The sequence below is a fragment of the Folsomia candida genome, unplaced genomic scaffold, assembly GCF_002217175.1.
Source record: "Folsomia candida strain VU population unplaced genomic scaffold, ASM221717v1 Fcan01_Sc026, whole genome shotgun sequence".
In the NCBI taxonomy this organism is placed as follows: Eukaryota; Metazoa; Arthropoda; class Collembola; order Entomobryomorpha; family Isotomidae; genus Folsomia; species Folsomia candida.
The window spans coordinates 835,883-907,971 of NW_019091218.1; the positions used below are offsets into that span (position 1 = coordinate 835,883).

The following is a 72,089-nucleotide window of genomic DNA, read 5'->3' on the forward strand; positions in this document are numbered from 1 at the left end:
GACCAACGCATATCTCGCATCGCTACTTGGCAAATTCAGTGGTGCTACAAGGCACCCTATATCTTTAAGAGGATCCACGATGATCTAGTTTCCACAAAATCTAATCCTTTTGATCGCACTAAAACCTATACAATTCAAAACTTGGCTCTAATCTCGTTGTTAAAAGCAAACATGACTATTGCACCGGAAAATATGTGTTCAGTTTCTTCTTTACCCGAATTCCAAATTAATTATGAATTCGAGAACACAATTCTTGGCGAGAATTTAGGTCTTGCGACACATATCCCCATAATAACACGAACTCCTGGCTTACAGTGCTTCACATGCTACAGAGAAGAGTATCAACCTTACGAAATATATGCTGCTCCCTTTCAACACGAGTTGTGGTTCGCCCTGCTCGTCACGCTTGCGCTTACTGTGGTTCTAGCCGCGGTTTACAAGCATTACTCAGCACACGGCAGTATATCCTTCTCGGCTTGGCTTTTCATTCTGGCGACAATGTTCGAGGAAACGGGCCATGTTCCCAGCAGGATTGAGAGAAATACCCAGTTCCGCTTAGCTATTGGCGTATGGTGCCTAATGTCTGTGATCCTTACTAATTGTTATAACGGATTAATGATTTCTGAACTGAACGCACCCTTTCCTGCTTTCCAACCCGGCGAGTTCAGTGACCTCCTTTGCAGAAAATTATCTCAAAACACAACAGATTATTTTCTGAGCCTCACTGACCCAAAATATTTGGATACTGAGGATAAAATTGTATGGGATCAACTTAACGGGTACATACATAGCATCGCATCCTTAAACTTCAGCTACAAAAATAATCCGTACGAAGACCAGAATTGTTTCAAACTTTTGTCCGTGTTGCAATCGTCCGAAGGTAATATTTACAGGATGCCCGAATTCGTTAGCTTTCTTTTCAGAGTACTTCATATCGATGATTTCCTAATGGTACGGTATGGTTGGCCGAGAAAACATAAGTGGGATACGAATTTTTCCCTTAGTAAGCAAATTAACCTCTTTATCAGCTTATCACTGGCGATTTATTCCCATCGAGCCGTCTGTGGCAGGAACTAAATAGTCGCTCCAATTTTGGCAGAACACCCGCTAGTCCTGAAATTGCGCTAAGCTTCAAAAAACTTACCGATAGTGCAGTAGGATTGGGGGGAGCCATTCAAACATTTTTCATAATTTGGGCAACCGCGGTAACTCTGACTTTGCCAATGTTTGGATTTGAAGTACGACACCGTATTTACCAAAAGTTTTGTTCCGTAACTTACTCCGTATATGTTGTGGGTTTTAACATTTTTAAGAGGAAAGGTTTACGAAAAAGATAAAAAGTGTATTCAAGCTGGGTGGCAAACTTATTCAAAAATAAAGCGCACATGTTATTAAGCTTGTTCAATATTTATTCAAGTGACACAAGTATTTACATAATAATAATTGATTTATTGCATTATAGCCAACAGCCTTTGCACATTATAAATGGTTACATAATATCGATAATCGTAAATTTGTAAAAATTAATAAAATTAATTATTAGTCGGAACATAGGTCAAAATCTTTGGTGACCACAAGTATTTACATAAGATTTGACAATATATACACATTGTATATCAAATGTCGCCTGTGCTAAGGAAAATACGGTAACAAATAGTAAGTTTATGAAGTTGTGCATTTAAAAATCTACACAGTAATAAATATGGATCTTTAATTAATACAATTTTATCAGTATGTTCCGTCATCCCTTCCATACTAAATTTAGCATTACATTATAGTGTTAAAATAGGTTATAGCGACGTAAAAGGAATCTGGAAATTCAAGACATCTGGGTTTCCTGTGGAAAAGCGTTCCAATATTTTGTCACTATAATAAAAATGATTTCTGGTCTAAAACTGAAGCAAAAACTGAATGTTTGCTCTCTTTGAAGAATAAAATTGAGTGAAGTGTGAGAAATATTATTCTCACTAGTGGGATACATAAATATTTGCTACTACGACCTCCAAATTTCAAAAAATGGAGACAAATGCATTACTACAAGAATAGTAAAAAGTGTCAAGGGGTAAATGTATTTCGTCGATATTTCTGCGTTGCGTAATTTATGAACGGCCACTGGAATAAACAATAAATTTTTAAAACTTAATAACGGAATAAAATTACCACATTGAGGTTTTACTACACAGTTTCAATTATCGATTCCATCCTGGCATTGTCTTGACACTCGGTGGATTTCCAACGGTACAGAAGAACGCATACATACATATGTTCATTAAAAAGTAGACTATGGAAATGTATACCCTGGGTTCGCTCAATAAAAGTTGCATAACACAATCATGTACGTATTGAATTTATCTACTTATTGATTTGGGTCACAATCCAAGTGTGTTTGTTACCACGACATTACCCAGTTTTAAAATTCTTCTCAAAAATTCGTAATCCCCGTGCAAACTTTTCCTTATTTTTTTTCACTACCAATTGGTAGAGAAAAATGTTACCCTCGTTCGTTCCCATATTAGTCTGCATGTTAATTATGCAGGCCATTCATCCTCTGGATGCCGGACAAGCTAAAGGTGGTAACAATGGGGGTCAAGGTAGGAATCTATTTATTACGTGTTTCTCAGAATTTCGTGATTTGCATCTTTTCAAAATTTCTTGCCCTATACTGCAAAAAAACAGGTTGGAAGAAGTGTACATAATTATGAATATATGCCATCTAGCTGTTCACCTTTTGTGCACATTTAATAATGAAGATTTAGAAAAGATGGGGCTCATCTGTTGCATTTATTGTACTCATGCAAGTAGTTGTTAAGTAGCTTCAGCTACTTTATAAGAAGACTTTGTCCGTCTGTCTATCCGTCTTTCGGTCTGTCCGTCTGTCCGTTGAATAAATTGAATCTCTAGATGAAATACAGTGAAATTGATTGTTTCCGAGATGTCGATGAAGTGGTTAGGGTGAAGTAGTCTGAAGCTACTTCATTATGTGCGTTTACGAACGGTTTATTTGTATCTTCAAAACAAACATTTTTTGTACGTTAAAAAACATTTTTCGTAATGGTTTTCGCAGAGGAACATAGACTGGCAGTACGTGCTCTAGGACGCATTGCCAAAATCTGCAAATGAACTATTTTAAATAATTTATCAGTTCTGGGGGTTTGTTTAAAAATTCTGAACAAGCATTTCCAGAAGGTCGCTGCGAAATTTTCAAAATATTTACTCCAGATTTCGAAGGATTAGTTTACTCACTAGTTTAAGAAAGCTTCAGAAAGTTGGAAATCATTGAAACCGGCGTAAAAACTTTACAAATCAATGTCCTGGCGACAAATTTGTAGTCTAAAATTTAATAAAACCCCAAAGTCAACAAATATGTAAATGCGATGATTTTAACGATCTCACGCATACTGAACTCTTACATATTTTCTTGATTTTCAGGAGGCTATCTTTTCGACAGACGATCTATCGGTTCGGCACGTGCGACTCTACGGAGAAAAAGGTTAATGAAGATTGCGCGAAACAAGCCGGGGCGAAAGACACGATTTATTTGGAATACGGGTATTACAGCAACTACTCCAGCCCGACATGCCGGTACTGGTTCGATGGATGGTATTGCAACTTTCAGGACGCCAAGATCGAGCAAAAATTTGCAGAATGCTGCGATAAAAATGCGTGGGGCCTTTCATGGATTAAGAGAGATGAAAAAGAGACATGCAGTTCGATTAAATGTTAAAAAACACATTCAATTATTACGAAATTAATTTACATAATTTTGTGAAATAAATCTGGCATTACGAATAACTTGTAATTTTCAAAGAAATTCCGCCTTCTTGATTTATTTCGAACCGATGATAGCTTTTCGGTATCGAACCACATTTACGCACAACCCTCCAAGAAGATAATTGAAAGTAATTAACAGTTTTTCAACTTTCAAAGATTTTGTTACAAACGAAATGTCAACTAGACCATAGAAAATGCAGAATATTCAACATTTCATAATTAACATTTTAGTTTATATTTTGAACCAATCAGTCAAAGCGGAGTACATACATATATAGGGATTTTGTAATTATCCGAAAAACTATTCCGTATTTGGTACGAGCTAGAGCAGTGAAGTTTCAAGCTTAAACTTACCTAGATCAATTAGTTGACCTTTAATTATTCTGCCCATATCAAATGTTTATAACTCAAATTGATTCAGTCAATCATTTTCCAGGTAAGCACAGATTAACAACAATTTTAAACTTTATTCGGCATAATATATTTATCATGTAACCCGCCTGGTAAGCCATAAGCTGAACTTGCATCCTCGTAATCAGAAAAATACCCGATAATTTTTTGACAACATTTCTCTGAGTTTTACTATTTTATGAATTTTGTCATCAGGTTTGATACATTTTAGAGTTGCATAATCAAGAAAACTCTGAATTCCCCTATGAAACTAACTGCAGCGTATTTTTGAACTATTCCCTTTGCAAAATTTTCCATTGTAGCGTGGCATTTTAATCACCCTGTATATTTTTTATTCATCACGAGGTATGTAATGTCGTCACACTGTGTGAAGAACAATAATAAAACCACATGGAAAAATACATACACGTGCTTAAATGACTAATGACACACTAACGACAAATACGAGGAAAGTGCTATCAATTAGTGGCTCTCGTTAATGCACCCCAAATCGAGGCATAATAATTGTGATTGGTCAACGGTCCTATAAAACCATTCACTCCACTGCATCTAGTATTCATGTGCACGTGCAAATTCACTTCATCTCCATATATTCAAACTTGAAACAGTTTGGAAATATATACGTAGGTGTTTTATTATTGATTTTCAGAAGGTATGTTCCGCATTGTTTCTGGCCAGAATTTTGATGAAATAACAAACTTCGGATACATTTAGGATCCTGTGATTTTTTTCAGATCTTTAGGTTAACATTAACACTAGCAATCAATCATCAAACTTTACCTCGACGGAAAAAATGTCAGATTTGCAAATTAAATATCGTAGTGTAATTTAATTTTTAAGGCTGGAGGGGTAATCGGTGTCGCAGATTTATGATCGTATGCTTAAAATTTACAATGAAAACTGCTAAACACAAAACACAAATTCAATTGGGTCAATAATTTCAAATGATGGCGAAAAGAGGTCTCGGACAAAAAGCCGCTAGGACGCCCAAAATCTGTTTCTCCCACAGAAAGGCTCCGGAAACTAGAGGAACCAATAATGAGAGATCCGCGATTGAAACTGTCCTATTTAGCAGATGAGATGGGTGTTCCAAAACTAACAATTTGTTCCATGTTAACTGAAGACTTCGGTATGAAAATGGCTTCCTCCCGTTGTGTACTAAAATTGCTTTCGGCATCTCAAAAACAGGATCGAATCGACTTTTGGAATGAAAGTTTTGCCCTTTCAAATGAAACCTGGAACCTGATTCATATTTTAATAGTTGGATATGATACTTGGGTTTACTATTATGACCCGGAGACCAAATAATAATTCATACAATGGAAGCACGGGGGGTCGCCCCAGCCCATGAAAGCAAAAGTGCAAAAACCTGCCAAAAAATTGATGATTCCCATTTTCAAGGATACCAAAGGTCCCCTCCTTATTACATTTATTGGTAAAAATACTATGATAAATGGGGCAGTCTATGCAGGAATTTCGAAGGAGCTGTGAGCTCTGGTTGAAGAAAAACGTGGGGTCAAAAAAAAGAGTTGGTGCATTTTTAGCACGCCAAAGCCCCACCGCATACCTGGCATTTTGCGAGGGCTGCTGCAGACGGAAATCGCTTCACCTAGATAAACCACCTCCTGTACAGTCCAGACATGACCCCTGGTGATTATTATTCGTTTCGAAACTTAAGGAAAGACATCAGGGGGAAACGGTTTTCTGATGATAATAAAATCAAGTCGTAAATTTTGGCATATTTTCGAGGTAAATTTTGATGAGCTATTGCTAGTGATAATGTTAACCTATAGAACTGAAAAAAATCACAGCATCCTACATGTATTTGAAGTTTGTTATTTCATCAAAAGTTTGGTCAGAAACAGTGCGGAACATACCTTTTGAAAATCAATAATAAAACACCCACGTATTTTGTGAAAAAACGAGATATTTCAATCCCTTAAAATGAAGGTTCTCATTGTTATCGCAATTTGTGTAAGTCCAAAATATATATTTTATTATTCTAACAATTTGAACTAAGTAAAGTAGTTATTTTTTTCTGATTGTACCGTACATATTATCTAATTTTAAATTGGCCACGCATAGAAACGAGCGGACCTAAATTTTTGAGTTTTCTTGATTGCACTTGTTTTCGACGGTCGTGAAAGTATTCAAAATTACGATTTTTTAGAGTGCTAGAATTTTTTTGAAACGCTGGACCTAAAAATTAAAGTATGTATTTGGCTGCTGAAAATTATTTCCTTGAGAATATACACGTATATACCTATTTAAACTTTTAAAATATGAAATCTTAATCTACATAATTTTTAAATTTATATTTTTCAAATTTTTTAAAACTAAAAATGTTTCAAAGTTAGATTTTTTATGAATTATGTATCCAATGCTGTTCTGTTGAAATATGTTTTCTATGAATCTTAAAATTCGCAAAGTTTGCAGCGTTTTGATGAAGGTTTTAGCTGAAAATGTACTTAAAAATTCCGACACAGGCGAGGACATGCGCATTCTAAAGAACGCAATAATACGGGTTAGCCCTGCCCTCTAATAATGTAAACTTAGGCTGTCAAAATCAGAGAAAACCAGTTCATGCCTACTAATTTCAGGTACAGCCTACTACTCAGGACGAATTTTTGCGGGAATAATTTTCGAAAAAGCGACAATCTGAAATTTCAGTAACATTTTGTGTACTAAACTATTTGAAGAAACACTCACATTTAATACACATTTTAGTAATATTTAAGATTCAAATAATTCCAGGGAAGGAAGGAGTAGATAATTGAACTACCTGTCGTTTTTCGCTAAAAATTCGCCTTGAGTATTAGGCTTAACCGGGAAAAAATGCCAGGTCTTAAAACTCATTTAATTGCTTTCCTTTTCTAAGATAACATTGCTGCATTGTTTCGCTCCTTCTTCGGCGGAAGAAGTTTCTCGTCAGGAGAGGCGGGTCAAACCGAACCCGCCTGGGTTTCCGAGCGGGAATCCCCCACGTCAAGCAACGACAGCGGGCCCGAGTCGTTCCAGACTTCCGCCGCAACCCGGTCCTCCCCCAAACCGCCCACTTCCTCCGCGTCCAAGGGGGAATCGCCAACTTTAATTTAGTTCATTTCAACATTACTAAACAATCGATACAATTGAAATTATAAAACGTTCCAAAAACTTTGTAACCGAAGGGTAAAAAAATTATTAAAAGTATTCATTAAAATTATTCAAAATTTTTGGTTAGTGTGACTTCCTGCACAAAGAAGATTTATTAACTCCAACATAGCCCAATGGAATAAAATTGGCTTACTTACATCATATGTAAGTACAATTAAAGGGTTTTGATTTAATTCGTCCCGATTTCATCCAAATCGTTTGAAAACTTACAAATCAAAACCCCCCTTTAACACTTAATATATGTCTGCATAATAGAAATGGAGCCTTATAAATATATTGCGTTACGTAATTTATGAACGGCCCCTGACTTCTTAACTATTTCGATTGCAGAACACATCATATCCATAATATTACGACGCTCACTATTATAAATACATAAAGATATGTAAAAAAAATATGTATATTAATTTTATATTAGATCGTAATAAATTAATCCTCGACATATTTTCTGTTAAGTTTTATATATTTTATTTGTTTTATAAATAAGTAGATTCATAAACTAAATTACAAGAATTAATAAACTCCGTTCGAAAAATATGATCCTTAAATTTACCTAAATTAAACCACGACATTGTAAATAAATGTTTTATAATCATTCTTTAATCTCACCCTCACCAGTCTCACATCCCCCCGCATTATCATCTTTCCCTAAAAATCCCATCCTTCTCCCAACCTGAATCCACTTCTCTCTCGCATCCTTTCGCACCTTGACCCTTCTCTCGTCCAAAATGTGGTATCTCACATTCGGAAAAGTTGCGGCCACCTGGTCCAAAAATTTTGTCGAATCCTCCCACCCCCAACAGTTACAAATCGCGTTCCGACAAACAATCCCGCCAACCTCGACCCGTTTATACTTGAACTTCTCCCCAGGTGGAAATTGAATATCCAATTCTCTTAAGGTGTCACAAACTGCCGTCATACCTGTTCAAAAATACGATTTTCGCATTCAAAATTCATTCAACTAAAAAATACTAAACAATATTTGTTGATGTACAACTATAACAAAGAAGTAAATATTAATGTAGGTATTCATTATTAATTTTTTGTTCATTTCATTCCGAAGTCGTCTTATTTCACAATACGCCTCATGCATAAAGAATATCATGGAAAACGAGTAATGAATTAAATTGTTCATTCTTTCTTGATCACGAGATATTTGTATTTAAATATTTATCTAATAAGTATTAATCAGTTCAAAAATATTCATTCATCCTTCTTGAATTAATTGAACAAAAAATGAATACTTTCCTCATTCTCCTTCGAATAAATGAATGTGAACAGGGAAAAACAACACATACTAACCTCTCGGGATGAAGGACCCATACAAAAACTGGGCCGTAGACGCAAAAGACTTTTCTCTTTCTTCATCCGTCTTCGCTTCTTCTTTAAAGCCCACCCTGATTTTCTCCAACACTGGGAATTGTCTATCATACTCGATTTTCACCCCATGCACGACATGCGCCGTTTCATAGTGCAACTGTGCCATGCACGAGCACCTCCCCCACTGCGGGTAGTCTATCACCGGAATGTAGAGATCATTGATGTGCACGTGGGTCAAAGTGGGGGCCAGGATACGGAGAAAGTTGGGCCCGAAAGACGTGTTCGGATCGATATAGAGGTTGAACTCAAATTTAGTAATGAATAACCAAGCCGGCGGTAGAATTACGGCGGGGTCAGAAATATGCACATAATTCCAATCATTCACGGAAAACGAGACCAATTTCGGGAATTGGGGTGGGTTCGATTACTATTGGAAATGATAGAGCAACTATCTGGGATAATAAAAATTTAAATAAGCCAAATCTGGCCAAAACTCGATCTTGGGTGATGATGTTAGTGGGACAACTCTGGGGATTTTGGCGTCCTTGGGGGGTGTGGCAGGCGTAAATGGGATCATGGAGTTTAACCCTCCTAGCTTGTAAAGCATGGGGTCAATATGACTTGGGTCAACATGGTGTTGGGTCAATATGACTTGGGTCAACATGGTGTTGGGTCAATCTGTCCCTGGGTCAATATGAGCGGGTCAATTTGTCGTGGGTCAATGTGACTGGGTCAATTTGACATGCAATCAGTAGAAAGTAGCATTGGCCGCGAAAAGAGTCGGGATATCAGGCCACATGCACACTCTTAAAAATTCGTTCTTGTTATGCTATGAATTCAACTTGATAAAGAGGAAAGTTTACTCTGGATGTAGTTTAGTGCACTTAATATTGAATTTAACCAAAATTTAAATTTAATTTAATTTAATTATTGTAATAATTTAATAATTATTTATTTTAGATTTAAATTAAATCAGCGCCCATCAGATGATGGGTCGCTTGCAGAACTGTGGGGACATTTTAGTCTCCACGCTTCCGCCGCCAATGGCAAGAATATTTTGGATGAGTGAAATTAGAATTGGGCTTACATGTGTATATATATGTAGGCATAAACTTGTGCGGAGATGTGCGGAGATATTTAATACCTTTCGCTAATTAAAAATTCCCAGCAGTCAAAATCCTCTTAGAAAACATATTCACAACTTAAAAGAGTTCTTCTGCAAACAAAATTGGAATTTAATTTTTAAAACGGTACAGTTTGATATTGTAAAAACGGGAATTGACGCGAATTGACTATTGCAAATAGAATTTCCAATATATTTCCAACATAATTTATAATATCATCATTTGACAATAATTATCGTGGTTACAGCTGTCTGAGAAATCAGACTTTCAGATAAGCAAATCTGACGCAAACCGGTCGTCTCAAGACGATTCGTAAAATGTACCAAAAATTAATATTTTGCACCATTTTCGCATTATCATCCTTCGCAGCGGCGACAAACTTGGCATTACTTGCACCATTTCAGATCCAACGGCTTCTTGAAAATATTACTCATTGCGACGTTCAAATTCTGCATGACGGAATCGACATTGGCAGTTTTGACAATCCGGTCAAAGTTATCTACATCCACAAATACCTAAATCGTTGCTCGAACATATTCGAATATTGCCCTTCTGCTATTAACGCAATATCATCCCGCAGTCCCGAGTGCAAATTAAGTTTCCTCCTTTCGAATATATACGTTCGAGCATTCTTCAACATCCGTCCAGCGTCACCACCCCTATTCATCTTGATGTCACTTTCATCCCACTACCATGTCTATTATATGGATTATGGAAAAGACGAACGTTTTTATTACCTCGAAAATAAAATGTTTTTTGTAATTCTAACGCGAAAACCTGGTAAATTGAATCACTTTGAGTCGCTTGTTCTTCCACTCCGAAAACAGACATTTGTAGTCATTCTTTCATACATTACGGAAAATCTTATCCACAAAGTGTGCGGAATTCCATACTCCGTAGACGACGTAGTTCGTAGATTCGAGGATTGCGAGGAAATTATTGACTGGCACCAACGCACGTCTTACGTCACTTCTTGGAAAAGCGAGTGGCACTATAAATTACCCTATCTCTTCGAGAGGAGCAGCACTGACCTAATATCCCCAAACTCCAATCCTTTCGATCATACTAAAGACTATACGATTCAACACTTTGCTGAGATCTCCTTCTCAAAAGCCAACATGACTGTCACACAGAGCGTGCACGGTCAAGATTCGGGACCCCTACTCCAATTTAATTACGACTTCAGCCCTACCGTTCTTAACGGGAACATGGAGATCATGACATATACCCTCATAACAACAAGCAGTCCTGGATTGCAGTTCCTTTCATGCTACAGGGAACGGTATCAGCCCTACCAAATTTATATCTCCCCATTTCAACGCGATTTATGGCTCGCATTGTTCGTCACGTTGACCCTAAATGTGGTTCTTGCTTCGATTTACAAACATTTCTCAGTATATACAAATATATCTTTCTCCACTTGGCTTTTCATATTAGCGACAATGTTTGAAGAAGCAGGTCATGTTCCAAGCAAAATTGAGAGGAACACTCACTTCCGTCTAACCCTCGGTATATGGTGCCTAATGTCGGTGATCCTTACTAACTGTTACAACGGATTAATGATTTCTGAACTTAACGCACCCCTCCCTGCTTTCGAACCCGGCACGTTCAGAGATCTGCTGTGCAGGAAGTTATCTCGAATCATAGATTATTCGATCGTGAATGACATAAAATATTTGGATGCCGAGGGTAAGTTTATTCACGAGCTGACTGGCTTGTACTTCTCTAGCATCATGAAAGGAAACTTCACTACAAAAAATAATCGTTACGTTGGGCACAACTGTTTCAAACTTTTGTCGATGCCCATCTCAGCGTCAGAAATGGGTGTTCCTCGGTTGCCAGAATTCGTTAATTTTCTAATTAATTCGAATCCTTTAGCACAAAACAACAGGGTTGAGAATTCGTACCTTATAGAACAAGCTAAGCTCTTTACCAGCCTATTGCTACCAATTCATTCTCATCACCCAAACAATTTTACGTACTCAGCCGATCCCAAGAACTTCACAGAGTTCAAAAAGGATATAGAGCGAGATCTTGTTCCGTGTGGGAAGACGGTTTTCATAGCTTACCCAGACGTTTTAGAAGGGGAGTATGCCTTCCTGTCGAAGCACTATCCTTGGCATAAATTCTATAAGGGGAAACAAATCTTACCAAGCAATTGGTATGCAACAGTATTTCGACACGTGGGAATCTCTAAAATTCCCATTTACAATAAATATCTCGTTGAAAGTGGAGTTTTCGGCCGTTTGTGGTATGAAATGTACATTCGTTTGGATTTTGGACGAAAGCCAGCGACCGACGAAAGTGCTAGACGCTTCAAACAACCTAAAGAATCTGTAAATTCGCTAGGATTGGGAGGAGCCATTCAAACATTTTTCATTGTTTGGGCCACTACAGTAGTTTTAACTTTGCCAGCGTTTGGATTTGAAGTACGACACCGAATTGTTCAATGGCTTTGGGTTATGGCTTTATCGATATATATAACAACCTTGAAGATTTGGAGGAGTAAATGCTTTCAAAAGATAAAGAGTATACCTAGGCTGGGTAGCCAAATTGGAACGAAGTAGGGTGCAATTGTAATTAACCAAATTATTTATTTAATTTAGACACAATAGCGTAAGCCTTCACATGACTCGAAAATAAGTAAAAAGTTAAGGTTAAATATTCAAAACGATAAATAAATTGGGTTAAGAATATAGTAACAAGTTATGTTGAGTGAATTCTTTATTGCCCCGCATGCCGCGAACATTCAAAGAAGTGGTAAATTATTTACTGCTTGTAAAGAATTATCCCTCCGCAATGTTTTTCTATTAATTCATCATGCTCGGATTTTTAACGATTTTCCAGTTATTCACATCCTGGGTTAATTTGAGATTCATCAATGCAAAATAGGTTGGAAAGCAATTCCTAGCACTGTAAAACACTCACATTTTCAAAGACGTCCCGCAAATAAAACCGCGGGTCCAGGAGCAGTAATAATTAATCATCAATATGTTTAATACTTAAGGCGAATATACCTGTGTATTTATATATATGCATTTATCTACCGATATCTGTACTCATAACGTAAAATCTGTATTACCAGTTCGAAATATTTGTCTGCGATGGAAGTGAAAGTAATTTCGCGTGACGGAAGTGAAAGTGGTGAAAGTTGAGGGGTTTCAGTTTTACTTCCTTGCCAACAGACAATTCCAGCTAATTATATATGTAAATGCATGAAAAAAATAATCCGGTAAAATTATAAACAATCCTACATAATTTTCATGAGAATCATAGAAGCCCTCGTCCGGATGGAGACGGGCTTATACGCTAGTAACACGTGAAATAAAAATTATTAGGTCGAACCCGATAATGACGCACTGTTCTTATCAGCCGCAGCCTCCACGTTCCCAGAAATTTCACCACCACCCATCTCATATGTCCCCCTAGTACATATCATCTTTATCCAAAAATCCCAAACTCACCCCCGTTCCAATCCACTACTCCCTCGCATCCCGTCTCACCTGGTCCCTCTCTCCTCCAAAACTCGGTGCTTCACATTAGGAAAAGTTGCGGTAGGGGTCTGAGAGTTGCGTTACAGGATGTGCCGAGGGGTGGTTAGAGTCTTGCGTTACGTCACGCAAACTAAAATTGGCTAAAATCAGTAATTGGGTAAAAAATAAACACTGCGGTTTGAAATTTTAAGAAAATTAGAGGCTCTAATTTAGAGCCCTCTGTGTTGTCGAAGTATTCAAGTTGTATGTGTCTTAAACGTTCCATTGCATGTGTGTTTTGAAGTTGAATTCCTGTGTCTCAAGTTTCCTTCTTCCATGTACTCGAATTTCGATTTTAAAACTTGTTCATCTACGTGGGTTTTTTTAAGTGAAGATTTCATTGCATGTAAAAGTCGGTAATTTTTAGATTTGCAAGGTACGAGGTTACAATGTTGACATTTTCTTCCAAGAAAAAACAGAAATAAAGTAAATACAAATTAAGAAGCAACAGTTAAATATTTTCTCATGGAAGGAAAAATCTAAATTCTAACCTCCTATTTTGAAAACCTAAAAATTATCGAATTTTAGGTACAATTAAATCTGCATTTAACAAAACCCATCGTGATCAACATGTTTCAAAATCGCCATTTGAATACCTGGAAGACGGGCAACTTCAGACAAAAGAATTGTAATTTCAAAACCCGCATACAATGTCACCTTAAGATGAGGCTTCATGTTCCCTTGAGGAGAACTTAAAATTAGTTCACCACCGTTCGTATTTATCTTCACTGAAGATTTTTCAGTGAAATTTACATGAGCATTACTTTAAAAAATTATATATTTTTAACTTAAAAAAGTTATGAAATCAAATTTTAGATCACAATTTCTCCCTAAAAATGAAGCAAATTTTTGAATTAAATTTTTAATTAAAACAGAACATAAAGTAAAGCAAAACCTCAAACAAATCCTAACCAACAAAGAAATCGGGGTAATACGTAACATCTACTTTTTGCACGTTCCTTTTGGGTCTTTCATTTTTCTGAGAAAAATGAGATTTTCGTTACGTTACACAGGGGGAGGGGGGGTATGGTCTTGCGTTACGCTAGTGTGACAGAGGGGGGGGAGGGGTCTGAAAAAAGTCGATTTTTGCGTTACATAATTTATGAACGGCCCCTGTGCTAACAACTTATTAAGGGGTGAAAGCCCTTTATAAGATCGTTATGTCCGTCTGTCTGTCTGTCTGTCCGTAGCTCCGATAACTTTTGAACGGAAAGACATAGAGACTTGAAATTTTGAACGTAAACACTTAACGTCAATGGACAGGACGAGTTCGAAGATGGACACTGTGACGATGACGTCGTCACAGTGACGAAAAGTGACGAAAAAGTGTCACCTGTCAGTTTTGACATGTGACACATCATTTTTAACTATTTTTCAATGAGGAATTCGAAAATTCATGTCATTTTGCGGTTGGACGTCACCTGTGACGATGACGTCGTCACGGTGACGAAAAGTGACGAAAAAGTGTCACTTGTCAGTTTTGACATGTGACACATCATTTTTAACTATTTTTCAATGAGGAATTCGAAAATTCATGTCATTTTGCGGTTGGACGTCACCTGTGACGATGACGTCGTCACGGTGACGAAAAGTGACGAAAAAGTGTCACTTGTCAGTTTTGGCATGTGACACATCATTTTTAACTATTTTTCAATGAGGAATTCGAAAATTCATGTCATTTTGCGGTTGGACGTCACCTGTGACGATGACGTCGTCACAGTGACGAAAAGTGACGAAAAAGTGTCACTTGTCAGTTTTGGCATGTGACACATCATTTTTAACTATTTTTCAATGTCAAATTCAATGGTGACCTCTATTTTGACCTCAGAGGTCATGTAAAGGTCATAGGACATATCTATTTCACTTTCAACTGAAATTTAACCCCGAATTCAATGGTGACCTCCATTTTGACCTCAGAGGTCATGTAAAGGTCATAGGACATATCTATTTCAATTTCAACTGAAATTTAACCCCGAATTCAATGGTGACCTCCATTTTGACCTCAGAGGTCATATAAAGGTCACATAAGGGTTATCAACTGTTAAATTTGAGACAAATAAGACACAAAAGTCGAAAACACGTCAGAGGTGTCAATCTTAACAAATTTTCGAACAATTTGATATTCACATTGACGTATGACACTCCTTTCACCCCTTGGTTACATGCGTTGTAACGGTTTATTATTAACAAGCCTAATGAAGTAATAAGAGGTTTGTATAATGAAGCGTAATGAAGTTAAATGAAGCCTGGTAAAGCGAAGTGAAATGAAGGCGACTTAAAACCTTCGGAAAATCAGAAATAATACCCTTTTTAGTTAAAAACCGTGTTTAGCAAGTCTCCAGTCTAAGCTGTTTGGTCTAAAAAAATTTATTATCAAAATACTCCTTAGTGCATACATACATTTTCGAAATTTTGCCATGTATACTGTATAGATTTTCCTTTTAACAGTCAGAACTTCCTCCAGTTTCAGGAAGTTAAACCGATTTTCCTGAGGTTAACCACTGTATTTACAAATCTCATTTATTTTTTATCCTTTTTATCCTTCCGTAAAAGACAGGACACACACAGGTCTCTGACCGGTCAGTTTTGCCTACTTATTTCGTTACGACTATTCTGCTACATATATGCTCCCCCCCAAATGAGATACTATCCTCGGCCTTAGTTTCTAAAAATTTGGAAACTTAAAGATACAAGTTTACCTCGGTTTTCACCGATAGATATTCCTCTTTTGCCCACACAATAAATACTTATTCATAATTTGTGTTCCCCAATAAGGAAACAATCTCGAGGTGCAGGGGATACTACACAGCAGGGCAGGGAACTTTGATCATCGGAATTTTGAATATCGTAATCAAAAAGGAAGTTTTACATATTATATACGTTTAACCCTTTAACGTGTATGATGAACAACAAGAAAATGCATTAAATCTGGGACGCTATAAGTATGCTGTGGTCATGGCGCGGGAGGAGAAATTCAGGAGTTTTAACAAAACTCGAAAAAACTGAAAAATCAAAAATTTAACATTGCGTTGTATAGGGAAATATCCAAATTTTCGGGAAGAAAATCTTCAAATTTAGCATTGTGTTGGTGTAGGAGAAATCCCTCCAAATTGCAACAAATTTTACTTCGCGGTGAGAAAATGGTGAAAATCAATGATCTCCTAGAAACGACAATTGTCTTCCTTCCGCGCCATGACCACGATTTTTTAGGACGGCTTTTGTCATACTCCGGAATTGAATCATTTCTTATAAAACGACAATTGTCTTACGAATTAAAGGGTTAATACATAGGATTAGGAACAGTGTAAATAGTACAGACGTTCCATTAAATCCTAAATAAATCCCCTTCATAATTTCAGATTGGTGCCATCCTGCCCATTCTTCAAAACTGGAACAGATTGAATGTCATGCTTACTTATCCTCAACAAACTATTGAACTCAACAATTGTAAACATTTCTATATCATAGAATACATTATATAATTTGAATTCTTTTTTTATAAAATCGTCACATCTGTATTTAGGGTATCTGCACATTGCGTTGGCTTCCTTCCAAATTTACGTGGCGATCATGCACCTGATTTTGGCCTCTTATCGCAAGTGTGTCTGTTTGTACACGGTTAAAAATTATGCTACACTTTTGAAACGTATTTACATAAATGCATTCAATTCAGAAAATTGTATAAAATCCGGATTCAACTTTACTCTTCATCAAGTTTTTTAACATTGTCTCAGGATTTTTTTCAGTCTACTCAACATAAAATTCAGAGCTCATTCGTTTACGTCAAATTATTATTAAGTGTGTACCAGAGGTCGGCGCCGATGGTACCATCGGCGGCGGCGGCTTGAATTTTACTCTAGGTCGGCGGCGGCGGCGCGCCGATGTTTCTCCGGCGGCGGCGCCAAATTTTAAATAGTTTTTAAGAGCCTATAAATTTCAAATTGTGTACTTTTTCGCTCGTAAAAACAACGCTGTCCGGTAGAAAAATTATGTACACAATTAAATTATTTATGTGTTTCTGCATACATATCATAGTTTTAAACCCCTAAACAGAAAAGCGTTGTCTGCCGGTCCGTCTCTCTGCCTGTGGGTACATGTAGGGTCACAGTGACCAGTGATTATGTCAAAGGCTAAAAATGGAAATCACTATTTGAGTTAAAGTCCTCACATCTCCGATTTTGCCAAACGCATTTCATTGCTTATTGTTTTCTTGAATACATCAGTAAGGAAACGTATAATCAAATTTCACCTATTTTTATAGCGCTGCTAGTTTTTATTTATCATGGCATTGGCATTACTTCAAAACATTGCTCAGGATCATTATTCTGAGATTTTAAAAACGCTTAGGTATTTTTCAATTTGACATTTTGAAGATTAAGATTTTTGAAAATTTTGGAAATTTAGATATTACCATAGTAAAATTTGTAAATGTTAGGAAAGTTCTGGGACAATATCCCGTTTTCGTTATAAGATAAATGTTTAATCGCTTCAAAAGAAGACTCGAAATTAAAGTGAGGCCACAATACATATTACAAATTTGTTTTATCAAATTTAATTATTTTGTCAAATTTAAATATTATTTAAATTTGACTTTTGAAATCATAATTAGACCAAAGTCTAAGTATTCAGGCAAAATAAAAATCTGCGTCGCCGGCGGCGCGCCGAGAATTTTTGCCGGCGGCGGCGGCGCGCAAAATAGTACCGGCGTCGGCGGCGTCGGCGGCGTATGGCCGGCGGCGTCCACCTCTGACATACATAATCTTACCTAAAATATTTTTCGCAATAATTAAATTTTTCACAATAAAACTACCGCTGAAACTACCGCTTCACCATGCCCTGCTTGATGTGGAGCTATGTCACCCTTGCGCTCTGGTTCCATATTTTGTGTTCTTCTTGATCATCGCAAGTTCTAACCAAGGTTCCTTTGACTCCTTTGTCATACCCATCAGTGCCATAGCCATAGGGATTCAGGTATATTTTGTCGTCGTGGTGACACACTTCGTGCAGGCATTGATGCGTGGAAATAGTAGAGAAATGGTGGTGGAGAATTGAGGAATGCGAGTAATCAACTGTTACGTATGTACCCTTGACATCTTAAAATTCTTAAAATCTTTGTTATCATTATTAAAAGTTATGTATAAGTGGTCATCAATTTCTAACCAGTTTTTCTCGGTAATTAAATAAAGTATTTATGAAAAATTAATTTCTGGGCTCAATTGCTAAAAATTAACATGGCAAAGAAATTCTGGCTGTGGGAACGTTTTTTGCAGGGAGGGGAACTTTATCATTGGGCGGTTGAGACCACTGAAATTTGTCGGTGGCACCATAGCTAATCAGGTTTATCGTATTAAAAAAAAGTCATCTGCGGGTGGCCGCTACAAAAGTAGGCTTTGAGCGCTGATTTACGTTCAAATATCACAAACAGACAAATATGGGGATCCCTGATGCGCTGGGTGGCACAATGATGTCCAACATACAAGGGCCCTTTGAAAACCAAAGTGCACAAATATCGACCAAATTGTCACTTAAGGTAGGAGGGGTCGACGCACCGTTACTTAAACTAAAGGAGGTCACAAAATATTTATTTACCGTAGCTGGACTTCAATATGTATGTAACGTCCAATTCGTAGTTCTTGGACGTTCAAATATTTTATTTCTATTATTTCAAAAAATTTGCCTCAATATACATATATTGTCCGATATATTATTCGCACATTGTATATAAATCATTTTAAAATATCCATCCATTCTTGAGAAATTGAATTTGAAATTTTAAAAAAAGTCGTAGCTAGGGTTATGTTACATACTGTATTAGAAATTTTTATTTGTTAGAAATTAATACGTGGGAAAGTCTGCACTTAAAAAGTAATATCTAAATAATATGATTGCACCATTGCATGATTGCACAATTTCTGCATCACTGTCGTATGTTTTAGAAATGAACGGACTCCATGTTTTGAATAAATTCTTGATCAATCGACTTTGAAGATGGGTTGCATTTTATCCAAAATTTCAGCCACCTGAGTTACATATTTGCAAAATTGTCAATACGTAAAAATGATTTATTTAATGCTTGACAGACCGAAAAATTAATGGGGATACCACTGTCGGGTGGCGCCAGTTCCACAATTTGCGATACCTAAATTACAAATCGAAATTTAAAAGGATATACATATTTATTTAAATATAACTAAATATCAAACAAGTTGTATTCCTCACGTCGGTAACCACAGAAAATGCCAGGCTTTTAAATGCTGCATGGTACAAAATAAGATCTTGAATGTAGGGTTGAAAGTTGTTTTGTGTGACCCTGATGTGGTGAAAGTGGAGACGCTTAATCCCTAAAAATTAATTGCAATGTAAGTATTTAATACGTTTCAATATTTTTTCTAAGTAGTAATATTTCAGGTCGGACATCCAAAATCGGAAAATTAAGCATCGAATGAATAAAAATAAAAAATAAAAAAATAACTTAAATAAAAAAAGGTATTGGGTTTTGGCAAACCCGGATTTGAACCTGTTTAAACCCGATTTGCATGCACTGAATTTGAAAAATATAAATGCCGGTACAATCTACAATATACAAAATATCGTCCTACTAATTCTAAAAGCAGCTAAGTACAGTCAATGCTTAATTTTAAAAATAGCTAACTGCACAATAAAAACTCGTAAAAAGAGCTAGCTGCAATTCTAAGATTATAGCTTTGTATAATTCTAAAATTGCAGGTAGCTATTTTTACGAGTCTTTATTGTATTTAAAATTAAACATTGACTGCACTTAGGATTAGAGGCTTTTAGAATTAGTACGACAAATATATGTATTATTGTTTTAAAGATTAACTCTTGTTGCCATGTGAAATAGCAAACCTGTCTATAAATGATGTTATTAAAATCCAATTTGTATAAATTTTGGAAAACCCAATTTTGAATGCTCTAATTTCTAGACTCACCATTCCACAGCGACATATTTTTCAGGACGGCAACTATCAACGACGAGTCATCCACCATTCCTACGTCTACGTTTACCTCGTCCAGTTTCCACGTTTGGAACGGTGTCATCATCTGATTTATCTCATGGATTGGGCTGTCACGAGTGACATGCATTTCTAGCTCAAATTTCTTAACGGCAGGAAATAATTGGGCAATACTTTCTGCAAACTCGTCCTGACTCCAAGCCCAACAAAGTTCCAGAGCGAGAGACTTTACTCCTCTGTGTCGCTGCCACGCCTCTAAATGGGCTGAAAAACTCGATGAATACATGAAGTTTTCGAACGACAAATTTGTCAGTGCTGGAAGGTGCTCCTCGTTAAAAAGTTGAGGCATCAGGTACGCATGGAATGAGTGGATTGTGAGCGTGGTAAGTTTCGACATCACAGGAACGTCAATACTACGAATCTGGGATAAATAATAAATGCTTATTAACCGGGTATTAAGTGTTGACAAACTCACAAAAGAGCACCAAAAATTTCACACATCGTGGTCATTTTTATCATTTCTATTCACACTTTATACCCATTATTTAACTCCGTCAGAGATTTTTAAAAAACATTGCTCGACAAGATCGCAAAATATCATTCTATTGCAAGGGGAGGTTCTAGACGGATAAAGTATACAAAAGTATTGTCCTCTCGAAGCCCAAAATAGAATTTAACCGCTCCGTGATTTCGACTTAAGTTATAATTTAACTATTGTTCCACGACTTTAATATATAAATATTTCGCTACCTCCTTTATATCGCAACCATTTGGGATATTTTATAACCTCAAACAAGTGGCTGGATAAATTTGTCGATACCCCATGGTTTTTATGCAATTCTATAGCTCAGCGATTGGCACGAGTTCATAGGTTGCTTTACTCGTATTGCAATTTTTTCGTGAGTACCCCTTTAAGAAAAACTCGGATAAATATGTGTACATAATTTTTACCTGCCGCCTAACAAACGAATAACTGTTGTATCTTAATTCCACTTCTGTCAAGGAATCCTTAACTTGTCCCAACATCCTTATCACCTTGGCAACACTGAAGTCACGATAAGTTGTATCATGACACCTTATGAAACAAAATTTAAGCCTTTCGAGATGTCTGCACCCGCTCAAGTTGGGGAAGCGGGACCCCGAGACGTCCAACACGGACAAATTTGGTGCCGCGTTAATCGTAATTTGCATAACTAGTGGAAATGCGTAGCGTTGGTAAATCTTGTCCAGCCTGTCGTTAGAAGGTCCATACTTGATCGAGGTCAAATTAGGGAGGAGTGGTAGTTTTTGAAAAGCTACATTTTCATTATGACCAGCATATTTCCCAATAACGGTGGTGAGATTTTGAATATTTTGGAATTTTAGCATCCTTATCCCATTCTTGATGATGTCGATCGTCTTATATCTCGATGCAATTTGGTCAAACTCCTCGTGGATAGTGATACTGCGGAAAAGTTGATCATTAACGGGGGTCGCCTGGAACAAATGTGGCCCGTCGTAGCGGAAAAGCGCGTTGACATTTAGAATTGTCTTCTTTCCTAGTAAACTGGCTCCAGCATTTGCCCAATCGAGACACACGAGGCGACACGCCTTCAGGTTAGGCAGGTTTAGACAGCGAAAGACTAAGGTCAGAACCTGATATAAATAAAAATTGTAACAAATTAGACTTTGCTAGTTAGGTAGGAATTTATTTATTCAGATTATTTAAGTATTTAATCGTTACTGAATTGTTCTCATTGCAATTATTTAACTAAAAATTTTGAGTGGATGAAATGATTTCATGTATTTCACTACCCCGTTAAAGTAAACTAAAAGTTATTATATTATCTGGATAATACATATAATATCTTTAGTATTTTACAAAAGATTATCGTTTAAATTTTCGAACAACAGAAAAACACTAATTCTGAAGCGCAAACTACAATAAAGAAATTAAATTGTAAATTAACGTAATGAAAATGACTGACTGACCAGCGGATTCATCAAGGCTTTCGACATAGAGCTGTTTCGGTCCATTGTTGAGTCGAGTATTATACACCCTATAATTAATTAGATAAAATCATTACCGGGGAACAAAATTAAAATAATTTAGTATTTAAAATTTAAAGATCTAGATACTCCGTTTTGGTGAGGGACACGACGTCAGGTCCATATTTCCTTAACTAATTCCAGTAGTTCTGAAATATATATAAAGTTCTCGTAGTAATCCCTCAAACATTGACAATTGACAACCTTATGTAAAACACAACGATCTAGGTAAGTTAGTTGAACTTATATGCAAACTCGTCACAATATGTAGGAAGTATTTAAATTAAATAAGTTACATACTTAAATTCAATTTAGCTCACCATTGACGTCTGCTAAATAAAAACGCAATCTGTAGTGTTGTGTTTATCGGTTGCAAAGTTTTATTTTTTAGCCTAACTTGCAACTACATATGTAATATCACATACTATGGTTTCTAATCGTTCAAGTAATAACTAAGAATCTGATCTGTATTGTCTGCTTCATTCTCGTGTTCGATCAGAGTAATCCCTAACGTTTGAAATTTAAACGTTGAAGTTACGTAGAAATAACAAAGCAAAATGTATTTAGCAATTGATTACGTGCACAATAATATGAAACACCTGATGACGATTTTTCCGGTATTGAGTGCATGTATCCTCCTCGCGCGATCCTCACACATCCACCACCACCACCATCATCACTCTTTGTTGAAAGCGTCATGATTTGTATATGAAAACTAACGTTGCTTTGATACGAAAATGTTATACCAGCCGCAATTTTGAACAAATTGTATATATTTTTAGTCACATGTACATATGTGCATACATGTATGTATATAATTATTTACATATGTACCTCTCTCATACATAAGAGACGTACATATGAATGTAAGAGATACACTGTTAGAAATCCGGTATAGTCACGCAGGTATTGATTTCTCGGTATTAAAGTTGCTACCGCTTGGTATTAAAATTATACCGGTGAGTAAAAATTTGATACCGATATTGTAAAACTTTAATACCGGGTTATTACCACACGGTATTATTTATCAATACCACGTTGGTAGAGTCATATATGAATACCACCTGGTATTATTTTAATACTGGATTTCTAAGAGTGTACATAATTTGAAAATTCATAATATCGTAGAAACCTTGGATACTAATTATATTTAGCTTCATTTTTCATACCAATTTATAAACACGGAGAAATCATTTATTACACATAAAAGAAATGAATTGTTTCCATAGGGGTCAATCACCGAACTGTTCAATGTGTAAGTACATACTTTGCTGTTTGTAACAATATTCACGGTGAAATATACATATGAGTTATTTATATGAAATGTATAACCCATAAATGCATGTATATGTTTGTACACGAATGAGCATACATACGTATTGTTAAGTACATATGTACACAGCCCCGAAAACCCATTATTTGCACTAAATATCCAGACACGTATAATGTTTTGTGTTTTGTTTTGTCTGGTTTCACCAAAATTCTTTTTTAGTTTAGGAACTAATATTTTTCGCATCAACTGATAAATAAATAACACATAAGTAACATTGATAATTTCATTGGATTTTTTGTTTTCCTTAATAAAGAATTACTTTATACATAAATCCACTTAAACCCATAATAGGCGAAAGTACTGCATAAAATTCATGCAAAAAAATCCTCCAACATCATTCGATCTGACGCACTTATCTCTACATAGTCTCAACTTAAAAAGTGATAGTAGAGTAGACGACCATATTAGGTTAGTTTTAAGGAATTTCAAAATTATTTTTATTCCATTGAAAAGCCAGTTAAATTTCATGTAGAAAACATGTATTAAACTTGAAAATATATTCCTCCTGTGACCATGAAGAATTGGTCACAAAAGAGAAAGGTCCATCAAAAATACGCACGGAATTAATGGACAAAGTGTATCATTCCCAGGTCAGAAATTTTTTTGTGACCTTGACGCATATATGGGGCTCAGAACAGACCTTCTCCTCAATTTTAATCAATATTTGGTGGTAAAGTTGTCTGCGGTTCGAAAATGCCAGGGTCAAACCTAAAGTGCAAATGAAATCAGAAATATGGATTTTAATCCAGTTTTTCAACGAATTTCGATGTAAATGTTACTGTGGACCCCTTAACAAAGGTCGGTGGCTTTTCACCCAATATAGACTAGTTGAGGGGGTGTTCCATCTTCACCAGGACGTTTATCAAATATTTTTTTAAACTATCTCCTCTCCTTAATCAAGGAAATTGGGCTGTTTTTGCTCAATTCCGCCGATTAAATTGACACGGTTCATTTTTTTGAAAACTATACTACAGATATTTGTACGTCATGATTTACACGGGTCATTGTATATATTTACATACGTACAGCTCATGGATGGTCTAAATGCATGTACAGTACTATGTTAATATATGTAAATATATGTGTAAATATATGTAAATATTCATGATGCCCGTTTGTGGTTAATCCGCTCAATAAAACCCAGCGATTCGTATCTTTGTCCCACAAAATGAGCTTCGAAGTCAAATGTAGTACATAGTTTTATACATTTTATTTTTATACAATTTTCAAACAAAACTTGTAGCAAATCTTACATCAAATAGATATACATAATTAAGCTAAAAATTCATTTGGCTGCGGAAAAATTGAATAACAGCGAATTAAAGTTTAAACATGAAATCAACAAAATAATTTACCAAAGTGAGTATGCAGACATAAATATGTACGATCTGCCTTCCGCCATTTTAAATTAAAATTATTCATCAAGCTTGTGAAAACATAATTCGAAATAGCATTTTTGCGAATATTATTTTTCCCAAAAAATTAAACCAAAATTTTCGAGGCAACAAAAATCATCCCCATAATTCCCAGCAACCGCCCGACCGACACCTTATTATTCTCGTTGGCATGGTTACACTTATTCGTGAAGCAGTAATTCCCCGTAATTGCGGATCCGTTCACAAATTTGGCCTCCTTCGCTTTCAAGTGTTTGCTGTCCACCTCATGCATCAAGGCACACCCCCGGCGCGTCGTGTTCGTCTGGGAAGAGTAAAATTTGGCACATTCCGCCGTGTATTTTTCGCTTCGTTGGAAATTGATGTAATTGATGCGATCGTCCCCTCCCACGGTGTCGTACGGGGTGACGACGTTACCCTCGGGGATGTAGGGATCGCAGTGGACCAGCAGGACGGAGGGGAGTGGTCCACCAGAGGCACAGTTTTCATGGAACGGCAGCACGGGAACGTGACCGGACAGCGGGTCGAGGTCGGAAGAACACTGGTAACACATGATGGCAGAATGTGACGGGGTATCATCGGGCTCACCGAAGTGCACCCCTGTCAAAAAATAAGAAGGAAAAAAAATTATTCACAAATAAAATTAGCAAGTTGTACATATTTCAAGTAACTAAATGAAACCCGAGTAAAAATTTGAACGGATTTCCTCTAGAAAATTGACCCATTCTTTTGCAGAAATTTGGTTCAATTTTCTCCAAGAAAACTTTACGCAGAGCAATTTATTATGCAGAAATTTGAAAACTAATCATGCAGAATTATACACACAAGTTCTGCAGAATTACATAAGTCGGTGGAAAATTTCTGCAGAATTAGGTATGCAAGAATATTTGTAATTTGCGTCAAGCTTTTATCTATTACTGCACAGTTCGACACAGTAATTTCTACTCGGGAATTATGTTACAGGCTCCCATTTGATGTAAGAGCTACATAAATATGTTACATACAAAATTATAAATTAAAAAAAAATATTTCCGAGGAAAATTAGAATTTATATATGTACTCACTAATCGTAACAGCTGCATTCACAGAGTCGAACAGCGTGGATATCAGAACCGCTCCAAAGACATACTCGAAACCCTTCATTTTGAACGTATATTTTTCCAATAATTTACTCTTTAAAATTTCAATTCACTTGGTCTGACTGGGTATCGACACATGTACATAAACAGAAAGCTCCAAGAGTCTCGACTAGTGAGGATAATAAGGATTATTTTATTTATTTAATTCTCAGCATTTAAGAATTATTTAAGGCTCCGAGCTAAGAAAGAACAAGTCTGCTTTACGCCTGGAGAACGAATGACATTCTTAGCAAAGTAGTTTTACTACATACGAAATTTGAGACTGCGGAGGAGCCCTACATAGAAAGCTGTTCAATCACACGAACAATGCGATGGTGTGAAGTGTAACCCTTCTATTGTGATGTATGTAATGCATGATGCATAATTTTAGAATTAAGTTATCCAAGTAACAGAGGTGGAGAAAATACTTTTTCAAAATACAGTATTTTGAGCTCCGTTCTTCCCTTGCATTTTATTTCCGGGGCTGTTACACCCACAAAAGGGCGAAAATCTATTTGGGAGAGACAAATATGAGTCGAAAATATAGGTTTTTTGAGAAACTAACTTTTTACCGCAGACAAAATATGATTTCATGATTTTGTAAAAAATAAAATATTTTGAACACCATATAAAGTTCATTGATTTTTAAGTTATTTGCTGACTTGGCAAACCAACACAGCCAACGCTTCTCTAGGCAGTTTGTTCGATCATTGGAATTTGACTAAATATTTTAAGTCAAAGTTCAAAAATGGGCGATTCTTACAAAGTGGATAAAGCAAACCTCACTTCTATTCGACCAGAAACATTTCTAAACCATGGAATTGGACCTCAAACTTTTTGACTAATTCTAACCACCGCACAAAGTCTCTGCCTCAAGAAAAGTTGGTTGGATTGACTTGCATAATATATATAGGTTATTCGAAAAATTTCATTATGTACAATGTGAGGGTTACACTTCACACCATCGCATTGTAAGAAATCCAGTATTAAAATAATACCAACGGATATTCAGTTATGAGTCATAACTTATAACTCTATTTACAAACTTCTCTGCATCTGGTCTATTGTTTCAAATCCGTCTAAGAGCGACCTTTGAGCCTGGAGTGATAACTTAATGGGTCGCCTTCTCCTCAAAATCCATGACTCATCAAGTTGATAACTACTCTGGGGCCGTACATCAAGGATATGATCTAGTTTTCGAGAATTATGAACCCAACCCCACGGTGTGACTCGTATGCCCCAACTCATAATTCATATGGGAACGATATCATTCCATTACCCGATCAAATTGATCACACACTATTTGCATACTCCATCAGTAAATGTATGAGCCTGCCACAAACTTTCCTATCTGAATCTCAAAAATATTTACATAATAAACATCTCGGTTTGACAGCGTTTCCTCGATGTCTTATTAAGTACTTATTTATTCAATGCATTTGTACAAAGAGTAGCACACATTAAATAATAGATACATACATGCAGCAGCCATATTCATATTGGAGGTGTGCATCGATTTTTTGGGAATTCTTACGCCACCCCTTACGTTATAATTAACATGGGAATGATAGGATGCCTTGACCCCTACCCCCCTCAAATAATCGATCGCCTACTTTTTGCACAGTCCTTTACTTATAAGTTGAAATGATAAATTTTTTAGAGTTGATTGGTCAAAGAAACGCCATATGTCGATGTGTGCTTATCATTATTTAGATACATAGAGCAGGCGTGGAAATATACGTTATAACTAAAAATTATGACGCAATTGATGCTAATTAAAATGTACCAGCTCCATTTTTTAATAAATTAAGAACACCATTGGTATCTAACAATCGGAAACATAAAATGATGCGAAACAATCGGTGGAACTCATACAAAACGCACCAACAGTGCAGAATATCCGGGAGAAATAATCATACAATTTTGACACAAAGTTTTCAAAGTTATAAATGCCATTTGGTCGCTAGTGCTCCACACGTGGTGCAAACTAATTCGGCGCGTGTACAAATTTTTCCGTTTAAATTGCATCATTGGTGCAAGAATACCTACATACAAATTATGATCTCTTTTGTCGGCTTATACAGCACCTTCGGTGCAAAGTTATATCTAAATACTTATGACAGGGTGAGCTATTTCTAACGTTACTACGGTTTATTCATGAGTCATAAATTTGCAATATTTCTGGCGTCTAGTATGCAGCAGAACTATGTACACTGATATTTTTGGGTCAACAAAACATGCAATTATCAACAATATGATAGGAAATAAATGACTGAGTATGTAGAAGTTCAATTAATACAACAACTATAAATCAAATATTATTAAGTATTAAAAATCACAGGTTTATTTAACTAACTACATAAATATATCAAATATTTGCACAACCAATGATTTTAATAATTTTCACAATTCCTACTGTTGATTGTTCAATGCTTTGAAAACGGATGAATATTTAAGACACAATCGATATGAATAGTTTAAACAAACCATAAAATATGTACTGTCAACACTAAATACATAAGTATGCAAATATATAAGAGATTCCTAGAATTAATTGTCGAGTGAAATAAGCCTCACGTAATAATCAACCAAATAAATGTGATAAATTAACTTTTGATGGTTTATACTCATGCGGATATATGTATGTTTATGCATGCATTCGTCAACTTATTAGTGATAGTGAGCGTGCATTTTTATACATTTTTGATATTACATAAATACATATTACATACAGGAATACCCGAAGGTTTTAAATGCGCCAAGATTAACAAGGTCCAAGAAGTAGCTTCCATATTTTACATATGTATGTGTGCATCCAACGAAAATATGAAATGTATTTATAATAAAATACCATTCATCACACTCCTATGGTTATGAAACCCGACTGGATAGTTTTAGTATAAATAAACCGTTGTAACGGCAGAAGTAGCTCGCCCTTTAATACTCAATGGGACATAAGTTTGACATAATCTTCAGTCAAACATAGTGTAATTTAAGCATAACCATATTTAATTTGGATGCATAAGAAAATTTGAAGGATATAATGAATGAATGGATGAAAATAATAATAATAAGAAATAAATAAAATGAAATAAAATGAATATAAATTTCATCATTTCATTATAAGTTTTGTAACTATGCTAACGTATGCTAGACCAGACAAACAGAAACAGGAGAAAAACAAATCTTGGATTTCAATATTTATTCTGCGTCTGAATTTTCTAATTCTGAATAATCGAAACGTCTCGCTCTATATTACGCAAATTCCAAATCGGAGAAGTAACTATCAAGACGGGGTCGTTAGAGGGGGAGTGACTTATCAAGAGGAGGAGAAATTTATCTGGAGGAGAAGGGGTGGAGCGACTTATCTGGAGGAGGAGAAATTTGTCAAGAAGTGGAGCGAAAGGTGAAGTAGCTTATCGAGTAGAGCATTGCAAATCGCTAAGTGGCTTATCGACAGGTACGTAACCTACGTTTATTGAGTTGGTGTTGCCCTTAGTTAGCGGGTAAATCATGCCTCGAAAACTAAGTATGAAAGAAAGGATGCGGAGAAAAAGGAAACACGAAGAGTTCCGTCGTTCTGAAGCAGAAAAAAACTCTATCTCGAAGAAATTACACAGGATGGATGCAGATATGCGACAACAAGAGCAAGAAAGGGACGCCGCAGCTCACGCTGAACTTAGGAAGATTGACATCTACCGAGAAGAAGAAAAAGAGCGGGACAGGATAAGCCATACTTCCCGCCGAGAAAATGAGACTTATCGCGAAGTGGAAAAAGAGCGGAATCGGGTGGAACATGTTTCCCGCCGAGAAAATGAGTCTTACCGCGAAGTGGAAAAAGAGCGGGATCGGGTGGAACATGCTTCCCGCCGAGAAAATGAGACTTACCGCGAAGTGGAAAAAGAGCGGGATCGGGTGGAACATGCTTCCCGCCGAGAAAATGAGTCTTATCGCGAAGTGGAAAAAGAGCGGAATCGGGTGGAACATGTTTCCCGCCGAGAAAATGAGTCTTACCGCGAAGTGGAAAAAGCCCGTAATCGAGTGGAGCATGCTTCCCGCCGAGAAGAAGATACTTACAGGAAGACGGAACAACAGCGGAATACAATCAGAAAAGCGTTTCTCGTCAAAATGCCAAAAATGATTATGATATTTTGTTCAACTCATTTCAAATTGAAATAGCTGATCAACCTAAATGGATATGCAGTTCATGCGGCGGACTTTGGTATAAAACTTCTGTGCACCCAACGACAACAGAAACCGTGCGCAAACTTCATCCCAAGAAACCGTTCGCCCACATGAAAGTAGATGGGAAGTATTTCCTATGTGGCACATGTCACGACTCACTGAAGAATGGTGACGTGCCAAGATTATGTATGTCAAACGGACTGTATTTCCCCCCAATCCCACATCAACTACAGAACATGACGACTTTGGAGGAACGCCTGGTTGCATTAAGATTACCGTTCGCGCAGATACGATCTTTAGGGAGTGACCGTCAGTACGGGATCCGAGGTGGAGTGGTCAATGTTCCCAATGACATGGATATTGTTGCTAAAGTGATACCCCGCCGATTCGATGAGACAAGTACCGTTCAAGTTCAATTAAAGCGCCGAATGTCTTATAAACATCCTTTCATGTTTCAAACTATACGGCCACATAAACTTTTTCATGCCGCCAATTACCTATTGCGTACCGAGTTGTATAGAAAGGAAAACGTATTTCTTTCATCAGACTGGGCAAACTGTTCTTCAACCGACACTGTACAATATATAGTAAACCCTAACGATGCTACCGAGAGCAATACAGACATTGAGAGCATTGAAGAAATATCTATCAGTGACAAACCCCAAACTGAAGATAACGATGCACCTTTAACGGAAACTCTAATGCAAGAAGATCAACTGATTATGGCAGTAGCACCTGGAGAAGGAACGCGCCCGCTCTCATTGCTTATGGATTTGGACGCTGAGGAGCTATCCTTCCCTTCTATTTATTGCGGAATCAAAAGAAAATTTAATCCAGATGCTAACTTGTCCTATGCTGATATTGCAAAGTCGGAACCTCGAAGATTTGACCCACGTTGCAGAAGAGCAGACAAAATATTATACAGCTACCGTCTAGTTCAAACTCACAGGATTGCTAGCAACATAAACATATGTTTACGAAAAAAGAAAAGGCGCGGTATTATAACTGCTGGGAACATGCTTAACAACGAATGTGTTCAAAACTTAGTTCAACACGATGACGGGTATCGCCTTTTGTCCAATATTGTCAACTCGCCGTCCTATTTGGAAGAAAAGAAAAAGGACGTGATGGCTATGATTCGGCAGCTGGGCCTGCCCACATTCTTCATTACAACATCTGCCGCAGAGACGAAATGGCCAGAGTTGATTTCGATGCTTCACAATAGGAAATATGGAACTGAGAATGCGTTAACCGACGAAGAAGTTTCCAATCTCAAATTCGATGCTAAAGCAGATCTCATAAGAAATGACCCCATAGGATGTGTAATGGCTTACGACAGGCGAGAGAAGGCAATGGACAAATTTCTGATCAAGCCAATTGGTGGAATATTTTACCCTTACTCGCACAAGGACTTCTTTAAGAGGAAGGAAGTGCAACAACGCGGGTCGATCCACACTCACAGAATGGACTGGTTTGAGGATGCTCCGAAATTTGACAAAGAGAATTTTTTAACACATCAAGCTTGCTGTGAATTTATTGACGAATTTATAACCTGCCGGAAAGACGAATTTGACGATATGAAAGAAGTCATGGCATACCAAATCCATAATCACTCACATACTTGTGAAGACAAGAGGCGAGGTTGTAGGTTCGGTTATCCCATTCCCCCTATGAGGAAGACAAGAATACTACTTCCATTACCTGCCTATCAAGTAAAGTTACATAAAAAAGAGTTTGCCAACATTAAAGAAAAGCTTTCCACATATGGACGACATGCAGAGGAAATTGACTTTGATACCTTTCTTCAAGAGTTGGGTTTGAATGAAGAAAATTACATACTCTCGATCCGTTCCAATCTCAGGATTCCTAAAGTGTTCCTTCGGCGTGGAACCCATGAAATCTATATAAATGCATACAATAGGAAGCTTCTCTTATGCTGGCGAGCAAATATTGACATTCAATTTGTTTTGGATCCCTATGCATGTGCTACATACATTGTAAATTACATAAGCAAGGCAGATCGAGGGGTGTCGAAACTTTTACGACAAGTAAGTAAAGAAATTCGAGAGAGGAATTATGGTTTGAAAGAACGACTAAGTTCGTTTGCCAACGCCTTTGCAAAGTATCTGCTCAGGAAGCCGCCTGTTGTTTGCTCAAAATTCCTATGACACAAAGTTCGCGTGATGTAACATTTATAAATACAAACCGGCCCGACGACCGGGTAATTTTCGTGAAACCTGCCGAAGAACTTGAGAAAATGGATGCCGATTCATCTGATATAGCACTCAAAGGTATTTTGGAACGTTATGTCGTGCGACCAAGTACACTAGATGATCTTTGCTTAGCTGATTATGTCTCAAATTACAACTTTACAAAACTATCATGTTCTCGCCGGAAATCAGATAATCCGCCGGCAGCCGTCTTAACCTTGAGCGACAATAGTGGATACATAACTAAAAGAGCGACTCCTCGAATTATTCGATATCGAAGATTCGGCCTTTATCAAGATCCGGAAAATTTTTACAGGGAACAAATTATGTTGTATGTACCTTGGCGGGATGAAAACAAAGATGTTCTTGATATTGACCATTTTTGTGTGTATCAAGACCGCTTCGATGTAATTTCACAAAAGCGAAAGGTGTACGATCCAAGTTTTCTAGAAGATGAACTGGAGGTAGGACTCACTATGGCAGAGGGAGACGAACAGACGTTTGACAATGATTTGCTTGACCACACTCCAATAGATTTCGTTGCAGAAGATCAAGATTTTGGTATAGAGTTAGGCGATTCTAATACTTCGAAATTTATGTCTATTCGTCCTCCAAAGTTGATATCAACAAACTATTATCGCAAATTACTGATAACTTTGAACGAAGGTCAGAGGAAATATCTATTGAATCTTCTACATAGCTTGAAGGGAAAGCTCGGGCAAAACTTTCACGTAATTCATGGCCAGGCTGGTGTAGGAAAGAGTAGACTAATTCATGCACTTGTTCAATGTATATTACGGATGTTTGACAAGGAACCTGGATTAAGTGGTGAAGCTATTCCCGTGCTAGTTGCAGCAGCAACGGGCAAAGCTGCATTTAATGTTTCTGGCATGACCTTGCACTCTGCTTTTAGACTCCCACCAAATCAATACGCAGGAAAAATGTCTCCACTTGATCATGGAACATGCAATACATTGAGGTGTAAGTTTGCCGCTTTGAAGGTTCTGATCATTGACGAGATTTCCTTAGTTAGCCTTAAAAACGCTCAAATTGATCAAAGGCTTAGGCAAATTTTAGGCATAGACGAACTGTTCGGAGGGGTTAGTGTGTTGGTCGTTGGCGATTTCTACCAGCTTAGTCCAGTTTTTGGGCAATTTGTTTTCGAGGATTCGAAGGAAATCTTAGGATCAATCATTGGGAATCCACTCTGGGATATATTTCGGTTATTTGAGCTCAACGAGATCATGAGACAAAAAGATGACGCTAAATTTGCAACTGCATTAAACAGACTGTCCATAGGGATGCTTGAGGAAGAAGACATTAAGATGTTCAAAAGCAGAGAAATCGGAAAAAACTTAGTCGTTCCAGGCGATGCGACATGGTTATTTTATAGCAACGCTGATTGTGATAAATTCAATCGTGAAGCAATAAGTAGAGCAGTGGGCCCACTTTACAATTCATTTGCCATAGATAGAGTTCAGGGTGGAAACATACTAAAGTCTCAACAAGCAATGTTAGAGTCAGCCGAACATTTAACTCTGTAACAAACCGGGGGTATGCCATATCATGTTGCTTTAAGAGTCGGCCTTCGTTATATGATTACAACAAACATCGACGTAAGTGATGGGTTGTTTAATGGTGCTACAGGTAAACTAAGGGGGGTAGTGGAAAAGCCATTAACAAATGGGGGGAAAGCTGTTAAACTTGTATTTATGGAATTCTCGGAGGAATTGGTAGGACAACTTGCAAGGTCGAACAATCTAGCATTGCTAAAAAAATTAGGAATTCCGTTGCATTGGACCCCAATCTTCTCAGAAACCAAACCCTTGAATAGTTTTGGGCATTATCAAGGAATGCAAATTGTTCGACGTCAAATTCCGTTGGTGGCTGCTAATGCCATTTCTATTCATAAATCGCAAAGCCTGTCAATTCCGAATACCGTTGCTAATATTCCATCCCGAGGACTAAGACGGGATGCAATGTACGTAGCCATGAGTCGTGCACCTACTTTGTCAGGACTATATATTGGCGGGACTTTTAATGCACCACGTCCAATCGACCCTTTAAGACATCTTGTGCCTTTAGACCTCTCCAGATTGCGTAAATTACCATTCCCATATTCATTGAGATATTTACCGGACCAAGACGAGCCCAATAGAATTGTATTCCACAATATTCAATCTTTCCGAGCACACTACGAAGACATTCTTGCTGACAGAAACTACACGGTATCCGATGTGCTCTGTTTTTGTGAAACCCGGACTTTGATTTCAGATGTAGTTGAGCTTCCTGGATTTTCGGTTTTTCATCGAATTGACTCGCCAACTATCCAGTCATCTATTGGAACACTGGTGTTTAAAAGTAACTCACACTGTTCAAGCATATCAGATTGTAAATTCTCACAAATAAATTTGAGTTTTAGTAAACATTTACAACTAGTTCAATGGGCACAGAAAAATGTTAGGATTTGTATGTTATACCGTAGTCCCCAGTATAGTGCGACAGCTTTTTTAAAGGACGTCTCAGATCTTTTGAGTGGCAAAAAAGGCACCCCGATGATCGTCTTTGGTGACTTTAATCTAAATTTCATGACCAAAGATGGATTCCAAATGAGGCAAATTTTCACCAAAATGGGCTTCAGATTAATAACTCCCTCCGAAAATAGTACCGACGGAAATACATGTATCGATGCATGTTTTTCAAATGTATTTGGTGTGTCCGCTTTTTTCTATGAAAGTTATTTCAGCTACCATAAGCCAATTTGTGTGACATGGCCAGATGACATACATATATTGCCATCACATGTGGAATCAGAAAGTTGTCCACAAGAAGCAGAACCAATGGAAGTAAGTTTGAGCGAAAGTGGTATAGGGCACAATACTGAACAGTCGGAAATGGACGTACAAATAGATAACGAAGATTTATCTGCAGACAATGTACTTTGCGAGCAATCACTTTCAATTCATCTCGGTATTCCAAATTTAGGAAACACGTGCTATATTAACGCAATTCTTCACTTAATATATGAGTCTGTATCCATCCAAGACTTCCTGAAAGTTAGTCGAGACCGTCTATCTCTTTGTCTAAGAGGTTTCTTTCACGCGTTACTCACCCCAGTTCCACTTTGTCAACTAAGAACTACTAGGCAAGAGTTAGTTGCATGCATGCCTTCATATCCAATTGGAATGCAGGATGACCCTCATCTATTTCTTCTTGACCTACTACAGAACTTAAGCAACTCAGGGATGTCTCTGGAAGAATATGTTGCGACGCTAGTAACCGAAGTTACGTGTTCTTGTGGGATTAAAAGCACGAGAAACGAATCATGTACTTCTCTGTCGATCGGAAGGACAGCAACGAATTTACAGGATTGCATCATAAATCATTTCATCGGGGAACAAGAATATCTCTGTGAGACATGCAAATCGGCAGGATTAGCAAATTTCAATTCCAAATTAGTATTGGCACCACGGGCTTTGTTCGTTAATCTAAAAATTTTCACAAATCGAGGCACAAAAATTCTAGAAAAGTCATTTGCATCGGATATTCTTATGTTGCCCGGCTCAGATAATGCTTACGCCTTGACGCTTATAGTTAGTCATTTGGGGGATTCCTTAAATTCAGGCCATTATGTTGTGAATTTTAGGCGTGGGAATGATTGGATAATCTATGATGATGACGAAGTCTACATTTCTAAGCACTGCGTTGGCGATGGATACATTTTCCTATACAAATCGATATAATTCCACCTCCAAAACTAACTATCTGCTAGCACTGAAACACGCTGTTCATATGCATGTTTATCATAATCATTGAAAATTGTTCTGGTAATGTTGAAACACACATTACCAGAACTAGCTCATAAAATAATACAAATTCATATGTATCTTTATCATAATCATTGCAAATTGTTCTGGTAATGTTGAAACACACATTACCAGAACTAGCTCATAAAACAGTACAAATTCATATGCATCTTTATCATAATCGTTGAAAATTGTTCTGGTAATTAAAAATGACAATAAAATTATTTGCATCACCTCATCATCCCCTCAATAATTTTAACGTATTATCGTACTGCGGCCATAGTATGCCACTACCAGCCCTTATTTAATTTTAGTGTCATATATGTATTTAATCTAAGTTTATTCAATTTTCAGATCTTCATCTTTCTTTCATTGGTTCAATCGGAATATCCAAGTTATTTGATTGGTTCACTAATTGATTTTTTCAGATTCAAACGATACGTCAAGGTTCAAAGTTACCCAAGTTCGTCTAAAAAAGGTAGGTGTATTTTATTGCATTTTTGCAATGAAGTCATCGAGATTAGGGTGTCCCAAGTCATTAATAGTGTCTCATTTGAGTGCACTCCTGGTCGGAGTTAAGTACAAGGAAATTATTTCCCAAATGAGATACTGACTGGGACAGGTAGTGGCATCTAATGGCGGCTGGCTCATATGCATCCCTATCATACCCTTGGTTCCTATGCCCTATCATACCTCTGGTTCATATGCATCTCCATCATACCCTGGGTTCATCAAATTGCTCTGGTAATGTTGAAGTATACATTACCAGGGCCCAGATGCGATGTAAGATGTCATGGGTTCATAAATAGAAATCGCACTGGGTCGTAACCTGCTGGTTACCTGATGAACGGGAGTAGCGACCTGTCTTGGGCTTAAAGAGAGCCGAAACCCAGTTGGTGTTGTGTATAGCTTTGCAATGATTTGAAAATAAATGCATGTTTTTGATATAATTTTGCATCAATAGTGAAAAATAAGCGGGGAATATAGATCCATAAAATTGACATAATTTCGACTTTTTCTTGGTAAAAAAGGGAGACAAATTGTATCCAGATACTCTGCACTTTTGGTGAGTAACATAAAAACATAAAAAAACTTGACGTCAAAAGTCATAGGTGTTTCTTTCGGTTCTTCTGCACTTTTTGTGCGTTTTTCACCTATTCCATCAATTGTTTGGCACCATTTTGAGTCGCCGCTTGTAACCGTTGTAACGGTGGAAGTAGCTCACCCTGTGAGAATTATTTTGACATAATTGTCCACCAATGGTGCAGAATAGACGAATAAAATTGATATGCAATTTTGGTATAAGTTTGCATTAATGGTGCAGAACAAGCGGAAAAAATATATACATAATTGTGACATAATTTTGCGCCGATGGTGGAAAATAAATGAAGGAAAACAAACAGTAATTTTGACATGAAATATTGGCAAATTCATAGTAAAAATTATAGTCATTTCTTTCGGTTCTTCTGCACTTTTTGTGCGTTTTTCACCTATTCCATCAATTGTTTGGCACCATTTTGAGTCGCCGCTTGTTCGATACCAGTGGTGCTATTAAGTCTGTCACGAACGTGAATAAGTCGCAGTAATTAGCATCAATTGATGCAAAAGAGTCGTTAACAGACAGACAGACGGACAGACAGACAGACAGACGGACGGACAAGAGGAATTCAATAGCTCCTCTGCTACGCAGGGCGAGCTGATAATGTATGAAGAACTAATTATTCTCGCATGTTCATGAGTATGTATCTACTCAATCCATACTTTTTGACCATATGAGTACGTAGCTTGATTAAAAATTCGATTAGATTACTTTTAATCAAATGTTTAATCTTGTATTCCAAATATATATCGTTGTCGTAGCCACCTCGAAGTCATCGTTGTATGCAGATTGTATGTGTGAACTACATTGTATGTAGGTTACAAATGGCTAAATCGATATGAAAAGAAATGGACGAAAGTGAACTGGAATAGAGTTATTATAATCTGTTACATACAAACGTTTATTATGGACATACTTACATATGTACATATATAATTTCTCGTGACGCAATCAAATGTACTCTTACAACCTACATACTATATAAAAATTTACCTGAATATGTAACCTGAATTTTGCTAATTCTGCATTAGTAACAATGCTGAAAGTATTATTAAATTGTAATGTAACAATATTATTTTACGATAATATTACCTATTTGTAAATACATAAATTCAAAGTTGATGGATGTACTTTTCTACATTCAAAGCTTACTGCGGGCAGTACTCTACTTTTAAAAATCTCACCATAATCACTTAATCGGCTAAATAATCTAATTAAGTAACATTAATTGAAATTTAATCCCACTAAATTAATTGACAAATAAGACCTAGCAAATATGTCTCCGCTTATTTTAATCCATATCAAAATTTAATTAGTCCTGGTAAATATTACAGAATACGTATTTCAAATATGTTTAAATTAGTTAATTGTACTGCATATGTTTACGTATTAAAATATAAACTCAATATTGCAAAATGTCCAGGCATGAAGTCAATACAAGACCCAGGAATAAAAGCATATTTGAAAAATAGGTAACCCCTCCGCTACAGATGTCTAGGAATTTATGTTTGCTAATTGTGCATTGACATGTGCTCGTTTTTACGTCACAATGCGATAACCCCTCGATGGAAAGTTGGCACTGTATATCAGCAAGACACCTTCCCCCAATAAATATCTTTTCGTGACAACTTTGTTCGAATTGAAAAGCCGCTTCAATACAAGTGTAGAGTTCCAGACCTGGTTGACAGTAAGTGAATTCATTTCTTAGGACGCATTCCTGGGAGAAATTGCACCTTCCAGTCAATGGGATGGGTGTGTAACATCTACTCCCCAGAAACGATGTCCCATCTCGACACCGACATACATTATTTGTGCATCTTGCTTCCGGTCCCATAAGTGAAATGCATTGGGAATTTGAATCACATTCTCCATCGATATTGGTCGGCTATGAAACAGAATTTGACGTATAATTTTAAACTTATCAGACTTCCGAGCTTAATAAGTTGGTATATATATTTTACCGGCAAACATTTCGTTCCGTCATCACCTTCAACCAGCTCCGGGAGGCAGGAAGATTTCGATTCGGTACAGCTGGATCCGTTCCCAATCCCTGCAAGACACTGGCTATCTTCTTCGCAATCCTCGTTTAACCTGTAAACAATCTGCAAGCAGCCATCACTGGCCAGGTTCTCGGTGTAGTCCTCGATGCAGCTACACTTAACTCCGTCGCATTCTGTGTTATTGAGGTGGTCACATTGAATCTGGGACTCGCACGGTGAGTCAGAAACGTCCTCCGGGACTTTTAAACATTTTGACAAATCCTCGGCAGGAAGCCATCCTTCGCCACATGTACATTGTAGCTCCTCACATTCGCTTCCTTCCACTAGGTGGCAGTGTTCCGTGGAAAAACATGTGTCGTTCTCGTATAGCGCTGTCGGTTTTAAGAAACATTCAAAATCCCAAAGGAAAAAATCTATTGTGCATTCACAACTAGATGTCGTGCTGTTGCATTCTGCGCCATAAATGTTTCTACATTGCTCGGTATTCGGGATGCAGGGATCGTGCAGGTTTTCCAGGAAGGGAACACACCGCAAGGCTTCTGGATCTTGAAAATGTTCCGAGTTGCAGGTGCAGGTTAAGTTTTCAGCAAGGCAGGTCGATCCTCTTATTTTCCCGCACTGTTCACTATCTGGCTGACATGGGGCGTAGAGCGACTCGACATACGGGAGACAGACCGGTTGATCTGGGTGTAACACATAATCCTCTGGATTACATTCGCAGGTTTTAGACAAAATGGAACAAACTGAGCCTAAAATTTTACTGCATTGGTGCGTGTTGGGAATGCATGGGTCAAACAAATTAGCCGTGTATGGGACGCAGTCTAAGGAGTCTGGATTCTGGAAGAAGGTTTCTGAGTCGCAGATGCAGGTCGAGTTTGCGACGTTGCAGATGGATCCTGTTATTTTAGAGCATTGTTCACTCCCTGGTTGACAAGGAGCGTAGAGGACGTCAGAAAATAGCAGACACACCGGTTGATCTGGATGTTCTACATAATCCATTGGGCTGCATTCGCAAGTTTCTGATAGAAGGGAACAAGTAGCTCCAAAAAGTTTAACACATTGTTCCGTGTTAGGAATACATGTGTCGTGCAAATTAGCTCTATAAGGGACGCACTCTAGTCCTGTCGGGTTCTGAAAGAAGATTTGTGGGTCGCAGATACAGGTGGAATTACTATCTGTGCAAATGCTACCCGGAATCTTATCACATTGGATAGTTCCCGGGACACATGGGTCGTATAAGGTCTCAGTAAAACGCAAACATGTCCGACTGGAGACTTGCTCAAAGTACGTATCTTCTGGGAGACATTCACATGTATTTAGGTCTGGGTGACAGTCGGAACCGGGGATATTTTTGCAATGGTTCAGGTCTGGAAGACAATTGTCATGGAGCTGGTAACGGTATGGAACACAAATGGTAATATTTGGATGCTCCACGTACACAGTTTCTTCGCATTCGCATGTTGCCAATACTTCGTCGCAAACCGAGCCGAATATATTCTTGCATTGATCGGTAAATGGGAGGCAGCTCTCATGTAGCTCTGACAAATAATGAGCACAATTTGGATAATCTGGATTTTGAAAATAATCGCCTGGATCACAAATGCACGATGAGTTCGCAGGTGAACAAAAAGCCCCAAAGACGTAGGCGCATTGTTCTGTGAATGGCTCACATAGCTCATACAGCCGGTCCGCATACTTCAGGCAACGGTTTTCCGTCTCATGTTCAAAATATACCCTTGGAGGCAAACACTCGCATGTCTTTAGTTCCTGATGACAGTCGGAACCAGGGATGTTTTTGCAATGGTTCAGGTCGGGCAGACAATTGTCATGTAGTTGGTAGCGGTATGGGACACAGATCGTAATATTTGGATGCTCCACATACTCAGTTTTTTCGCATTCGCATGTGGCTAAGACTTCGTCGCATACTGACCCAAAGATATTCTTGCATTGGTTTGTGTTTGGTAGGCAACTTTCATGCAGCTCTGTTAAATATTGCGCACAATTTGGGTAGTCTGGATTTTGGAAGTAGTCGCTTGCATCACATATGCACGTTGAGTTCATAGGGGAACAAAAAGCGCCAAAAATAAAGGAACATTGTTCCGTGAAGGGTTCACACGACTCGTAGAGCGTGTCCGCATACTTGATGCAACGGTGCTGATGCTCATGCTCAAAATATACGGCTGCGGGTAAACATTCGCAAGTGGTTAGGTTCTGGTGGCAGTCAGCACCCAGGATATTTTTGCAATGATTTAAGTCAGGGAGACAGTTGTCGTGGAGTTGGGAACGATACAGGACACACATCGTAATATTGGGATGCTCCACGTATCCTGTTTCTTCACACTCGCACGTTGCAAGTGATTCATGACATGTTGATTCATATATATTTTTGCATTGGTCAGTAAACGGAATACAATTCTCATGCAGCTCTGTTAAATATTGAACGCAATTAAGGGAGCCTGGATTTTGGAAGTAGTCTGTCGAATCGCAAATGCCGTTGAGTTATCCGAGGAACAAATTGCCCCAAAAATAAGATCACACTTCTTCGTTGAAGGTTCACAGGTCTCGTAAAGTGCTTCTGAATACTTTATACAACGCCTCTGTGTCGGGTGCTCAAAATATTCGCTTAGCGGTAAGCATTCGCAAGTGGTTAGATTCTCGTGGCAGTCAGCACCCGGGATGTTTTTACAATGATTTAGGTCAGGAAGACAGTCGTCATGGAGCTGGGAGCGATACGGGACACATAGCGTAATATTTGGATGTTCCACGTATCCTGCTTCTTCGCACTCACACGGTGCCAGTGATTCGTGACATGTTGAACCATATATATTTTTGCATTGCTCAGTAAATGGAAGACAAGTCTCATGAAACTCTGTTAATTATTTAACGCAATTAAGGGAGTTCGGGTTTTGAAAGTAATCACTAGGATCGCAGATGCACGTTGAGTTATCTGATGAACAAATGGCCCTAATAATAAGGTCGCATTGTTTCGTTGAAGGTTCACACGTCTCGTAGAGGACTTCCGTATACTTGATACAACGCCTCTGTGTCGCATGTTCAAAATATTCTTCTAGCGGTAGACATTCACAAGTAGTTAGGTTCTGGTGGCAGTCAGCACCCGGAATGTTCTTGCAGTGGTTTCGATCTGGAACACAGTCGTCATGGAGTTGGGTTCGATAAGGGACACATAACGAAATAGTGGGGTCCTCCACGTACCCCGTTTCTTCGCACTCACATGTGGCCAGGGTGTTGTGACACACCGAGCCGATTATATTTTTACATTGGTTAGTATTAGGAAGGCAACTTTCATGCAGCTCTGTTAAGTATTGAGCACAATTTGGAAAATCTGGATTTTGAAAGTAATCTCCAGGATCGCAGATGCAAGTTGAATTCACGGTTGAACAAAATGCTACAAAAACATAAGCACATTGTTGCGTGAAAGGTTCGCACGGCTGGTAAAGCGCATCCGCGTACTTCAGACAACGCCATTCCCTCTCATGCTCAAAATATTCCCTTGGCGGTAAGCATTCGCAGGTGCTTAATTCCTTGTGACAATCTGAACCTAGTATATTTTTGCATTGCTGCGTCTCAGGAAGACATGCTTGGTGAAGTGTGTTCCGATATGGGAGACAATTAGGTTGGTCAGGGTGCTGGAAATGAGATGATGCGTCGCAAGTGCAGGTGCTATTAGATGGGTGACACACAGTGCCGGGTAGTCGGGCACATTGTTGACTGCCTAGGATGCAAGGGTCGTACAGATTACTTACATATTGAAGGCATGTGGCAGTATGCTGGAAAAAGTCAAGGTCAGCGTCACATAGACAGGTGTTAGAAATCATAAGATTATAATTTTAGGCAGACTATGGTAGTCATGAAAATATGAATGATTGGAGGCAGTTTGTTTGGTTTGTGTGCTGCGTGGTTGAATACGCACTTGCTTTTTAGTATTGGGTGAGTGAACATGTTAATTTTTGAGTGTTCAATTAAATAAATAGTTAAAGTCAAAGTTTCCAGTTATCCAGTTCTCTCGTCAATTTAATTTCATCCCTCGACTCCAATCACATTTAGGAGGTGACTTTACAACGGGTAGTTGCATTGAATAGTCCTCACAACAGGTGTTTGTTGTTGCATTGCAAATTGCATTAGGTAGCCGGGAACATTGCGTTGTCCCAGGAACGCAGGGATCGCCAAGGGTTTCGCCATATTTAAGACAAAGACCAGGTTGGGAGGGTGATTCAGACGCATCAGTTGAATCACATTGACAAATTAGCTGACCTGGGCTTATTTCTTGGCAGGAGAGAAATTTGGTGGGATCGCATAAATCCGGAGTGCGAATACAACGTTCTCCATATTCAAGGCAGGTCACAGGAACGAGGGAAACTGCCGCCAGAATGAGATGGATTGCATTCATTGTCTGAAATTAAAAAACACACGGTTGCAAAAAACTTATTATGAGCCATTAATACATGCCAAAATTTCATTAATTAAGAAGTTCAGAATTTATTTGAATCTAGAAAGTAGGGGACAATCATCGTACGTTCGTTTTTGATATGCCACAAATTTTAGCATTGTTCCAATGCTTAAAAATTTAATTGGGAAAAACGAACTTTCATATTTTTCTAGTTTTCCATTAAATGGAAACCTCTGATTAACAAGTTGGAAACGCGAGAAGATTAATATAAGTACGTACAAATTTGAAGTTGAAATCACAACTAGAACTCGGAAATTAATAAATCGTTAACATGTCAACAACTTCATAGGCGCACTTATTGGTATATATTAAAGCCTAGTTAAGTAATCTCTTTTAAATTTAATACTGATGTTTCAAATTTATTTCGCCTAAACCTTGTTTTTTGGTATATTTTACAAATAAATTTAATTAAAAATTTCACAACTCAAATAAGTCGTTAACGCTCAAGTTGGAAAATTTGAAACAATTCTCACAAGCCAGTATAGAAACGAGGAACAATATCTGCATGGTTTACATACACTTATGTTCGATGTATAAATTAAAATTAACGGAAATTCCCCACGCTATTTTAAAATATAAAGTTTAACCTTCATCTAATTATGTAAATAACATTTCAAAAATCTACTTCGTAGTCGTAGTTCTATTTTATAAAACTTTGAAGGACTAGTGTAAATTTTTATTATTAAAATATTATTCGTCATCTTTGTACTATCTAGTTTGTCGCAATCATTTTGTATTTTAATATTTGTATGTAAAAGGGTGATTTGCGTTAGCAACTTATTAATTAGATTTATGTTTAAAATATGTCAATAACTAACGAAAAATGTTATTCTCGACAAAAGAAAATCTTCAAACCCCAATATCTAATTTTCTAATCGTAGACTTAAATTTTTTAAACAACTTGTTGAATAAATATATGTATGTAAATACGAAATATAAAATTAAATAACATGATAAGATACTATTAATCGCTTAACTTACCCAAGCTTTACAATTGCCCATGTGGATCTCTAATTGTTCAGTTGAATCACAATACTTTAAAATATATTGTCCTAGTTAAAATTAGCAACTATTGTCCAAGAGGACAAAAATAGTAATAAATGTAAATCCCAAATCACAGCAAAATTGGTCTCGTAGGTTTAAGGTATTAAGATGTTGATGCTGCAGTGGCTCAAATTAGTCTGATTCAAGCGTACAACTATCTTTTTACCTTACTCGCGGCTAATATTTAATCCATGACAGCCTAATCATCGGCATTTGTCATAAACTAAGCTCTCAATTACGTTGATGGACGAAGTGCCAAATGTGTAAATATGTGAGTGTTTTTTGTAGTAACAATGGTAATCTCTGCATGTGTATGTTAGACTGCACATTTTTAGAATGACAACATTAATAAATTTCTACCCCATGCCTTACACCCAAACTCATGATACATACATGTTCAGCCTCATTTTAATCGTTTTAGTTTTTAGAAAAAATTACCTCGTTGCAGTATGCATCACGTGTTTATATATCTATATTATAAGCTGGAAATGTTTGTCGGGGATGGAAGTGAAAGGAATTTTCCGTGACGGAAGTGAAAGTGGAGAAAGTGATTTGCATATCAACTCTTTTGGGAAGCTGATAAGTCAGTTATCCAGGATTTGCTGGTTAGCTTATCAGGAAGGGAAGTTAACGGAAATAATTAAGTGCGGTTGTCGCTCTGCTGGGGGGAATAATTGGTTAAATCCATTTTGGCTATGGTTATCGCTCTGCTGGGGGGAAGTGGAGGGTGTGCCCCCTGGGATATGGTTACCGCTCTGCTGGGGGGAAGAGGAGGGTGTGCCCCCCTGGGATATGGTTACCGCTCTGCTCGGGGGAACAGGAGGGTGTGCCCCCCTGGGATAGAGTTACCGCTCTGCTGGGGGGAAGAGGAGGGTGTGCCCCCCTGGGATATGGTTACCGTTCTGCTCGGGGGAACAGGAGGGTGTGCCCCCCTGGGATAGAGTTACCGCTCTGCTGGGGGGAGTGGGAGGGTGTGCCCCCCTGGGATGTGGTTACCGTTCTGCTGGGTGGAGTGGGAGGGCGTACCCCCCTGGGATATGATTATCGCTCTGCTGGGGGAGTAGGATGGCGTATCCCCCTTATATATGGTTACCGACGTTCCGTTCAGGTTCATTCATTCAGACCCGTTTCCAAACCAGTGATAAGCCTGTATGATGGGAGGGAGAACGGATTCCGTTCCCTTCATGGGTACCCCATATTTACATTGGATTGTTTAAATTACAAGATAGATTTACGTAGGTTACACATAAGGGAATGGGATTCCCTTCCTCTTCCATTCCCTATGGATATACTTCAGGCGAAGTAGTGGAATCTTCACATTGAGGGAAGGGAAGGGGAATGGATTTCCCTTCCCTTCGGATATACTTCAGATGAAGTAGCGGAATCTTCACATCGAGGGAAGGGAAAGGGAATGGATTTCCCTTCCCTTTGGATGTACTTCAGATGAAGAAGTGGAATCTTCACATCGAGGGAAGGGAAAGGGAATGGATTTCCCTTCCCTTTGGATGTACTTCAGATGAAGTAGTGAAATATTCGCATCAAGGGAAGGGAAGGGGAATGGATTCCGTTCCCTTCATGTGTGGAATAAAGTTACCGCTATGCGCTATGCTGGAAGAAATAGAGGGGTGCCCGACATTAGCTGGGGTTTGTCTATCGAAGGATGTTACACCCCCAGTGTTGCGTGATCTGTTGGTGGGGTCACTCACCAATAAATGACCTCAGCTATTTAATATTTTTTCAAGACTCCTTTGCAGGTCTCACTGCAGTTTCACATAAAGAGCATGTCCGCTCCAAACACCAGAAAAAATATACAGTAGCCGCGGAAGGGTGGGGTGGGTGGGGACAGAGGAACAATGTCCTCATGGTTATTCGATGTTCCTTTCGGCTGCCCATGTTATACACATTCCATTCCCTTCATGTGCAGACAACGTAGATTAAAGAAATGGAATCGATTCCCTTCATGCAGACCTCCGATGAATTAGTAAAATCTTCTATTGGAACAGATTTTGAACGCTGAGCATGAATATGTATGATATATGCACTTTCACATGCCACACACCAGTGACGGTGTGGACCAAGTCAAAGGTCACATATGAACACACGTTAAACATATATATGTCAGATTTTGAACCGGGTATAACAATATGATACTCATTTTGCTTTAATTCATAGGATCCATTCGTTGTGACCGTATACAGGGTGGTTAAAATGTCACGCTACAATGGAAAATTTTTCGATGGGAAAAATCCACAAATTTCCATTAGTTACCGAAATTTTGTCTAAAATTCAATGTTCTAAGAATTTTGTCATCAGTTTTGATAATAATTTATAAAAATCTCAATCGCAAATCTTGTAACTAATGGAGATTTTGGGACTTTTCTCATTGAAAAATTTTCCATTGTGGCGTGACATTTTAACCACCCTGTATTTACGACCACATAGTAAGGCGTGAGAATTGTTTAGATTTCTTAAATATTTTAGTTTTCCTACTATTGAGGTTCAGCGTGGTAAACTGAATGGATTTGATTTGAATTTCAGCCCGCCTCCAATGTTAATAAAGTGGGCACGTGATTTTGTCGCGTAGAAATTCTGTGCGGTTGACTTCGATGCACTGTAACGTTAACCTCTATCAACTAATATCATCACTTTCACGTTCATCACAAATTCCTTTGACTTACGTCGGCGACAGAGAATATCAGCTTATAATATAGATTAAAATATTTAATTGGTTAGTGTTTTGCAAAATTCCACTCAATTTTCATAAAAATCAAATAAGCTCTCGCCCGGTGGGAGACGGGCTTATACGCTAGTGTAAATATATATCTGTATTATTTCTGTCCTTCCAGAAAGTTCCTTTCCAAAATAAAATTATTTATCATCACACGATGCGATTATAAATACGTAATCACACATAACATTAAATAATTATTATGAATGCCGTAGCCTCTTCATAAACTGAAATCATAGTATTGGTTTAATAGTACTGAAGTTTTGTGTGAATGACCTCGCCAGGTCACGAACGTATGAATACTTATTGTCTCAATACCAGTTTGTCCTACTGGATAAATGGCAATTTAATGGTACAAGTATTGGCTTAAATAAGACTAAACTGACGAAACTAGACCGTTAACTTTCATATTTTTTTCACAATATTTTTAATTTAGAGGCCCCTCCTCCAATGTTCTTACATTTCTAATTGACTGAATAAAGAAACTTCATTCACTCTAAATTGTTATTGCTACTGATGTTAGAGTGTGTAAAACAATTTGTAATGAATTAATCTCTATTGACACATGATTAAAGGATTCACAAATAGCTACTGAATAAATAATATTTAACAAATAAGCCAACAAATTTGATAAGTACTGTGCTGTGCTGTAGAAATTTACATCCAAATGCTTTTGCTAAACAATTAGATAGAAGAACAATTGCAGATTAAATTAAATCACGAGTTTGCTAAAATTATAGAGCAGAAACGTAAATTTTATTCGGCAGCAGTTCCATATTTTTTAGTTGATTTAAAGATACAACAGGGTAAAAACTATCGATTAATTATTCAATTATATTGTAACAATTTTCTTAAAAATTTTTAGCTTTTTAACATCCACTGCAATACTTCACGTAGCAGGGAATAGGTACATCATAATGCATCATTTCCCAAGCAACAACGTCCTTCACCAGGTTGACCACTTCTTCATTCGGCGTTGTATGCATCAAAAACACCAAAAACTTTTGATCTCGTTTGATTGCAATTTCGTGATACAATTGCTTGACAGCGTCGGCAAAAATTGGATTTAACAAAGCTTCACTGAGCTGCTTATACGCAACATTAATGTGGAAATAGGCCTCGGAAATTGCATCACTCCGCATGGCATTTATATAGCGCTGAATTGGTATTTCATTCCTCCTTTGCACCTCCAGCTCCAACTGTGCAAAGATACAAAAATTAGGTATGTATTTATTCTTAGTGAGGCAAATACCTGACAACCAAAAAAATTTGCTAAGTATGCATTTACCCCACCCAAAAAAAGTGACATAAGTCGATTTCTCAGCCATTTCTCAACCGATTTTGATGAAATTTTGCACAGATCATTGTTAGGTAATTTAGAAAAGATGTGCTAGTCGACTTGGCGAATTTTTGATTTTTACCCAAGTTATGTGCCAAAATGTGCAAAAATTTTCCTCTGAAAACATATTTATTTTTATGACTCATAAGTGGTGTATCCCAGCATGCTCGCTTATTGAAAATATTTTAGTCAAAGTCATTCCGGACATTTTAAGCGCAAAATGACCTAAATCGGTTGAGAAATAAGGGCGTTATTCAAGTTTTAAAATCAAAAATTTAATAAAAATATTCAAGGTGCCGATAATAACGGCGGTTGTGCAGTAAAAATAATGTCTTTGACAACCAAATTACAAGTTTTAAATAAACAAGGCCCCAAAAAATGGGAAATCTTAGTGAGTCAGCACAATCACAGTTAATAAATAAAATTAGATTGAATAACTTTTGCATCACCGCTCTCGGGATAATTTTTACTGGGTCCACTGTAAATTTAGTTTTGCATACGCATGAACTCTTGCATTCATTAAATTAATTGAGATTACAAGATGACGTTTTTACTATTGAACGAGAAGTTGAATAAATTAATCGATATGAAATATAATTATGAACTGCGAATTTTAAATTTAGAAAGATTTGAAAATCTACAATTTCGATATATAAATTTAGATATCCTATTAATTCCTATTCAGATGAAATCTCCAGACCCTTTGAGGGGGGGGGGGCAATTATTCTAAATGATTAATTAATGCTTCCAGGAAAAATTATACCGAGAGCGGTGATGAAAAAATTATTCAATCTAATTTTATTTATTAACTGTGATTGTGCTGACTCACTAAGATTTCCCATTTTTTGGGGCCTTGTTTATTGACAAGGGGTCATATTCAAATGAGAAACACTGATTAATTACTATTGTGATTAAGCTAAACATTTGTTTTTACATGTAAATTAAAGTTCATCTACCAAGTATTTACATACAACCGCAAAATCAAATCTCACAAATCTATTTCATCCGACATATTACATTGCACGGAAACTTTACTAAAATTGCAGGATTTTGTTTGTTTAAACTTTAATTTGAAAGTTTATGCAAGGAGAAATGTCATTTTCCTTGCATAAATTCAGTAATACATTTGAAGTACGTACATTCGCGTGTATGTACGCTTAATTTACCTTATCTAAATCTCCCATGAGGCACTACTGCCATACTTAATCGTTTATATTATTCAATGCTTAGTTGGGTATGCATTGACGAACTGGATTTAACTGGAAAAATTGAACGTCTACATATACGCGTTTGTGTGTAATAGTTTACACAAATTTATTTAAATAATGTTAGGTCTAAGCCAGTTTTACAGTAAATTCCTTGGAAATGATCTCAATTTTATTTAAATGAGCCTTTGAATTATAAAACCTATCGTGGCTATATCAGAGCATTAAGCTTAATTTACACATTTACAAGTCCAAATGACCTTACAAATTTCGTGCATTGTTGCTGTTTTAGGGTATTATAAATTTATGGCAAAATTTTGTTAAGCAAACGGTTAAAGTTATTGCAAAATAAGCTATGGAAAATCATATATATTACCTATTCAGATATTCTATTTTATTGACTATTTGATAGCATATCGAGAAATGTTAACTTGCAAATGACAAACAAGTCGAACATCTTCAAACGTTTGCTTGGAAGAATAAAATTTGTGACAGGACAAATGTTAACATACTTAATGTGGCAACAATATTTAATTACAATCGAGCAATTGAAACATCAAATGTTATATTTTCATGATTCAAATCAAATAATTTACTCCAGAATTGTCACGTGCAAAATTAATCGACTCCACTAAGCTTATTTTATAGTCGCTGGAACAGGGTTCCTCACTCATTCGCTCCTCGTTCTCAATAACTAACGTGCATCCGCACGCCATGACTATCTCCAGGCCACCAGTAGCTGGCGTATTTAGCAGGATTCTCTCTAGTCCGGGGCAATTCATATAGAACTGAAGAGTAGGGTCCCCAGCGACGTAGACCGTGTTGCTGGAAATCCAGCGATACAAAATTCGCTTCGAGAAATTTGTCACTGGTTCACACGTCATCGGGCAGTTCTGGCTTATCTCAATTGGACCTGCACCTCTTAAGATGGTGGCAGAACACGAGCTCCTGAAGTTTCTGATAATATATTAATTTGTTGAGATCAAATGTCATAATTGTCAATAATAATAGTTTACGAACCTGAAATTTCTAAAAGAAGGATTTCCCATCTCAACGTAACATAGAGAATCCTTCGTTACATCACAGAGAACGCCAGGCTGGTAAGTTACTCCCCCAGTTCTGTCGAATATCAATTGTTTCTCGTCCTCAAAATCGGAAACCAAACAGATATAAGCCTCCCCGTTGTACAAGCGACGGAAGGGTAAAGACGTCAGTAGATATGGGGCAAGATCAAGGTCCAGCTTCCTTATAGGGACCAATATTCGGATGACAAGTTCGTCAGCGTAAGGAAATGTACAATCCGCAATTCCAAGGAGAGACCAATATCTCGAAATATTATCCTCATCGATTGGAATCACGAGACGATAGTTGGCAGTGCTTGCTTTAAAATAAAGTCTTGAAAGGGCATCTCGCAGACTTTGATCCTTTACAAGGGAGCTGAAATTAATAGTAGGTTCTAATGTTTCATTGTTTATTGATGTATGTATGTACATGATTAGGTGCAAATCTACGTAATTGATTTATTACGTAAATCAATATGCTAATTCTTAGTGAGGCAAATACCTAACAACGAAAAAAATTACTAAGTATGCATTTGACCCACCCCAAAAAAGTGACCATCTGAGATATCTCAGTCATTTCTTAACCGATTTTGATGAAATTTTGAACCGATTATTGTTACATAATTTAGAAATGGGATCTGATCCGACTAAGCGATTACTTGATTTTTACCGGAATTATGGGCAAAAATGTGGCCTTAGAAACACATTTGTAATTATTGCTAATTACTAGCAAACTTTATCATCAATTTGAACCCCACGAATTGTAGAACAGTTTATCCCGAAAATTTTAAGTATAAATACATCAAAATCCGTTCCGAATTGATTTAGTTATTCCAATTTAAAGACCATAAAATTCATAGACGTTCTACGAATCAATGTCATTGACAACGACATATGAATAATAAATTTAAGACAAAATAAATATTCAAAACTGTAAACAGAAGAACTAATATTTGATTCTGCAACACTTTTGGTACAATGTATGAAGTGGTGGTTGTGAGTGTCGCACCTTCAGATTAGGTCATTTGGTATCTAGTAATCTAGACCAGACATCTTAAGACCAAAATAACGTGAATCGGTTAAGAAATAACGAAATAATTCAATTTTGAAAACGAAGCATTTAATAAAATTATCCCGGATACAAATATTGAAAGGGGATGGTGCATCCTATTGACATTCCAATTACAAGTTATAAATAAACAAGGTCCCAAAAAAGGGGAAATCTTAGTGAGGTAGTGCACTCATAAGTAATAAATAAAATTAGATTACCGAATTTTTGCATCACCGCTCTCGGTACCATTTTTACTGGATACAGTATAAATTTTTTTTGCATAGGCAAAGGCAAATTTGCATTTTTTTTTGTTTTTCATTTTTTGCATAGGCAATTTGTTTTGCATAGGAATTCTTAATTTTATTGAATAAATTGAGAAAGAAGGCATTTTTACTGTGTAGTGAACGAGAAGTGGGTTAAATTAACTGAGATATGTAAAATATAATGGCTAAACAATTATGAACTACGTATTTGTTTAAAAAAGATACGAATCTATAATTTCAATTAATATATCAATTTGGATATTCTATTCAGGCAAAATCATGGGACCTTTTGAGATGACAACTTTTCTATTTAAACGATTAATTCTTGGAGTAAAAAATTGTACCGAGAGCGGTGATGCAAAAATTTGGCAATCTAATTTTATTTATTACTTATGATTGCACTACCTCACTAAGATTTCCCCTTTTTTGGGACCTTGTTTATTAAGTAAGTACTCTGAATAAGAAGAAGGGCGAGAAAGTTTAAGAATATATTAACGCTCCTCTCATTTATAAAGTAAAAGGTATACTACTGAATAATTAATTGAACTTCAAGTAATCTGCTAGCAATACTGTCAATCACAGATACATTGTAAGTGCAAAACGTTCATTTAGTACCTTGGAATGATCCCATGTTTTCTACAGTCTTCTACCGCCCCCTCCCATCTTCTCGTTTCCGCGAAATAATGCAGAAATCCAGCAGTATTAAGGCTGGAAATGAGAACTGCGTGTGATGCATTAAGCTCGCCAGATGTTTGAGGGAAACTCCCATCATAAGCTTGATGCGCGGCGTCGTAGTAGGCGCTAAAGTCGTCCAAATACTCATAATCAATGTCATTGAAGTCATTTATCCCATGGAAATAGGACCTCAGGTCGTCTTCATATGCAGCATAAACGGACGGATGAGTGTATAAGGAGGAGAAGTGGGGTTGAACAATCTGACATTTTTTTCTCTTTAATTCCAACGTCGGTGATCCTGATGGTGACTTTCCCATCGTTTGGTGACGACGTCACCAAAGTTCTAATATGCTCAGAAATCTGTTGCAGGTGAAAGACAACTGGGCAATATGGCTCACCAGTAATAGAAGAGAAGAACCGGTGCCCAGTCGCAATTAAATTATCTGTAGATCGGTCAGGATAAAAGTATTTGAATATGATTGGTGCCACGTTTGTGTAGCAAACGACACCGGGAACAAATTCTGTGTGGACCGGGGTAATGTATTTAATCCCTTGTGAATTCACATGCAAACTTTGGGAGGCAAATATATAAAACAGTACAAAATGTTGTAACATTTTTACGAATAAAGTATACACTTGTTTGTGGACAGGAGATGAGGGTTGCTACATACACCGATATTGGTTTGGAACTAATATGAACGCCTTATCATGCATACAAATACGATTGAGTTGCCACATTTGCATAGCATTATTGGAAACACACGAATCGCGTAATGATATAAGTACTACACAATAATTTACACAATGGTTGGGATATTGATTCAAAATGTAATGTGATGAAGGTAGTGCAATTTTGAAGTGATGTTAGCATTGCGAGCCTCTTGTTCATTCCCACTGTGAATTGAAGACGGGTAATTAAATTAGCTGGTAATTAATGGAGCTTGAAAGCTTGGCGAAAAAATAAATAATTAGTTACAAGTTCACATTACCAGTTTGTTAGAGCCTCAGTATTTGCTTGAACGCTAACCATACCCAAGCCAAATTTATGTCTCACTTTGCAATTAGTGAAACATCAAAATGAGACTACTCACATTACTCCTGCATCTATTTGGTCTCATATGACCCAATCCATGGGAAAATTGAGCCTCCTCCCACTCTGAAAGGAAGGAACAAAATTCCAGAAAATTCGGGTAAGTTGGCTTTAGAGTTTACATTAAAATGCAAACATCTCTGTCTTGGGTGTTAAAGCTGGATAAATAATTTCAAATTTGACATGCTTTCCTACAATGAACAATATCGTCAACGTCAAAGAACGTACATTTACATGTTGTATATACATTTGTTCACTTAATTTTTACATGTGCCCTAAAATTATTGCAGTATGTCTAAGTACGGAAGTGTCACAACCAAAATACTTCGGGGCATCACCAATGTCAACTTCAGCGAGTATTGCTCAAAGTTCGCGTAGGGTTCACAGGGTCCAACTCTACTCCTCCATGGATATCAATGACGACGAGTTTGCAAGCCCATGTGTGGAAACTTTCGACAACATGACGCAGCGTTCCCTTTTGGAAGGCCGCCTGCTTCGCAGTTATTCTTCAGAATACCTATTCAGACTAATTGACGGGTCTACCGTCATGCCCGAAAACGTCCGTGACCTTGACTATATTCGAAATTTGCTACCATTCATACAATCCATAAATTCTGAAGGTTTCATAGACTGGGTAGAAACTCTGGATAGGGATACACAAAAAATCGTACTTCGGATGTTAGAAGGGTTTAACTTTGAAGGGGAGCTAATTGAACAAGTTGAGCAAATCTATCACTTCGAGAGGACGGAGAGGGTAATCTCAAAAATGGTTGAGACACACATTAGCTTACGAAGTGGTGATATGGTTACAAATCTTGGGAACATGACGTCGGACGAAATATCAAAATATACAATTAGTATTCCCATAATTCAATTGGCTGTGAGAAACTTTTTAATGCGCCTAAACGAGGAATCCGTTGAAGTTTTCGCACTTAACCATACAGCCCATCCTCCTGTATTTATTCCGTCTTCATTAGCGGTACGAGCAAAAGAGCCTTTCAAACCTCCTAAAGGGTCTGATGAAGTCATTACAGGTTTAAATATAGGCATATTTGCTAGCGATCTATACCAAGCCATCGCGGATGGGGATTTCGTTGGCGTAGGTATAATATCAATATCCTTGGGTATGGGGCTGGCTGATACGTTACTTGGAATTGAAAAAGTTCAACAAATGCTTAGAATTAGCTCGTCCGCTGTCACATCGATTGGGTATGTTTTCGCGGGCGTGACGATAGCGTTGAACCTGTATAGCTTGGGAAAAGACATTGCCGAATTGGTTAATGGCGGTTTAACTGGCACTGAAACAGCTATAGTTATCATAAACATTGCGCGGGACGTGTTGGGTATCATCGGTGCAATTGTAACCATAGTAGGCTTGGCTTGTATCGCCTGCGCTCCCATTGCTTTTATTATTGGGTTAATCCTTCTTATCGTTGATTTAGTGTTATCCTTAGTTACACTTATTTTAGGTGTATTTGCTAAAAAGCGATTCAAAAGAAAATAGACAACCAAATTGACGCGATACATTATGACCTGCCTTTGACTAATGAAGAGCGCGTGAGATTTGAGGAACAGCTGAAAAATGGAGAAAAAATGGACGCGTACTTAGAAAAACTATTAAGGCAAAGACTTGCAAATGATCACATGGTTGATCAACAATTAGAATTTTTTATCCAAAATGACGCATTCAATAGATTAGTTTTTCCCGCCATGGAGTTTGATGGTAACGGATATAGATATTTTTCCGATAATGAGGCTGACTTATCAGAAAAGACAAGCTACTATCTACGAAGAGATGCACCCCACTTGAGACCGCGCAATACATGTCAACCGGTAAAATTTGGACGTTACATTATGTGTGCTCCCGCGGCGGAAGGTGGTGATAGTGCAGAATATTTTGACGGCTATTGGTGTAAACGAGCGATTGGAGTTGAATACCATACAAGAAGAACTAGTAATCCATCCACATTAATAACAATGTACGACGGAAGTGATACTGTTGTTGGAATGACAAATAGTTCCAATATATTTTTGGTTAACAACGGCCGCAAACAGTTTACTGGAGGCGATAAAGATGACACATTTATCCTTAATGCGACAACTTTTACTGGTCAACATGCCGGTGGTGGAGGTACTAACCTGTTCCAATTAAGTGATGAAATGTCTCCCCAGTCAGTTGTTAATGTGGACCTTAATATGGGAACATTGTTAATGAATGCTCAGGGCGTTTCAGTACAAGACTTTCAGGTTTTCGGAGGACGGAAAAACCTGCAGGAAATTATCACGGCAGGTTGCTCCACGCTAGGAATATTTGGCAACGGTGGCGGGGACAGGATAACAATCCCTACAATACCCGCATGTAATCATTCAATTAATGTGGACCTGGTTAGGGGAACATCAGTCTTTAGTTTCACAGAAGTTGGGACATTCATTTATAGCGTAGCTAATGAATCAGGCCAAATTCCAAATTCTGTAGACATTAAAAACTTCCATGAGGAAGGCTTGCACTCCATCCGTCTCTTATTTGGCTTTGATGAGTATACAGACATGGTCCTTATGAACGACCAGTTAGAAATTAAATCCACCGGTGGTAACCTCAGGGTTAATAATTTCTCCGAACTTGGTCCCGACCATTCCTATCACGCTCAGCCATTTATAAGTTCTAATGATAATTTAACATCGGTCGTAATTTCAAGTAATGGAGAAGTCCACATAATATATAACCACAGTATTTCCACAACTGGAGGTATTATGGCGAAGCCTTTCGGGTATTGGACATTTTATTTAAACGCATCAGCCGAAGGCGTGTCTGGGTGGAATAACAACGACACATTTGTCGTTGGAAGGAATGCTTTCAGGGGAAGTATTAATGGCGGGCTAGGAAGTAATGATCACTTAATCCTTGAGCAAGATTATTTTCAAGGTTCTACCTTAAACATAGACATGAATACGGGCAAAATTTCGAATCAAGGAATATCACTAATTTCCTTTTATAATATCGAGAGTTTAACAGGTCGGCCGGGTAGTCAGGATTTGATAAAAGCTGGCTGTCTCGCGAGATGGATTAATTCACGATATGCACCAACAAAGGCATTATCCAACATTGTCGACATTGGATATGATGAACTTTGCTCATTCCAAATTGCGATTCGACTAGAAGAAAACTCGAAACTGAATAATAACGCTGATAATGGCACTTTCATGTACATCCTTCCACTCCAACCAAATATTGAATTGAATTTAGTATTTTCGGAAAACGCCACCCACATTGTGTACTTTGAATTTGGTGCAAGAGACATTCACACTTCAAGCATTTCTTCAGATAATGAGACCTTGTTCATATTTGATTCCAGAAAAGTTCAAATATCAATTCCGGTCCATCTGCCTCCACTAAATGAATCGTTCCCCGATGAAGTACGGTATTTTGAGTCACCACATATTTTCACTAACGAATCTGGATTGGTGAGGGTCAGTCCGGAACAAAATATTTATTTTAATATAAGCGAAAAAACCGACGAAATAATTGGCTCGCCATTCATGCAGAATATTTTCACTATTCATAAACCCTTAGGGTATGGTCAGGGCGGTGATGCAAAGGACGTGTATTTCTTAATCGGTGAAGACTTTAGCGGGCACCTAAATGGGATGGGCGACTCTAACTTACTAGTCCTTGATCAAAACTATACCTCTGGCATTCCTTCGCATGATGACATGGTCCTAATTGATTTCACAAAAAGAGGCAATTCACCTATCATTTTTGAAAATATCCAAGAATTCCTTGGCCGGTCGAGAAAAACTGAGGCAATTTTTGCTCACTGTGACACCACATTTATTGACGGTATGCAAGGTTTTGGTGACAGTTCCATGGATGTCATAACCTTCTCCGCAGACGACTGCACGTACAAAACGACCATTATGGTTCATAATTTCACTGTAATTGACAATTACGGCTTGAAGGGAGACTTTGTGTACAGTATAACAAAAATTTGGGGATTTTGATTTCCTTACAAATGTGAAAACCTTGAATCATACTGCACGGCTGAATATGACGCAATGTGCTATTCATAATGTCACATTTGACCAGGAGACTAGTGTTCTGCGTATTAACAACACTGATAACTTCAGCCTTAATTTAAAATTCCAAGAGATTGCAGAAAATGCCACATTTTTCTCTCAACCCCGCGTCATTACAGATGATGGAATGGAAATCAAAGTAAATAAAGACGGCGATCCGGTCTCATTTTTTATCGTAAACAACACTATATCCTTCGGGTTCTCGTTTATTCGTAATTTCTTCTTAGGTATGGAATCTGAAACAGTCATTAATGGCGGGGGGAGCGTTGACACCTTCTTTAACTCGGTTAACAGAACATCATATGTATTCGGAAATAGCGAGGAAAATCTGATTTTTCTAAACACCACGGAAACTTCTCTACAAGTTAGACTCGTTTCAATGGACTACCTGTTAACAAACGATCCAGACTTTGCAGAATATAACGGTGCGAACATAATTTACAAGAATGTAACCGTCATCGTTGGACGGGATAACTATTCCGACATAGCAATCGTTGACTGTAATATTAGAAGTGTCGATGTAGGTTTGGGAGGGGACAACGACGAAATTATTTTTCCATACATATCCACCTGTAACTACACCCAAGTAATGGTGGCTATCAGGGGTCATCCTACCGTTACAAGCAGGGCATACGCGGGCACCTTCTACTATCGAATATTGGACGATGAACCGCAAGATTTTGCCATCCAGTGCGAAAATTGCGTTTGGGCCGATCACTATGTCGTATTGCCTCATAATATCTCTAACATTATGCACATAAAAGCCAATCACACCCGGGAATGTTCGGTGTCTGTACTGACCGATGCCGGGAAAACGTTAACTTATACCTTAAATAATTCAGATCCTTGTGTTCTTCCAAATATTTTAACTGCAGACGTTTTCGAGATCACTACCTCGGCATGGACAGGGCTCCTTTACTCCAACTACATGAATACGGAAAATAGAACCGTGACAGAATTAAGAGAAGAATTCTACCCCCTTGCGAAACGATTAAATATGAGCCTCAATGTTTTCTCGACAGAAATGGATGATATGCTAAGTCTTCCACGAAACTCTTCTGAATTTGTGTGGAGTAACCCGACAAAACCGTGCCATTTATTTGGTGGACCGACAAACACGTTATTCGTAATTAATAAGGGACACAACGACACAAAAAGCATAGTTTCAATATACGCTGAACCCGACACGGTAAACACCATAGACTTGACACAGTTAGTAAGACCTGTACGGAATCACAGAATGACTACATCCAGGGCGGAACGCGTCCCGCTGTACTTACCCGAACTTAACGTAGTCGGCACGGATATGTTTATGTATGTAGAATCCAGCCCAGAAAGTCATCCCGCAGATATTTCATTCATAGACTTTAGAGATTATGTGCAAAATCTTACCATTATGGCGCACGAGGTTTTGATGGAGATAAAGCAAGACGAGATAGGTTCCTGGATCCTTTTCCCACTTCCAATAATAATTAACACAACTTTGCAAATGATCGATGAAGAATCGCTCGAGGATAGTCAAGAATTTCAGGTCCATCATCAATGTGCTGATGGACCGGTTGCTATGGCATATGGGGATAGCTTAGTGGTTACAAACGCTTTTGGAAATCATACCAGTGTCGATAGTGAGGATTTCTTTGTAATGGTTTTCGACAGTTATCTAGGCAAACGGAGTGGTCGATCGGTGCAACTAGGTAAACCGAGCGGGGTTCATTTATCTTTTCAGAATAAGAAGAGATCAGGATATATTGATGATTTTAATTTGGACCATATAAATCTAGTAGGGATTCAGGATGTGTATGAAGTCTTGGCAAAAGAAAGGGAAAATGTAGAGGGTGCCGTATTTGGGTTTAAGTGTAAAGAAGAAGGGACTTTTAAGCACCCAAGAAAATGTGATGTTTACTACAAATGCACACTCATTTCACAGACAGAATTTCTCCAGTACGAATTCACTTGTCCGTCGGGTACAGTTTTTTGTAAGGAAAGGAGTCGTTGCGAAAGGGCGGCAACGTGTCCGTGTCCAAGTTAAATATGCTGGTAAATTTATTAGCCCATTTGTACACTTTTTTCATTATAACCCCAAAAATCCATAAGATTGAATGGAAATGAATGAAATATTAGACCAATAAGAGTCAATGGAAGTATTTTTCATTCACTTCACTTGCAATTGTAGTTTCCACTTCAACGATGTGGATAGCAAAACTTTATTTTACCGATAAAACTACAAAAGTTTTGAAATGAACTTACATATGGGTATACGTAAGTATACATATATTATTACAATTTGTGTTGATTCCTGTAATTAACGCACACAAATACCTATGTTATTAATTTTATGAGTCTAATTTCTATTTGCTTTACACAAATCCAGAAAATTACGTACTATTCACTAATTTATTTAGTCTAAGGTATCATAACTGGGACCATTAGTAAATATTTGTATGTATGCACGTATGTATATGCGCCACGAGTAGGTGTGAATGTGTATTTGCTGCTAGGTGCAGTAAAGTAAGAATGCATGTATGTATCACAGTGGTATGTAGGTTCATGTATGTAGCTAATCTATTTGGTAATAGATTGTCACCCCTCTTTGAAAAATACTTCGTGTCTTCAGTATGAATTTAACAATCATCTACCCTACTTTTAATCCTCTCCCTATCTATTACATACTCCATTATTTCTATCTATATGTATGAATGCATAAATCGGTAAACACAAGTCTATATATACATAAATATACATTTGTAATCTAAATAATTTATACAATATGTATAAAATATGAACATAGATATGCATGCATTAATTTAAGTGTGAAATAATTAAATTTGTAGGATTAATTTATCATGAAATGATGTTATTCATGCGATAAAGACTAATGCTATGAAAATTAAGTAAAACACGAAACTACAATTAATAATATGTACCAATATTGCAATTATTTATATCAGACATTTCATTGTTGCAAACAATCTGTCAAACTTTATCTCTGCAAATTTATCGGTCTTACAAATTGTTCCACCCATCCAGCCCCACAAGGTTGCGATGGAACCAGCTCCCTTGTCGGGGAAAGCACCAATTTGCACGTGCGTGGGATCCTTATGTGAAGGGCGCCATGTTCCGGCAAATATATAAACCCATCGGACGAACCACCGCACATCTTTGCGATACCGTTTGTGTGATCGCCAGCTAGATAGAACTCATCCGACCTTACCCTTTGCACCACGGGAAGGTTAAATTTATTAATCCTGCTGCACGTTAAGGGGCAGAATTCCACAATATTTGGGATATCGTCCACATCATCCAGAATAAATTGAAGGCAATCTTTCTCCCAAGTTGTTTCTTGTTCCTTTTCAACATGACAAAGTCGCATCCCGTCCGTCGTTTCACAAGAAGGCTTCATACGTTGCTTCGTAGTTTGAAAAGTCCTTTTTTCCCTTGCAAAGACTTGCCCGTCCATATTAAAATTATCATCCTTGTGCATGCAAATGTATGCAGATCCTGCCGTCACATGTCTGAACGGGATAGGTTTCGCCTCCTCGAGCACCCAGTCCGACAGGACGCCCACCATGGGGACCAAAATTCTAACAAGTAGAGAATTTGTACTATCCTGAAATGTACAGTCAGTGACGGGTAGATTTAGGAAGGGTCCAACCCCGTGGGTCACGTCATCCACAGAAAATTTATACGAAGCTGTATTCGCCTTAACGCGAACGTTGTTCAGTTCCAGGTTTAAGTTTGTTTCGGATATGAGTGAAACCGGAATCTTGCCTGCCACACAGTCACTCATGGCCTCTGCCCAGACCGATTTTTCAGCAAGATGGTGCAACATACCGGCCATTATGAGGGCCGAATTTACAACGGCATAGGTCCCGTTCTCCCCCAAGGTAGTGGGGGGTTGCCAATAAGGAATAGCGAAGTCCAGCATGGCCTTCCTATAGGGTTGTGGTATATCGTAGATGGGGAAGTTCATGGTCGACGTATGCGTTGGTCCTGGGCAATTTGAAATTTGTGAGATATAATCCGATAACATACCAGCGTCCATATTTCTTGTTGGGAAATGTTTTCCAATTTTGTCACAAATGTGGGATTTATGATTAAAATATGGAACCGTTGATCTACTATGTTTTAAATTGCTTGGGGTGATTTTATTCAGTAGTTCGTCCGCCGCTCTTTGAAGGCTAAATTGGATCGGGCACCACGCGCTGGGATTTTGTCCGCCATCGAAACATCTTGACAATCCGGTGACCAATAATCCGGCCGACGAACGGGTTGGGAATGGTATATTGAAGAATGGAAGTAATTTAATGTCTCTCCAAAACAATGGGAATTACCCTCCGAATATTTAAGAAGTGACCTAAATGGAAAGCAACCTCTTAATCCTCTAAATTTTCCCTCCCGTTAAATGGAAGTAGCCTCTCATTTTGCATATCATAAATCTGTGAAAATTTCTTATCAGTGATGGGTCTTATTACCAGTGTCCGGTTGATTATGTTCTTAAAAACCCTAAATCTTTATGAAAAATTTGTATTAGATTTATCAGACGACATGGTTGTTGTAATACAGATATATTTATTCCGAGCTTTCGATACTCACTTGTATCATCTTCAGGGACAATTTTAGAAAGCGAAAAACATGATTTATTTCACCAAAAACCAGGATTCTTCAATCACTAACGGCTACGGCCGGTGTTTCTGGGTTCGGCCGTAACTCAACAAACTTATTTTTTTAATTATTTTTAATTGTTGGGTAGCAGCGGCTACCCAGCCTTATGTAACTGCTTGTCCGTTCGTCTGTTTGTCTGTTTACTCGCAGAAATTAAATATGTAACACAATTTTGGGTAACTATGACTCGGGCTACACACACTCAATTCTAGAAATTAGCCAGCAATTACAAAATAGTTAAAAATTCTTTCGTTGACCCAGCTACGGCCTCACCCCTAGAGTAAATTGTTCAAATTGCAAGTCATCCTGACCAAAAACATCTTATCACATAATATTTTTGTAATTCAAAAAACGATATCGTTGTCAGGGGCGCTTGATTAGGGGTAACAATAGTGAAACCCAGATAGGATTCAGGTTCATGTGGTCTTGAATCAAGACTCTTGATTCAGGGCGTCAGACGTTTTTCTAATGTACAGACTTTCAAGAAGACTTTCAGACTTTATGTAAAATGTTTAATTGCTTAGATCCCCAAAAGATGTATTTATGAAAAACATTTTTTTAATTCGTTTTAAATTGCTTAAAAATTAGTTTGTTTGACTGCAAGATTGTCAAAAATAGCTTTAATATTTCACACTGACAAATAACAAGCTTTCCACAGGCTTTGGTTTGATATTGCTTTGGTTTGATATTACTTTGCTTTGTAAATATATCCGTTTCTACGTCTTACATTTATAAACTACCGATTTTTTTACCAGGCTGTATTAAGACATTTCGGCATTTAAAAATTTTAAACTCAGGGTAAATTAAGATAAGATAAATTAAGACATTTTTACCTGACGATTTAAGATAATCTCAGGGCCCATTAAATTTTACCCTTACATTAATGATCGGAATTATTTATGTATTGCGAATTTCTGAGATTATCGTATATTTTTAAAGATGAATTTCGTCAAGCAATTATAAAAGAATTTTTCGATGTTGTTCTGAACCCAAAACCTGTACCAAGCGGAAGGGTGAAGAACCTGTTAAGTCCACAACAGCCTTGAGTACCATGTAGTTTTTAAAATGCATGCTTTTATGGAAGCCTTAACTTTAACTGCATATAAATGATACGCTTTTTACATATATAGAATGCTGAAATTATGGCTTGTAGATATGTACATTATTTTAAGAGGTAGTTTGCCACCAAAATCCTAATTCAAAAATAACTTGCAGGTATCCATAAAGGGTACTTCTGAAATATTTGGAGGGTACTTCTCATTTAATTGGAGAGGCTTTACATGCATGCCTTGAAGAATAATTTCGCCGTTGTCTCGTACATGATGACGTTTTCATCGGGCAGTTCAGTTATGACTAGTGGAGCGGTTATTTTGACCACTTGAGCTTGAGCGGTCATAATAATATGAAGAATTATTATGAAAGTTGTTAAAACTGGCCTCATTTTTAGCTTTTACCTACGTAAAAAAGTTATTAATGGTCTTAATTTGTCATTTACTTTAATTGTGTACCTCCAAAGAATGCATTTAATCGTTATAGTTACTTACAAAAGTAGGAAAGTTTCGGTCTTTCTAATGTATTTGTGGTTAAATATCAGGAATTAACATACAAAAGCGAGCAGGATTGAGAGCAGAAAGAGTTTATCCTTCTGTTGGTGTTCGATGAGTGTATGAATGTGTGCCGATTACCCTCACTTTCTTTTTATCTGGAAAACATTATGTTCTTATCATTGCGATACGTGCTTATTTACAATCCATGCATTAATACAATCACGTATGTATGAACTGTGTATTGTAGTAACATTATGTGATATGTGATATGAAGTTATGCTATGTGAAGTTATGTGATATGACGTTGATGCATAATGTTTAAGCAATATACTAAAAATCGGCACTCTAAAAAATCCTGACTTAAGCGGCTCTGGTGATCGGGGTTGTCACCGCTTCGATGGTCGTTAATTAGTACATAGACTGTCACCGGACGCAATGATTGACTTTCTCCAGGCTAGTGGAGACTGTTCCCAAGTATTAATTCCGTTGTAACCAAGCGGTACAAAATCCTTAGGGTCCGATACAATGGCATATACGAGCTAATCCTTGTAGCGGGTGTATCTGTATAAATGAAGTCGGAAACTGCGCAACTATGCACATATATATGAGTACGTACGAGCTAAATTTGAAAAATAATGTATCCATTGCATTATTAGCTCACCCTGCGTAGCATGAGAACTATTGAATTCCTCTTGTCCGGCTTTATGTCTGTCCGTCTGTCAATTGTTTCGCATCATTCTGTGTTACCGCTTTTTCGATGCCAATGCTATTTTATTTTAAAATGGAGAGAGTCCAACTTAATTAGCATCAACTCATGGATCACTTTATGCATAGAAATGTAGATATCTCATTATTATTATTTTTTTTAATTATATGCATGGTGAACTTAAAGTGCGCTGTAAGTAATAATACGAAATTATCCTAATTAAGTTTTTGAAATCGAATGATCATTGAGTTATTATGGAAATTTGTTGAAATTAAGTTCGTGACATAATTTATTGGAGACCAAATTAATTAATGACTATGTATTTATGATAATATTATTTGAAAATATCAGTTGTATGTTCATGTACATATGTATTTGTATATATACATAACACATTTACACATTAATGCATGTGCCTATATATTATTTACTAAAATTTCAAATGTGTAAATACTTTGCTATTGGTAACAATATTCACGGTGAAGTATATTTCTAACCCTCACATATTTACCTATATGCATATATAAATATGTATGTATACAAGTGAGCATACTACATACAAGATTTGGAATTGAGATTTTTATAATTATTATCAAAAATGATGACAAAATTCTTAAAATGTTGAATTTTAGGGACACAATTTCCGCAACTAATGGAAATTTGCTAATTGTTCCCATCGGAAAATTTTCCATTGTTATGTTAACCACCCTGTACATATTGTTACAATTACGTGCTGTCAGTCTTATTTATTGCGATTTACATAAGTATGTATCTATCAATGTCTATTATAATCTGACCAGAAAAGTCATTGTCATACGAAATAATAGTGTGACTCAGGAGGGGAGCTTGCGAGGTTGATAATAACAGATCTTGATGCCCTTTGGATATGTGGTAGGGTCCTATGAGTGTACTAAAACCCTGAAGTGGTTTGACTCCATGGCCACATTTGCGCCCGCCACACCCACTCAAAAATGCCCAAAAAACGCTTTCACTCCAGTTTTCACTCACTCAAATCCACGCCAAAAAACCAATTTTACTCGGATTTTGAAATTTATTTCACCATTACACTCCCAGATAGTTGCTTTCTTCAATTCAATATGAAACTCAATTTTGCTGATGATTTTTTCGCAGGCATAATTTGCGTTATTGATTACTACAGCAATGCTCATTCAGAATTTTAAATTTTAAAAATACAAAAAATTTCGAAAAAATTGAGTTTAATATTGGATTGAAGAAAACAACTATCTGGGAGTATAATGGTGAAAGAAATTTCAAAATCCGAGTAAAATTGGATTTTTGGCGTGGATTTGAGTGAGTGAAAACTGGAGTGAAAGCGTTTTTTGGGCATTCTTGTGTGGGTGTGGCGGGCGTAAATGTGGCCATGGAGTCAAACCACTTCCTGGGTTTAGTACACTCATGGGACACTACCACATATGCAAAGGGCATCTATATTTGTTATTATCAACCTCGCAAGCTCCCCCCCTCAGAGTATGGCATTAATTAATTCTTGTTGGAACCATTGTGAAACCAGGTTGAATTCAACTTCATCCATGCGTACGCATGCTGCTCAAAGGTCAACCACACACACGTGTACGCAGGGATGGACAATCCTACACGGATTGCGAATTACAGATTAATTTATTAACAATTTTCTTGGGATTACGGAATTTCGGTTAGTTAGCTTGTTCGGTTGAAGTGGTCTATATTTTAGATTACTTCAATATATTTATTGGCTTATTTGATTATGAATTGCGGATTACATTTACCGTGTAATACGGTATTACTAATACCTTATGATAATCTGATGTATGTATGAGTAATAAAATAACATTAAAAAAGTAACGTCAAATATATGTAGTTTGAGTATATTATTTCTGAAAATATGTACAACTCAACAACAAAGTAATCTGTTAATGTAGCTCGTAATAAGATTACATTGGAAAATCTAGAAATTGTAGATTTCAAATTACTGGTTACTTTGTGACCAGTATGAATTACGGATTACAAATTGTTAAAAAAATAATTTTTTATCGAAATACTAGATTGTGGATTATTAAACAATTTTCAATTTCTTTTAGAATTACTAGATTACGGATTATGTAAACTCAGTATTTGAAGATTATGAGAACGAATGTGCATGCTGGCCCGATTCTGTTAATTCACAACCAAATCTCTTTGTTATGTATTTGCGTCATGAATTGTGTCCATGTAAAGTTACTGAAGACTTTGAATGAATAATATGAAAATGTCCCATCACATTAGACCCGCCACTATTTTTATAAAATTATATACTTATTTTCGCATAAGTAACATTCGTAATGGGGGATTTATTCGTTTACATTAGCACAATACATACGTTAACAGTTAAATATAAATCTATCAAAGAGTATCTTGATCTTACACTTTTTATCGCAACATTTACATAATGATTTAAGTACATAAACAGCGCACACAATCAGAAAATAATATAACTAAAAATACCGTTAGATTACTTAATCAGTCGTAGTTTTAAATTTTACCAATTTTGAGTGGCCCTTAAGGTTCTCAAGTAGCAATTTATTTATATCTAGGATTCGTGTTTCATAACATTTTATATACATTGCCTCCTTCTCCGATGGAGAAAAAACTACTCTTGATCTCTGTTCAATTATGTTAACTAAACTGGAATCAAGACCTATTTCAACTATAAGCCCTAAAGTCAGTTTAATGGTGACTTTGTCATAATGTGGAATTTTCTTCCTCAGATCCTCACGCGATAATGTATTTCGACGAACATAGTCTTCCAAACACGTTAGAACTTCATCCCTATTGTGATCCGTTAAAATTACATATGCCAATGGATCCTTCAGGATTGATTCCTTCAAGGCGTTGGGATCCTTTACTTGTTTATCAAATTGTTCAATTAGGTCATTAATGGAAAGCAATTTGACAGTTTCCCAGGAACTCCAGCGTACCCTTACAAATTTTACATCTCTAAATTGAAGTTCGGGATCAAGCATAAGAATCCTACGCAGGAGAAGAAATACACCAGTAACTTCTGAGCTAGACGTCCCATAAATACATCCAAGCGTAATGATGTAAAAACGGGAAAAGCGTTCAAATTTACCAGCGCGCATAATACATGTATTCATCAAGAGCTCCCAATAGTCTGGGAGAAAGTTAAAAAAATTAGCAGATTCCTTTAGAAAGAAATCAATATTCTCAATATTACCCTTAAAATTGTCATATCCCATGCCTCTAACACGAAGGTCTTTCATTATATCATTGAGGAATACCCAGACCATCTTGCAAGCGCCGTGATCGAAATCAATAAGCACACTTCTAAGTACCTTTAACTTCTCGCTATTATCCTTCTCACTGTAACAAATTGTCTCAACTTGGCTCGCGATGAACTTTGCCACGTAAAATTCTGCAAAAGTACGGTGTATGAATGTAGGAGTTTTCCCTTCATTCTCCTCATACGCAATGCCAACTCGAAAGACCTGGTCGGTAATTAGCTTCTTAGGAGATAATAATTTCTGTCCACAAGCGAGCAAGACTAATTCTTCATAAGGCCTTCTATCGCCCATCACATCTCCCGCAAACTTATAAAAATACTCGTCAAAACATTCCTGAAATATTGCTGGGTTCACGCAGCCTGGGATTCCAAGTTTTTGTGTCATGTAAATCTCATATTTACGATCAATAAACCTCTGATAAATATATGCCAGTGTTATTTCTCCCTTTATTTGTGTTATTCCGCCTTTTTCTCCCCCAGTGTTGACATACTCCATCGCATTAGTCAAAAACCCTTCCGATAGCATTTTTAGTTGGAGTGGAACTCCGAGAAATGCTTCCCTGTCTTTAACCAGATTCTGATGCGCTTCGGTGATCACCTCAGTCGCAAATTTCGTTAAATGGTCGAGTTCCAAACCTTCCTCAACTCTTAGCGCAGCGGCCCACAAATTTACGAGGAGCTGAGTTCTTTCTTCATTAAGCAATGGGACAAATGAGTGGGATAAAGCACCGAGGACGCCTTCCAAGTTTTCCCTATCGTGTGGACGAGTCGTAATAATTATTTGAATGTGCGACAATCTTTTAACTTTTCGTAGGATGTTTGTCCATAATTTTTTGTTTTCATATGTCATTTCGTCAAAGCCGTCAGCTAGAATTATAAGTTCTCTTCTTTCCGTTTTGTTGAGCATGAGATGCAAAAGGACATATTTGGATAATTCGTTAAATTTTTGATTGCCAGAAATACAGTGGGAAAACCCGGTTATAAAGGAATTATCGTTTTGACTGACGTCAATCAAGTTAAGATTTTGCAGCGATTTTAAATCAATTATAATTAAATAATTGAACAGAGCATTGGAGCTTGAAACACTCTCACTTAAAATTCTATTAGCCAATTGGACGACTGTGGTCGACTTTCCCATGCCAGGTTCGTCAGAAATAATTAAAGGGCCATCGCCAATAAAGGATATGCCCTCTTCGGGTAAAGGGGTGTAATTAAATTTGATGCATGGGTTTAAATCGGAGTTGGGATCGGGCTTTTGTGAAACTTTTTCGGAACTTTGTTTTAAAGTACACATGTGTCCATCTCCCTCCGGATCAATGTTAAAATGTGCAGATTTATACATATTGCAACTAATATCTTCAAATTTCTTCACAATTTCAGTAGCGATATTAGAATTCTTATTATCTGTGCAATCATTTTCTGATATCTCTATATCAAATTTTTGCTCGCCACGCCCTAAATAAAAAGATTCAATACCTTTCTCAAACTTTAAATAACTACACACTACGCCAGATTTTATGCCTGGCTTTCTAATTTTCCTCTTTGTGTAGAATTCTGGAGTATACTGATACATCAGCTCGAACGGGTGGCTCAAATTTATACCGCTACTATAGCTGACAGAGTCCACAATGCAGTCATGGTTGGCCTTACAGATATTTTGGAACTCTTTAAAAGGATTTGTCGTGTCCCGTGGTAAAATGTGTATCTCTACTGTAAGTGCCGAACCGAGATGTTTATAGACTTCCGTACGAGCTTTAAAATGTTCACAGTCACATTGAAAAACAACAATTGTTTTAAACTTGTCGAACTTTTTTGAATAATAATCTCTCAGTTCAGTGCCACTCATTTTACGAGCAATGTTAAAATAAGTGTTTTCCAGGTCATATGCGGTCTTTAGGGCGTGGCCTATTTCTGCATTGCCTTGCAGAATGGCTAGCAACGAAGATGGAGATGATTCTAAGAAAGTTTTCAACTCCTGCCTCTGAACCTTATTCGTAAAAATATCCTTCAGTAAATGTGACTGCCCTAGTAATATTATTTCGCTTTCTAATATGCTTCCCATTAATTCATTGTCAACCACAAGTTTTTCGGTAAAATTTTCGGCAGGGGTGGGTAGTATGGACTGTTGCAGCCAAACATAGTTGATGCCAGGGATGCATGACATTTCCTTAATTGTATCGTATGTTATTTCGTTAATCTCATCAATGGAGTCAATAATTACTAACTTAATTCCATACTTGCCTATCATACTATTTCTATCATAGATTTTTGACCCTTGGTCATGTTTCAGAATTAGTGTCTCATTTTGTGACTTTGATCTTTTCAGAAATGCGTATTCTAGCAAAACTAACTTCAGCCAGTCTTTGTCGCTTGATCTTACAAATTTAAAGGAACCCTGATCATTTTCGGTGTAAATTCCGTGACTGGAATTTCCACTGAACTTTACGCTCGAATACTTGGAAAGCATTTCATCACAATACATCTCACTTTTAAGTAAGATATTGGTTAAATCATAATCTGGCAAATGCTCAATCTTACTAGACAAGTCCTTGAGCACGTTAAACGTGCAACAGTTTTTGAACACCGTATACTTTCCCTTAGTTTCAAAATTTATCCTGCCGTTTTCTACTTTACATTTGTAATCTAGGCCCAAAATGACATGTGACTCAGTACTGGAATCGATAACTTGCATGTTATCATGACCTATGTGTTCCTTCCATAAAAAAATCTCTCTCAACTTCTCCAAATTTGTGCTTTCTATCCCACTCAATCGTGTCGCAGCTACATTAGTTTCCTCGCCTTCTAATTTCAGAACCTTGAAAGTCTTATAATCTCTTGGACTCGATAGCCAACTAAAAAAATCATCCATAGCCTCTCCAGCCTTCCACCCAAACCTTGCTGCCTTTATGAGCGCTTTAGCAAATCCTTTGTCCTTATCTGCATAAGTGTTCCATCCCTCAAACACGGCCATTGGCCAATTTACTACGCTATAAAGAGTGAAAATACTGCTTTCTAAGGCAGTTTTGAATACTTCAATATCATGAAACTTAAATGTGTGCTTCAAAGTGTGTGAATATTTTTTCATGCCCCCACTCGAAATTGGTCCAAATGCTGGAATACTATCTGGCGCGACAAGCTGCACCATATCACCAAATGGAGGGTTGATAACGTTGACAGCATTTGGTAAGATTACGTAATTGCAAATGTCCAATGTGACGGTGTGGGAATCGTGACTTTCTCTCAGTTCAGAATACGAATTAAGATAATTAAGGATTAAACCGGCACCAGGACTGTCAAATACGACGCAGTGGGGGTGCCATAAATCTGTTTCGGCACGACGTATAAATTCATTCCCCTCCTTTGCAAGTGCTAAGTATTTCACAGCAAATGTTGCAACTTGGGCTAACCAACCGCCAAGTGAGTGTCCAGTGATGATGATC

At 37.4% G+C, this 72,089-nt stretch overlaps 4 protein-coding genes across 5 annotated transcripts in view; all 4 read right to left on the reverse strand.

Annotated features, from left to right (window-relative positions):
* Positions 1 to 18,919: 18,919 nt before the first annotated feature.
* On the reverse strand, positions 18,920 to 22,947 carry LOC110859522. Of its 2 annotated transcripts, none has more exons than XM_035859557.1 (8): positions 22,615 to 22,947; positions 22,405 to 22,463; positions 22,258 to 22,325; positions 21,238 to 21,921; positions 20,263 to 20,707; positions 19,532 to 19,653; positions 19,395 to 19,451; positions 18,920 to 19,332 (listed from the first exon to the last, which is right to left on the reverse strand). In XM_035859557.1, exons 2-8 carry the CDS (start codon positions 22,436 to 22,438, stop codon positions 19,285 to 19,287), a joined length of 1,458 nt encoding a protein of 485 aa, XP_035715450.1. In that variant the 5' UTR covers positions 22,439 to 22,463; positions 22,615 to 22,947; the 3' UTR covers positions 18,920 to 19,284. The 2 variants fall into 2 exon arrangements, with proteins under 2 accessions (XP_035715450.1, XP_021964175.1); XM_022108483.2 differs by having other exon boundaries at positions 22,635 to 22,946.
* Positions 22,948 to 24,923: 1,976 nt separating this feature from the next.
* On the reverse strand, positions 24,924 to 26,383 carry LOC110859478. The gene is made up of 2 exons (XM_022108435.2): positions 26,106 to 26,383; positions 24,924 to 25,641 (listed from the first exon to the last, which is right to left on the reverse strand). The coding sequence occupies exons 1-2, from the start codon at positions 26,182 to 26,184 to the stop codon at positions 25,130 to 25,132; spliced, it is 591 nt and encodes a 196-aa protein (XP_021964127.1). The 5' UTR covers positions 26,185 to 26,383; the 3' UTR covers positions 24,924 to 25,129.
* A 12,092-nt stretch (positions 26,384 to 38,475) lies between these two features.
* On the reverse strand, positions 38,476 to 41,760 carry LOC110859479 (multiple epidermal growth factor-like domains protein 11). The gene is made up of 3 exons (XM_035859486.1): positions 39,421 to 41,760; positions 39,323 to 39,344; positions 38,476 to 38,498 (listed from the first exon to the last, which is right to left on the reverse strand). Exons 1-3 carry the CDS (start codon positions 41,758 to 41,760, stop codon positions 38,476 to 38,478), a joined length of 2,385 nt encoding a protein of 794 aa, XP_035715379.1.
* A 25,458-nt stretch (positions 41,761 to 67,218) lies between these two features.
* Positions 67,219 to 72,089, reverse strand: part of LOC118438792 — a 7,593-nt gene continuing 2,722 nt past the window's right edge. The window contains exon 3 of the mRNA XM_035859544.1: positions 67,219 to 72,089. This exon is cut by the window's right edge and continues 151 nt beyond it. Coding sequence (XP_035715437.1) covers positions 67,865 to 72,089 — 4,225 coding nt within the window. The 3' untranslated portion in view covers positions 67,219 to 67,864.

Coding starts and splice junctions, on each gene's coding strand:
- LOC110859479 (XM_035859486.1), bottom strand. CDS start 41,760: ATGTGTGTCCTGTATCGTTCCCAACTCCACGACAACTGTCTCCCTGAC. Junction 39,345..39,420: donor ACGGAACGAAATGTTTGCCG/GTAAAATATATA, acceptor TCTGTTTCATAG/CCGACCAATATCGATGGAGA. Junction 38,499..39,322: donor GACCAATATCGATGGAGAAT/GTGATTCAAATT, acceptor TAATACTTTCAG/CATTGTTACTAATGCAGAAT.
- LOC110859522 (XM_035859557.1), bottom strand. CDS start 22,438: ATGGACCTGACGTCGTGTCCCTCACCAAAACGGA. Junction 21,922..22,257: donor AAGCCTTGATGAATCCGCTG/GTCAGTCAGTCA, acceptor TATTTATATCAG/GTTCTGACCTTAGTCTTTCG. Junction 19,333..19,394: donor GTATCCCCATTAATTTTTCG/GTCTGTCAAGCA, acceptor TATGTAACTCAG/GTGGCTGAAATTTTGGATAA.
- LOC110859478 (XM_022108435.2), bottom strand. CDS start 26,184: ATGAAGGGTTTCGAGTATGTCTTTGGAGCGGTTCTGATATCCACGCTG. Junction 25,642..26,105: donor GAATGCAGCTGTTACGATTA/GTGAGTACATAT, acceptor ATTTTTTGACAG/GGGTGCACTTCGGTGAGCCC.